General features: G+C 36.8%; 3 protein-coding genes across 7 annotated transcripts; all 3 read left to right on the top strand.

Moving 5' to 3' along the window:
- The first annotated feature begins 22,794 nt into the window (after positions 1-22,794).
- LOC107783249 (uncharacterized) lies at positions 22,795-35,486 on the top strand. Its single transcript, XM_075250270.1, has 22 exons — positions 22,795-23,643; positions 23,870-23,984; positions 24,153-24,253; positions 24,880-24,971; positions 25,417-25,552; positions 25,712-25,780; positions 25,877-25,978; positions 26,386-26,484; positions 26,960-27,070; positions 27,594-27,800; positions 28,247-28,354; positions 28,918-29,013; positions 30,408-30,464; positions 30,808-30,954; positions 31,044-31,103; positions 31,193-31,297; positions 32,087-32,248; positions 32,841-32,914; positions 33,225-33,348; positions 33,495-33,586; positions 34,774-34,894; positions 34,975-35,486. The coding sequence occupies exons 1-22, from the start codon at positions 22,969-22,971 to the stop codon at positions 35,125-35,127; spliced, it is 3,006 nt and encodes a 1,001-aa protein (XP_075106371.1). The 5' UTR covers positions 22,795-22,968; the 3' UTR covers positions 35,128-35,486.
- A 521-nt stretch (positions 35,487-36,007) lies between these two features.
- On the top strand, positions 36,008-40,946 carry LOC107783250 (uncharacterized). 5 transcript variants are annotated; one of them, XM_016604221.2, is made up of 10 exons: positions 36,008-36,157; positions 36,271-36,378; positions 37,313-37,440; positions 38,387-38,422; positions 38,505-38,618; positions 39,150-39,218; positions 39,308-39,364; positions 39,498-39,653; positions 40,204-40,299; positions 40,401-40,946. In XM_016604221.2, exons 1-10 carry the CDS (start codon positions 36,112-36,114, stop codon positions 40,464-40,466), a joined length of 876 nt encoding a protein of 291 aa, XP_016459707.1. In that variant the 5' UTR covers positions 36,008-36,111; the 3' UTR covers positions 40,467-40,946. The 5 variants fall into 5 exon arrangements, 4 of the variants coding, with proteins under 4 accessions (XP_016459707.1, XP_016459704.1, XP_016459706.1 ...); XR_012708057.1 differs by lacking the exon at positions 36,008-36,157 and having other exon boundaries at positions 36,165-36,378; positions 40,155-40,299; XM_016604218.1 differs by lacking the exon at positions 36,008-36,157 and having other exon boundaries at positions 36,165-36,378.
- Positions 40,947-41,669: 723 nt separating this feature from the next.
- On the top strand, positions 41,670-42,143 carry LOC107783251 (uncharacterized). Its single transcript, XM_016604223.2, has one exon. The coding sequence runs from the start codon at positions 41,670-41,672 to the stop codon at positions 42,141-42,143; it is 474 nt and encodes a 157-aa protein (XP_016459709.1).
- Positions 42,144-52,149: the final 10,006 nt, after the last annotated feature.

Here is a 52,149-nt window from a genome sequence, read left to right on the forward strand (position 1 = left end):
TCAAAAGTATTTTCAAAAAAATGCTTTCGGAGAGAAGTTACTTTTTTCTACTTATCTAAAATTGCTTCTTCTGAAAAATACTTTTTTTCTTCTAAAAGTTTGGCCAAATATTTCAACTTTGAAAAAAAAAAAGTACTCTTTTAAAAAAAGAGTGTTTCTAAGATTGCAGAAGTTGGGCCAAACATGCTATTAGTTTTGATGAACATGTGATATTTCGTTTTGGCCAAATACATAGACAACACATTAAACTTGGCCCATTTTTTTATTTTTGCACTTTAACTTAGTCTTCTTCCATTTTGGCCCTCCAACCCCATTTTTTTTGTTCCACTTTGACACAAAAGCTGACTAGATTTCATGTGCGATTTGCCTCACCCTTGTAGGCACGTGTGAGCCATTTTTAAGCCAAATTTCATACTTCCAACGTAGAGGCAGATCCAGAATTTGAAATTACAAAAAAAAAAGTTAAAAAAAAATTGCGGGGGGTGGGGGCAGTGGGGTGGGAGTGGAGGTAGCAGCTGGGTATTTGCACGCGCTGCATTTTTACTTGGGAGAAATTTTTTAGTATCAAAGTGGAATAAAAGAAATGGGGTTGGAGGGCCAAAATGGAACAAGACTGAGTTAAAGTGCCAAAATGAAAAATTGGGCCGTATTTAATAGTCTGTATATTTATTTGGCCTTTCGTTTTTCCAAAAGATATTGGGATCCAACCAACTTCTACCATGTCCATGTAGTCTTTCGAGCTGATAAAATTATGTAAGGAATTTTTACATCCTATATCAAAGGTTAACACCTTATTTATATTAAATAAATACCATTTAAATAAATTATATTCCATAAATACCTTTTATGGTTTATAGCAAAATTTCTAATTTTGGTTATCTCTTACACTTAAGACACAATACACGTTCTTTCTATCTCTTATTTTGATACACTCTATTCTCTTTCCCATTCACTGTAAACTCGCCCAAAACCAGAGAAACTCTCACCCACACCGCTTCCTTCTTCCCCAATCTCGACATAAACCTAATTTTCGCTTGATAGTTGTCATTTGTTGCTATAATTTCTCTTAATCTTAATCTTCAAGGCCCAATTGTTGTGGACTTCGAGTGTAACCCCCCACCACTGGTGCTTCTATCACTTCCTCTGCAAATCATCTCTCTGTCCGAATTATCCATTTTTAAATGCATGATGCTCCTTTCAATCTCACTGCTTCCTAATTCATCAGCTTCATTCGCCACCGTAGCATTTGCCGCCCCAAAAATTCATAGTGTTTTCAGGCAGTCCATTCGATTTAACGTCCATGCCTTCCTGAATAAACAACTGGACTCGAGCTCTGCACCGGCCTCTAATCGACCATCAATACTTGTCTCTGTATTTCATGTGATTATTGTATTCTCTGCCTTTTATTCATTGTATTTCAATGTATCCCGTTGTATTCTATGTATTTTATCGTATTCACTGTCTCGCTATATGCCATGAATGTATTCATAAGTTTTTTTTAATTAATATAATTTATGCATTTAGATGTATTATATAATTTCTCTGAAGATTACTATGTTTTTGGGGTATTTTTTGGTTGAGAATCTTTTTTATAACTGAAAATACAAATTTTGTGTATTATAATTGAGTTGTTGAGTTATATTAGGAGTCTATTATGTTAATTGATTCACTTTCCGTTTTAAAAACTGTGTAATCCCCTATTTCACGCCGTGAATACAGTCGAATACAATAATCTGTCCAGCTGTAATCCCATGTTTCACCCCATGAATACAGTCGAATAGAACAACTGATTAGCTGGACTTCCCTGATTCACGCCTATTTTTGCTACTGTATTCATGAATACAATAGCTTAAATACATCAAATACATCTTATAACCGCATAAAAGATATCTATAATCAATAATGTAACAAATGGTATCTATAGATGGCTAATTACTACTAAAAGATAGTGCTTTATGAAAATTTCTCATTATGTAATCGTTTCTCACATACTTCCTCCCGATTACTTTTACTTATTTATTATGGACTTTGCACATTCTTTAAAAAATAATAAATAAAGTGCATAATTATCATAATACGCATATTAATACATATTTTTAATAAATTTAAAAAAATAATTTGAAATGAGTAATTAATACTAATAGAAAAAAAAATTATCTTATCTTGATATGTTAAACGTGACAAATAAAAATTTATTTTTAAAATAATAAAAACTGTAGTTACTGTTTCTCACTTTCATTCAAGATCTTAAGAACCCTTTGCTCATCTCCGCATAAAAGCATCACTTTTTGGCAGTACTAAATTGGTCAGAGTAGTATTTATAAATCGGCATAAAACCCTTATATTTGAATATTTGAATAGCTTTTAATTTTAATTATCTTCTGAATTACTTTAAGCACCGAGCTGCATTATATTTTTGAAATTATAAATTCATATTTATATTTAGTATTCATATAACTGTTATATATCAATATTATAGTTCGATTAAACCCTTGCCATTGTTTTATTGGTAACAAGTTGAATTACAATGCTTATAGTATTTAATTATCTCTTCGACTCCATCTTACTCTCTTCATTTTAATTAGTATCCGTACCCGCGCGTTGCGCGGAGAATATTAAATATAATTTCATAAAAAAAATATTATTAGAGATATACGGTATACGAAGGAGCATGCAAATACTAATATTTTTTGAACATATAAATGCACCGTATATTCATAAATTGAATTGATACATACTTATCCGTTATTAAAAACAAATATTAAGAAAGAAAATAAAATATTAAATTATTGGTCATACTCAAATTCTAAGACATATGTATTAGCACTATTTAAGAAAGGCGATAGATAGCGCCTACTTAAGATAGCTTGATGAGACTTAAGATTGCTCGATGAGACCTCTATTATCAAGGGATTTGAAATTATACAACCACTAATTAATTAGTGGAAGGAAATATTTTAATTAGCTGCAATATAAATTAGGCAACTACTTAATTAGCAATACCATCCAATAGGTGAAATACATTATAATTACACGAGGTACATAGGTGTAAAATCACGTATTACAAACCTTTTGGGTTGTCTCTAGCTTATATTCTACATAATGGATAAAACCAAATTCTCACAAAAACAAAATATTCTTTTATGGAAATTTCACATATTTATCAAACGATAATTCATAACTAAAAGTTAGGGATGCTCTCTTCTTGATGCAAACTTCAGTTGACTTCACGATAACTAATAGTTCTCTTTTGCATAACATTAATGACAATGATTCAATGGTATATGTTTCTCTCAATTAACTGCAGAAATGTTACGACCCGAATTTTCCACCCTAGGGAGTCGTGATGGCGCCTACTAATGAAATCTAAGCAAGTCAATCCTTAACTGCTTACTTTATTAACAAATTACTTCTTTTAACAATTATCAGTGATATTATGAAAACAGCGGAAATAAATAAATAAACGGAAAACCTAAATTAAATAAGCTGAACAATAATGCGAAAGTCAACATATGCCTCTACCCAAGAACTGGTGTCACATCACTCACGAACTACTAAGAGTACTAAATACAACCGTTTGAAAGAAATATAACATTGTTTGTCTCGAATACGTGAGATAACAGAATGAAATTTAAGATAGCTGCGGACGCCTACAAGTCTACCTCGGTGTCTCGATGGACTGAAGGTTGGCTCTCGTGCTACTACTGCTGTCCAATACCTGGATCTGTGCAAAAGAGCACATAGTGTACTAGTGTAGTATCAGCACAACCGACCCCATGTGCTGGCAAGTGCCTAGCCTAACCTCGACGAAGTAGTGATGAGGCTAGGACCAGACTACCAAATAACCTGTACAGTTCAAATATTTATATGTACGGCGGAAAAGAAATACAGGAAATAATCAGTCAATGTGGGAAGGGGAAACATGCTGTGGGGAGGTAACAGTTTCAATTAGAAAACCTCAATAAAAGATAGAGACAACAAAACCAAAATATCAACAAGAATCAAAATTCAACGATTTGCACGGCATCACCCTTCGTGTTTTTACTCTCGTCCTCACCCAAATAATATTTATAGTAAAAATGTGCACGACATCACCCTTCGTGCTTTTACTCTCTTTCCTCATCACATGGTCAGTGAATATCGGTACGGAATGGTACATCATACGACACGACATCACCCTTCGTGCTTGTGATGACCCGAAGGGTCATCACCGTAGTTCTTCCTTGTTCCGCTCTTTCGAGGCCTTGAAAACCTCGCTTTTAGTTGCCTCGATTAGCGTGTGCAGTTCAGGCGCGTAGCCGGAAAGTTTTTATGTTAGAATATGTGAATTATGTGAAAATTTTGATGAATTTCGATATTAATATGCATAACATTGACTTCGGTCAACATTTTGGGTAAACGGACCCAGACCTGTGATTCGACGGTCCCGGAGGGGTCGTAGAAAATATGGGACTTGGGCGTGTGCTCGGAATTAAATTCCGAGGTCCCAAGCCCGAGAAATGAATTTTTGAAAGAAATTATTTTTCTGAAATTTGATATGAAAATTTGAAATGAAAAGGGGTTAGAAAATATAGGTATCGGGCTCGTATTTTGGTTCCGACGCCCGGTACAAGTCGTAAATATGTGTTAAGCACTATCTGTAAAGTTTGGCTAAAAACGGACGTCATATGATGTGTTTCGGACTTAAAATGGGGAATTTGAGTTTTTATGAAAGTTGAAAGAAAATCATGTGTGTGAGGCTTGATCCTATGTATATGATGTTATTTTGGCGATTTGATCGCACGAGTAAGTCTGTAAGATGTTTTTAAGGTTGTGTGCATGTTTGGTTTGGAGCCCCGAGGGCTCGGGTGAGTTTTTAATAGGGCACGAGAGGTCTTGGACTTAAGAAAATGCAGGTTCAGGTGTTGCAGACACCAGCGCGGCCGCGGTCATTTTCGCGCGGTCCGCGCTGGAGCCGCATGGCCGCGATGCCTTTCTGTGCGGTCCGCGTGGCTGGGTCTGAGGGATAGGGTTTCAGGTTAACCAGCGCGGCGGCGCACCAAAACAGTGCGGTTCGCGCTGGAAGGGTTCAGAGAAGCCCCAATTTTTCTCCCACTCGGCGCGACCGCAACACATTTTTGTGCAGTCCGCGCCAGGTCCTCAGAAAGGTATACAAGTTCGGAAAATCTCAGTCATTTTTCACTTTTCAAAAAAAAAACCAAAACCTAAGAGGCGATTTTCCAAACAACGTTTCTTCTCCAAAACGATTGGTAAGTGATTTCTAACTTAATTTCTTTATTCCATAACATCTTTTAACATAATTTTAACTTTAAATCAAAGTTTTTAGGGGTGAAATTGGGTGTTTTGGGTAGAACCTAGGTTTTGTACAAATTGAGAAGTTGGACCTCAATTTGGGGTCTGATTTCAAAACAAATCATATATTTGGATTCATGGGGGAATGGGTAATCAGGTTTTGGTCCGAACCTCGAGTTTCGACCACGTGGGTCCGGGGGTATTTTTGACCATTTTGGGAAAAACCTTGTAAAATTTATTTTCATGCACGGGGAGTGATTCATTTAGTAATTATTAATGTGATTAAGTAACTTATGACTAGATTTGAGCGGATTGGTGGTGGAATCAAGAGGTAAAGCTATACTAGAAGCGTGAGTTGAGTTTGAAGCATTCGAGGTAAGTGTTTGTTCTAACTTTGGCTTGAGGGATTAAGGATGTTATTTGCTATGTGTTAACTGTGGAGTACGGTGTATAGGCATGGTGACAGTTATCTATGCACCGGAGTCTAGCATGACCGTGAGTCGTAGTTGCTTTTAAATTCGAAAGACGTGAAACAGTTGAGCTAATTACTTGCTAAAATAATTATGAGGTGATAGTTGAGAAACAGATGAGTTGAAGAAGGAAGTGTGGTATTTTTCCCTTGTCGGGACTTATTGTTGATTTGTTCTCCCTTGTCGGGATGTTTAATCTTGTTGTATATTCCCTTCCCCGATTAGTTGTGACTGATGATTGGGTGAGGAAGAGTGATTATGTACGAAGGGTCTTTCCGTGCCATGTTTTGATAATTATGCACGAAGGGTCTTTCCGTGCTATGTCTCTAATTATTTGAGCACGAAGGGTCATTCCGTGCCTGGATGTGAGAGTTATGTGAGGAAAAGCACGAAGGGTGATGCAGTGCACTATATTTGACAGTTTTGGTGAGAATTAAGAGTAAAAGCACGAAGGTTGGTGTCGTGCAGTTGTTGATTCACTTGCTCTCTTTCATAGATGTTAATTATTCAGTTTCCATCTCTCTGTTCGTTGGTCTTATATCTAAATTGTTACACCCCACAACATATCCTCTCACTATTGTCTGTTTAAATTCTGTATATCCTTCCGTTGTTGCACATATATCTGTACAGGTTAATTGTGGTAGGTCCAGTCTAGCCTCATCACTACCTCGTCGGGGTTAGGCCAGACACTTACCAGCACATGGGGTCGGTTGTGCTGATGCTACACTTCTGTGCCTTTTTTGTGCACAGATTCGGAAGTAGCTTACGGACCGCTGTAGCAGTAGATTGGGAGCGTGCCTTCAGTCCAGAGACTCCTAGGTAGCCTAGCTGGTGTTCGCACGCCGAAGTCCCTTTCCATGTTTTTCGTTTGTTTATCTTGTATCAGACAAACATGATGTATTTTCTTTCAAACTCTTATTTGTAGTATCTTATAATAGTCCGTGAGTATTGTGACACTAAATCTTGGGTAGAGGATGATGTTAATTTTTTTTCCGCATTTTCGTTCATTTAATATTAAATTAAGATTTCCGATTGAATTTATTGTTTTTATTATTATCTTGTTGAAAATTAGTTGAAAAGGTATGTTAAGGTTAGCTTGCCTAGATCCGACAGTAGGCGCCATCACGACTCCCGATGGTGGGAAATCCGGGTCGTGACAGTGCTTTACACTCTTTCCTCACAATAGCAAACAATGCACGACATTACCCTTCGTGCTTTAACACTCTTCCTCACCCAAACAACAAACACAAATAAAGGGGAAAGGGAGTAGACAAATAATGGTAGAAATCCCGGCAAGGGAATACAGTTAAACAGGTAAATCCCGACAAGGGAACAATATCAATAAATCTCAACATCCCGGCAAGGGAGATAATCAACAAAGCGACAAACATCCCGACAAAGGAACAATTCAATAACTTTTTCTCTTTCTTTCTCTTCTTAATTTATAACTCACTTTACCACTTGAGTCAATGCTTTAAAGGGTTCAATTATCTCATATACTTTCACAATTCGTATTATAACTCGAGCCAATGCTCCTCGAAGTTCAAAGATCACAATTTCTTTCACATGCTTTTTACAACATATAGAAATCATCATTAAGGCATAAAAGATACAACAAAAATCAGAATATTCGCAATATAAAGACTCACGGTCATGCTAGACACCAATGTATAGATACTCGTCACCATGCCTATACGTCGTACTCGACAATTAACACGTAGCAAATAAGACTCAACTCCTAATCCCTCAAGCTAAGGTTAGACCAAACACTTACCTCAAACTTCCACGGCCAAATCAATCCTCAATTACCGCTTTTCCTCTCGAATTCGGCTCCAAATCGATTGTATCTATACAATAATGACTTCAATTCATAAATAAATGCTAAACAATGCGAACCCAATGCCTAATTATAGCTTTCCAAGCATTCTTCCCAAAATCCCAAAAATCGACCCCGGGCCCGCTTGGCCAAAACACGAGGTTCGGACCAAAATCAAACCACCCATTCATCCATGAGCCCAAATATATAATTATTTTCCGAATTCGACCCCAAAACGAGGTCTAAATCACAATTAATTAAAAAGCCCTAACTCTACTCAAATCCCTAATTTTTACCCTTAATCACATGTTTTAGGCCTAGAATTTCAATAAATTATGATGAAAATGGAAGAAAATAAGTTAAAGATTACTTACTCAAGAGATTATGGTGAAGAATTGCTTCAAAGATCGCCTAAGAGCTTTGGAGAAGAAGAGGTTTTGTGAAATTTTGAGAAATCCCGTAAGTGTTCTGTTTTTGGCTTTTAAAAATCACTGGGCGATTTTACTCTACGCGTTCGTGACAGACCCTTCGCGTTTGCGATGGGTCAGGCTGGTTAGCCTTCGCGTTAACGGGCTCACAATCGCGAAGTTTTAGTTTCTCGAGCCCTCGCGTTCGTGTCCTACCGGTCATGTTCGCGTCCTACCGGTCGCGTTCGCGTAAGGTAACTACCCCTCCCCCTGCCCAGACCTATTTGGCCTTCGCGTTCGCGTGACCAGGAACGCGTTCGCGAAGGTATAGCCCCCCGCTGCCTCACGTTCGCGACCTGGGCTACGCATTCGCGTAGAAAGAAATTTCCTTCAGCAACTTTACTCATCGCATTCGCGAGGGTCCTCCCGCGAACGCGAAGAAGACCATACTAGAATTGGAAACCTGCAACTTTCATATGCCATAAACCATCCCGAAACACCTCTGAAACACTCCCGAGCCCTCGGGGCTCCTAACCAAACACACGTACTAACTCAACAATATCATACAAACTTATACGTGCGATCAAATCGCCAAACTAACCTAAAAACAATGAATCAAACGTCAAAATCAAGAGTTTTTCCAAAAACTTCATCAAGTTCAATTTAAGCTTTCAAGTCCGAAACACGTCAAACGACGTCCGATTTTAACCAAACTTTACAGAAACATCTTAAATCACATATAAGACCTGTACCGGGCGCCGGAACCAAAATACGGGCCCGATACCAACACGTTCTAATCAAATTTCATTTCAATTTTCCTTAAAAATTTTAGAAAAACAATTTTACTTAAAAATTCATTTCTCGGGCTTGGGACCTTGGAATTCGATTCCGGACATATGACCCCGTCCCATATTTTCCTACGGACCCTTCAGGATCGTCAAATCATGGGCCCGGGTCCATTTACCAAATGATGTTGACCGAAGTCAAACTTATTCATTTTAACATCAAAACGTAGCATTTTTCACAAAATTTTCATATTTATGCTTTCTGACTACATGCCCGGACTGTGCACGCAAATCGAGGCAACTCTAAATGAGGTTTTCAAGGCCTCGGAAGCACAAAATGGATAAGAAAATATGTGATGACCCTTTGGGTCATCACATTACCTCCAAAGCATGGACACATGAAAAACTGGATGCACGGTTGATAAGCTCGGCGGCAATGCAAGTCTATAAGCCACCTATCCCACTCGATCAAGAATCTCAAAAGGACCAATGAACCTAGGGCTAAGCTTGCCCTTCTTCCCAAATCTCATCACGCTCTTCATAGGCGACACTCGGAGCAATACCTGCACACCAACCATAAAAGCTACATCTCGAACCTTGCGATCTGCATAGCTCTTTTGCCTGGACTGAGCTGTACGCAGTCTATCCTGAATGATCCTGACCTTGTCCAAGGCCTCCTAAACCAGATCCATACCCAACAACTGAGTCTCTCCCGGCTCAAACCATACAACCGGAGATCGACATCACCTACTATACAAAGCCTTATAAGGAGCCATCTGGATGCTCGACTGGTAGCTGTTGTTGTAGGCAAACTCTGCTAAAGGCAAAAACTGATCCCACGAGCCTCCAAAATCAATGACACAAGCTCGGAGCATATCTTCCAGAATCTGAATAGTCCACTCGTACTAGCCGTCCGTCTGGGGATGAAATGCTGTACTTAACTCCACTTGAGTGCCCAACTCTCGTTGAACTGCTCTCTAAAAATGGGAGGTAAACTGCGTACCTCGGTCCGAAATGATAGACACATGCACACCATGAAGACAAAAAATTTCCCGGATATAGATCTCAGCTAACCTCTCGGATGAATAAGAGACTGCTACAGGAATGAAATGCGCTGACTTGGTCATCCTATCAACAATGACCCAAACTGCGTCGAAATTCTTTCGAGTCAGCGGAAGTCCAGCAACGAAATCTATAGTGACCCGCTCCCACTTCCACTCGGGAAGCTCAATCCTCTGAAATAAACCACCAGGCCTCTGATGCTCGTACTTAACCTACTGACAATTCAAACACCATGCCACATATGCCACAATATCCTTCTTCATTCTACGCCACCAATAATGTTGCCGCAAATCCTGATACATCTTCGCGACGCCCGGATGAATATAGTACCGGGAACTATGAGCCTCCTCTAAAATCAACTCTCGAAGCCCATCTATATTAGGCACACAAACTCGACCCTGCAATCTGAAAACTCCATCAACATCTAAGGTAACCTGCTCGGCACCTCCACGCTGCATCGTGTCTCTAAGGATCAAATTGCCGATCACAGATATGCTCCAATAATGAAGAACGAGCGACCGTGCAAGCTAATACTCGACTATGCTCAGAAATGTTCAACCTCACAAATCGATTGGCCAAAGCGTAAACATCCAAAGTAAGCGGCCTCTCACCAACTGGAATATAAGCAAGACTGCCCATACTGGCTGACTTTCTACTCAAAGCATCGGCCACCACATTGGCCTTTCCCGGGTGATATAAGATAGTGATATCATAATCCTTCAACAACTCCAACCACCTCCTCTGCCTCAAATTAAACTCCTTTTGCTTGAACAAATACTGAAGACTCTTGTGATCAGTGAATACCTCACACGCCACGCCATACAGATAGTGCCTACAAATCTTCAATGTGTGAATAATGGCTGCCAACCCTAAATCATAAACCAGATAGTTCTTCTCATGAATATTCAACTGCCTCGAAGCATAGGCAATGACCTTGCCATCCTGTATCAACACTGCACCAATCCCAATACGGGAAGCATCACAATAGACTGTGTAAGGCCGTGAACTTATGGACAATACTAACACCGGTGCCATAGTCAGAGCTGTCTTGAGCCTCTGAAAGCTTGCCTCACACTTGCCCGACCATCTGAACTGGGCACCCTTCTGGGTCAACCTAGTCATCGGGGTTGCGATAGATGAGAACCCCTCCACGAACCGATGACAGTAGCCTGCCAATCCCAAAAAACTCTGAATCTCTGTAGCTGATACTGGTCTGGGCCAGTTCTTGACTGCCTCAATCTTCTTCGGATCAACCTGAATACCCTCTGCTGACACAACATGAACCAGGAATGCAACTGAACTCAACTAGAACTCACACTTTGAGAACTTAGCATATAACTGACTATCCTTTAGAGTCTGAAGAACCACTCTGAGATACTGCGCGTGCTCCTCCCGACTGCGGGAATATATCAAAATATCATCAATAAAGATGATCATGAATGAATCCAAATAAGGCCTGAACACTCAGTTCATCAAATCCATAAAAGCTGATGGGGTATTTGTCAACCCGAATGACATAACCAAGAACTCATAATGCCCGTACCGAGTGCGAAATGCTGTCTTAGGGACATCGGATGCCCGAATCCTCAATTGATGGTAGCCAGATCTCAAGTCAATCTTTGAAAATACCTTGGCACCCTGAAGCTGATCGAACAAATCATCAATCATCGATAGTGGATACTTATTCTTGATTGTAACCTTGTTCAACTGCCGGTAATCAATGCACATTCTCATCGAACCATCCTTTTTCTTAACAAACAACACCGACACACCCCAAGGCGAAACGCTGGGTCTAATGAAACCCTTCTCAAGCAAGTCTTGCAACTGCTCCTTCAACTCCTTCAACTCTGGCGGGGCCATGCGGTATGGCAGAATAGAAATGGGCTGGGTGCCCGGAGCCAGATCAATGCAGAAATCAATATCCCGGTCGGGTGGTATCCTCGACAGGTCTGAATGGAATATCTCAGGAAACTCACAAACTACAGGAACCGAATCAATAGAGGGAATCTCAGCACTAGAATCGCGAACATACCCCAAATAGGCCAAACACCCCTTCTCGACCATACGCCGAGCCTTCACACACGAGATAACACTGCGGGTAGAATGACTAGGAGTCCCTCTCCACTCCAAACGGGGCAAATTCGGTAAGGCTAATGTCACAGTCATGGCATGACAGTCCAAGATAGCATAGTAAGGTGATAACCAATCCATCCCCAATATAACATCAAAATTGACCATGTCTAGAAGCAACAAATCCACGCGAGTCTCAAAACCCCCAATCACCACAATACAAGAACGATGGACTCGATTGACCACAATAGAATCACTCATCGGTGTAGACACATAAACATGAATACTCAATGAATCACTAGGCATGACCAGGTACGGTGCAAAATAAAATGACACATACGAATACGTAGACCCTAGATCAAATATCACTGAAGCATCTCTATCACAAACCATAATGGTACCTGTAATGACTGCATCTGAAGCCTCAGCCTCGGGCCTAGCTGGAAGGGCGTAACATCGGGGCTAGGCCACACCACCCTGAACTACCTCTCTGGGACGGCCTACTACTGGCTGGCCTCCATCTCTGGCAGCCTGAGCTCCACCTCCAGGACCTCTACCTCCACCTCTAGCACCTCTACCCCCACCTCTAACTGGATGGGCGGGCTGTGGAACACCTGGTGCCTATACCATAACACGAGAACCCTGATGCTGAGAGCTACCCGGTGCTAGAGGGCAAAACCTGGCAATGTAACCCGGATCACCACAAGTATAACAAACCCTCGGCTGCTGAGACTGCTGGCCTTGTCAACCTGAATGACTACCTCGGAAACTCTGAAGTGGCGGTGTACTGATGGGAGCTGGTGGTGCATTGTAAGGCTGCTGATCAAAATAATACGTCTGAGAACCACGACCACCTAAAGTGCCATGGGAGACCTGGAGAGCTGACTGAAAGGGCCTAGGAGGATGACCTCTACCATATGAATATCTACCTCCAGACGAGGTACCACTGAATCTGCTTGAATGACGGGGTCTCTTATCTGACCCATGACCACCTCCTTGTGACAGAACCATCTCAACTCTGTGGGCCACATTGGCCGCCTCCTGGAAAGTGATCTCACTCCTGGCCTCCTTGGCCATCTGAAGATGAATCGGCTGAATAAGACCATCAATAAACCTCTTCACCCTCTCTTTCTCGGTGGAAAGTATGACAAGAGCATGGCGAGTTAGATCGATGAAACCTGGTCTCATACTGGGTGACCATCATGGAACCCTGCTAGAGGCGCTCAAACTGCCTCCGAAAGGCCTCTATCTGAGTCATTGGGAGAAACTTCTCCAAAAACAACGCTGTGAACTACTCCCAAGTCAAAGATGGCGAATCGGCTGGTCTAGCTAAGCAATAATCCCTCCAACAAGTCTTGGCGGATCCCGACAGAAGAAAGGTAGCAAAATCAACTCCATTGGTCTCAACGATCCCCATGTTCCGAAGAACCTTGTGACAACTATCCAGATAATTCTAGGGATCCTCAGTAGATGCACCGCTGAATGTATAAGTGAAGAGTTTGGTGAACCTATCCAGCCTCCAAAAAGCATCGGTGGACATAGCCGTTCCATCGCCGGTCTGAGCTACTGCACCCGGCTGAACTGCTACAGCTGGTTGAACCGCTGGAACCTGAACCTGGGGAGCTACTTGCTCCGGAGTGCGCGTAGCAGGAGTTTGACCCCCTCCTCCAGCCCGAGAAGTGGCTGGTGCTACAAGAAGCAAACTTGCTCGGGTGACACTCTCCATGAGGCCCACCAATCGAACTAGAGCGTCCTGAAGAACTGGGGTGGCAATGAACCCCTCTGGGACCTGAGCTGGGCCCACCGGAACTGCCGGGGCTGGAACCTCCTCCTCAAAATCAAGCTGAGGCTCCGCCACTGGTGCTGCTGCTCGGGGCTGAGCTCTGCCCCTACCTCGACCTCTAGCACGGCCTCGACCTCGCTCTCTGCCCCTAGTGGGAGATGATGCTGGGGGCTCGGGCTACTGAGCGGTAGATAAGGAAGCGCGTGTTCTCGCCATCTGCAAAAAAACAAAATAGAAATCCAATTGGCATTTGAGGAACAAATCCGCACGATAAGAAAGAACAAATGTGAAATTTTCCTAACTCTGTAGCCTCTGAGGGATAAATACAGACATCTCCGTACCGATCCCTCAGACTCTACTGAGCTTGTCCGTGAGTTGTGAGACCTATGTAACCTATAACTCTGATACCAACTTGTCACGACCCAGATTTCCCACCCTCGGGAGTCGTGATGGCGCCTACTAATGAGAGCTAGGCAAGCCAATCCTTAACTGCTTACTTCATTAACAAATTACTTCTTTTAATAATTATCAGTGATAGTATAAAAACAGCGGAATTAAATAAATAAACGGAAGATCTAAATTAAATAAACTGAACAATAATGTGAAAGTCAACATATGCCTCTACCCAAGAACTGGTGTCACATCACTCACTCACTACTAAGAGTACTAAATACAATCGTTTGAAAGAAATATAACACTATTTGTCTCGAATACGTGAGATAACAGAATGAAATTTAAGATAGAGGATACGCCGAGCCTGTGGACGCCTGCAAGGCTACCTCGGTGGACTAAAGGTTGGCTCCCGCGCTACTGCTGCTGTCCAATACCTAGATCTGTGCAAAAAACCACAGAGTGTAGTATCAGCACAATCGACCCCATGTGCTGGCAAGTGCCTAGCCTAACCTCGGCGAAGTAGTGACGAGGCTAGGACCAGACTACCAAATAACCTGTACAGTTCAAATATCTATATGTACGGCGGAAAAGAAATACACGAAATAATCAGTTAATATGGGAAGGGAAAACATGTTGTGTGGAGGTAACAATTTCAATTAGAAAACCTCAATAAAAAATAGAAACAACAAAGCCAAAATATCAACAAGAATCAAAATTCAATGATTTGCACGACATCACCCTTCATGCTTTTACTCTCGTCCTCACCCAAACAATATTTGTAATAAAAATGTGCACGGCATCACCCTTCGTACTTTTAATCTTGTTCTCACCAAATCAATCGTATCATAATAATGTGCACGGCATCACTCTTCGTGCTTTTACTCTCTTTCCTCATCACATAGTCAATGAATATCGGTACGGAATGGTATATCGTACGACACGACATCACCCTTCGTGCTTTACACTCTTTCCTCATAATAGCAAACAATGCACGACATCACCCTTCGTGCTTTAACACTCTTCCTCACCCAAACAATAAACACAAACAAAGGGGCAAGGGAGTAGACAAATAATGGTAGAAATCCCAGCAAGGGAATACAGTTAAACAACTAAATCTCGGCAAGGGAACAATATCAATAAATCTCAACATCCCAGCAAGGGAGATAATCAACAAAGCAACAAACATCCCGGCAAGGGAATAATTCAATAACTCTTTCTCTTTCTTTCACTTCTTACTTTATAACACACTTTACCACTTGAGTCAATGCTCCAAAGGGTTCAATTATCTCATATACTTTCACAATTCGTATTATAACTCGAGCCAATGCTCCTCGAAGTTCAAAGATCATAATTTCTTTCACATGTTTTTTACAACATATAGAAATCATCATTAAGACATAAAAGATACAATAAAAATCAGAATATCCGCAATATAAAGACTCACGGTCATGTTAGACACCAACGTATAGATACTCGTCACCATGCCTATACGTCGTACTCGAAAATTAACACGTAGCAAATAAGACTCAACTCCTAATCCCTCAAGCTAAGGTTAGACCAAACACTTACCTCAAACTTTCACGGCCAAATCAATCCTCAATTACCGCTTTTCCTCTCAAATTTGGCTCCAAATCGATTGTATCTATACAATAATGACTTCAATACATCAATAAATGCTAAACAATGCCTAATTATAGCTTTCCAAGCATTCTTCCCAAAACCCCAAAATCGACCCTGGGCACGCTTGGCCAAAATACGAGGTTCGGACCAAAATCAAATCACTCATTCATCCACGAGCCCGAATATATAATTATTTTCAAAATTCGACCCCAAAGCGAGGTCTAAATAACAATTAATTAAAAAGCCCTAACTCTACCCAAATCTCTAATTTTCTACCCTTAATCACATGCTTTAGGCCTAGAATTTCAATAGATGTTGATGAAAATGGAAGAAAATAAGTTAAAGATTACTTACCCAAGAGATTATGGTGAAGAATTGCTTCAAAGATCGCCTAAGAGCTTTGAAGAAGAAAAAGTTTTGTGAAATTTTGAGAAATCCCGTAAGTGTTCTGTTTTTGGCTTGTAAAATCACTGGGCGATTTTACTCTACGCGTTCGCGACAGACCCTTCGCGTTCGCGATGGGTCAGGCTGGTTAGCCTTTACGTTCGCGTTAATGGGCTCGCAATCGCGAAGCTTTAGCTTCTCGATCCCTCGCGTTCGCGTCCTACCGGTTGCGTTCGCGTAAGGTAACTACCCCTCCCCCTGCCCAGGCCCATTTGGCCTTCGCGTTTGCGTGGCCAGGAACGCGTTCGCGAAAGTATAGTTCACCGCTGCCTCGCGTTCGCGACCTGGGCTACGTGTTCGCGTAGAAGGAAATTTCCTTCAGCAACTTTACTCATCGTGTTCGCCAGGGTCCTCCCGCGAACGCGAAGAAGACCATACCAAAACTGGAAACCTGCAACTTTCATAACCGAAAAACCATCCCGAAACACCTCTGAAACACTCCCGAGCTCTCGGGGCTCCTAACCAAACACACGTACTAACTCAACAATATCATACGAACTTATCCGTGCGATCAAATCGCCAAACTAACCTCAAAACAATGAATCAAACCTTAAAATCAAGAGTTTTTTCAAAAACTTCATCAAGTTGAAATTTAAGATTTCAAGTCCGAAACACGTCAAACGACGTTCGATTTTAACCAAACTTTACAGAAACATCGTAAATCACATATAAGACCTGTACCGGGCACCGGAACTAAAATACGAGCCCGATACCAACACGTTCTAATCAAATTTCATTTCAATTTTCCTTAACAATTTCAGAAAAATAATTTTACTTAAAAATTTATTCATCGGGTTTGGGACCTCGGAATTTGATTCCGGACATATGCTCACGTCCCATATTTTCCTACGGACCCTCCGGGACCCTCAAAGTACGGGTCTGGGTTCGCTTACCCAAAAATATTGACCGAAGTCAAATTTATTCATTTTAACATCAAAACTTAGCATTTTTCACAAAATTTCATATTTAAGCTTTCCGACTACGTGCCTGGACTACGCACGCAAATCAAGGCAACTCTAAATGAGGTTTTCAAGGCCTCAAAAGCACAGAATGGATAAGAAAACAGGTGATGATCCTTTGGGTCGTCACAAGAAACCTACATTATAGGGGACTTAAGTAGTGAAGTACTAATCTTTCAACGTTAACATCACAGATATTTGTAAGATTTTTCTGAATATCTTCTTTTGTTGAGCTACTCTTGTGATTTTCTTTGTGTTTTTTTTTTACAAATTTAAAGGCGCTGAAGGATCAAACTGTTGCACAACATTTTCAGGTAAGAGAATATTTACAAATGAATACTAAACTATATGAATTCGTGGATAGAAAAAAATAGACTCCTTCACATTCATGAAGTTCACATATCAATACATGAAAAAACCTTTTCAACGAAGAAAAATAAAGAAGATTAGTAGAACCTTCAAGCAATTAAAAAGTAACGGCGTGTAGACAAAATGGACTATATAAGCTTATGAGAGCAAGTCGTCACGAAAATAAACTTGCATTTACAATCAACATTTTATGGACCATAAGAGCATAGGTTTTATACAGAGATGTAAATGGCACAAACGTGAAGCACACGCTTAAACCAAAATAACTGTACCGCCATTATTCGCCAGAAAAAGAAATATCAAAGTCAAACTAAGACGTAAACGCCTGTAAAGTCCTTTGGATATATGAATATATATAAAAAACTCATTTGAATAGTTTTTTAGATCCTGCTGTTATGCAAAAGGATATGTCACAACCAACATAACTTAAAGTACCACCCACATGATCAAACAGTGGCCCATTGAAATGATAACAAATAGTTTTTAGGTTCCTAATAATAACAATTAATAAAAAGCTTATTCTTAGGCAAAGAAGGGGAGAGTATAATAAGAAGATGTAATTACTTATGTAACTGAGGAATTATCACCAGTAACTCAGGCTAAAACTACGTACTAATTCCTTGTTACAATATAATTATCATACAGGTCAACACATTTCATTCAAAAAATACAAGGTATTATTTTATTATTAAACTCCGGACGTCGACTATCTTGATTCTATTTATTCTCATGCATAATTCAATCATGATATCTTAAGATGTAAAATGTAGAATATTATGTATTAGCATTTCATTAATTTACCTTTAAGTATGAATTGGTTAAATTTTGAGCAGCAACCTCCTTTTCTTTACAAAGCCTAAGATCATGCAACAGTTTCTGCGCAAAATTCGACTTCTGATATTTTTTCTAAATGTAGAACTGAATTTTGGACTAAGTTTCTACAAGAAAGCTGCAAAATCAATAAAAGCAAATATATATTAAAGAAGAATATTCTTAGATTGTGTTGCAGGTCAATTGCTAGTAGATTAATGAAGTATAAGAATGTAATCTGTGAAGTTGTTATGTCACTTTGGTGAGAGGAGCTTTTTAGTGTTAGGTAAGGTGGAAAGTTCGAAAAAAAACTATAACATTTGAGGTTGATTTTTTTTCTTCGTATTCATATTTTACAGTCACAAAATAGAAGCAACTATAAGTCTATACAAATAATCATAACATCATCAACCTTTGAGTATTCAAAATAACATATCTTCAATTGTGGAGCTGCACTTTCATCAAAAAGTGTATCGTCCAATTTCAAAATTTTGCCGCGCAGGCACTTGAAGTTTGAAGAAGAATAAGATCCCTTAAATTAAAAAGATGGTATTTAGGATAAAATTTATAAAGATTAGTCCATGTCTATGATATATCTTAAAAAAAAACATGCATCCACAATCTTTTGTTTTTGTTTGTCGAATCTTGTAAGTTTCTCACCATGTTATGATAGTATTGGATTCCTAAAATAAAATTCTGGAAGAAGTTTCTAGTCTGAAATGAAAATAACTAAAAACCACAATGAGAGAAGTATTGCAGATATGGAACCAATGCTTTTAAAAACATGAAAGCTGGCATTTTAAAATAATAGAATTGTGACAAAGTGCCTCCATTACCATTTCATTATCGTCCATAATGGTAGTCAAGGTGAAAATTGACTACTAACAAAATAAAGATATTTAAATCTACCTCATTCTCACTAAACCTTTCCGCATAGCAGATGTGCACAAATAGTTTTCCCCCATCTGCATATTCCATAAAAGTAGCAAGATGAGTGGGAATTATTATCACCTGTATTCCACAAAGAAAATGAACATTAGTTAGGATAGCAATTCCTTAGCTTTTTGTTGCCATTGTCAAAATATACTAACATAAATACACAAGGGCCATAAAAATAAACAACATATAACCTCACAAAATTGCCTTGTTGAAGTGAATTATGTTTGATTGTCGAAGCGATTTATGATTAATGATATCCCTTGCTACATTCTTACTAATCTAAAACATCTCAACTTTATAGAATATTACATATACAACACAATAGTTAGACAATGAGCATAAGAAACTTAAATTAAATGTAATTTTTTTAAAAATAAATTCAATATTTGACGATAAACGATTGTAATAATACAAATGTTATGCCAGCTCTCAATGTATTTCATATCCACAAAGCTCTGTCTCTATATGCTTCATGAGTCTCGCCACACCAAATTAGCAAAGCATCTTCTTCAAATAGCAATGAACAGGAGCACCAACAATTTAGATATCAGTAACAATAATATTAATAAGTTTGACGACATAAACTTAGCCAATAATCACTGCATTGGGAATAAAAACTTACAAGATTCATCAAAAAATCCTCTTTAAAATGCTTGTATTGAGACCTCTTTTTAGCCAATTCCATCACATATAACGTGTTCTCAATTGGCAAATAGCCCAACAATAGCTGCAAAAAATACATGTAATTAGGAGGAAGAGTCATCCAAACTAAAATTTTCTCTAGCAACAAAGTATTTGGATGGAAAATTGCACCAATTACATAGTCAGACACATTCCACATAAATAATTGTCGGTAATATATGCATCTATCACTAACTATAGTTAAGGAGTAGTATGTATTCTGACATCCATCCTTGATAAACTAATATAATCTGGTATAAACATCAGGTGTGAGTAAGTTTTTTCTCTTTTTCGTTCTATTATCTGCTTTGGTTAGCTCAAAGGTGGTCTCTAGTATGCACTTAACATAGTTTAGGTATGTTACATTAGCTAGAAAAGTAATCTGGATCTTTTTGCTCTTCAACAAATGAAATGTTGGAGAATTTGCAGTTAAAGCTTGTTACACTTTAGGCGCATATACATACCAAAAGTAGTTTTATGGAACTCTCATGTTATTATTACTTTTTGTAGTAAGTCTAATGTGCATAACATAAGCTATGTCTGAGATAAGAGATGTTCTAAGAAGTATTTGTCTTTCTTAATTCATATGTTAAAGTTAGTTGAACCTGTTTTCTGAAAAAAGTCAATCTCCATAGTTGCTGCCAAATCAACCATGAAAATCTGACAAAAAACGCAGCGAAAAGCTCCAAGAAATAGTCCAAAAAGTCGCATAAACCCCATAAAAACCACCTCTAAAGCCACCATAACTGCTGCAATAAACCAGCCATGAATTACTTCTAAACCTCCATTAAAATGACCCTTAAACCCCATCAAACCACCACAAGAATGACCCCAGATTAGCCATGTAAAAGACCACCTGAAAACTCCATAAAACCAGTTCACAAAGCAGTAAAAACTCCTTTATTAACACCAAAAACTCCTCCTATAAATTTGCTTCTTAACAACTGCAACACTTTTGTAGCTTTTGAACACAATATGCATTAACTTTCTGAAGTTTCATGGATAGTTCCTCTGATGATTATTGTCAGAAAATAGCAAGCAGAACTAACAAGGGAAGGAATAGAATTAGATTTTGTATTCTAGGAGCAGACAATATCAGTTCTTCTATAGTGCAAATATATAGAACCTTATTAATTACACGCAACTACTTAAAAAGAATCTCCTAACTATGAGTTTACGACTATAGAAGTATCTCGTATAAATTTTAGCTTCACCAATACATTTATTCAACATTCGATTAATTCAAATAACTAACATGTTGCATAAAAAAATTAACTGAAAGAGTCAACTAAGTACTAATTTAAGAATTAGTTTTTAAAATATGAATGTAGATCAATATTTACGTTGGAATTAGTGCATAATTGTGAATCCAACTTTCAGAAACAGAAAGTTAGATACGTATACTATACATAATTGTTTATGTAAAATTGGAAATGGAGCAATTTCGTAGACCCTTGAAGTTATGGGGAATATACGAAATATCATATCAGTCTTAGCAAGTACTTCAACAATACTGGAAAAAATATTGATTTTTCTGTATTTTTTCTTCATCCTAATAACATACTCCTTAGAAAGGTAGATTCATATATATCATATTGCTGATAAATTTCATATACATACAAATTGGAACACAACGGTGAATCCTACTTTCAGAAACAGAAAGAGAAATATTGGTAGCATACATACTCGTTTCATTAGTACAATTTCATATATTTGAAGATTGTGAAAAATTTATCCATTAAAGTAGCATAGAAGAGGACTACATATAATCGTTTCATTAGTACAATTTTATGTACTTGAGGATTGTAAAAAAATTATCCATTAAAGCAGCAGAGAAAGGATTCACATAAAAACTATGTGAAAGTAGAATGTTACCTATGCATTGGGTAAAATCTAACTCTATGGAATATGACATTTCAGACTTGAAACGATTCGGATTTTTCACATTTGAAAACTCCAAATTAGATTCAATTGCATCGATGCTTGAAATTTGTGTGGTTGTAGCCATATTTGCAAAGTTATTGTAGTACTGAGCGAAGAAAATAGGGATTGAAAAAAGAAGTTAACATATGAAATCACATAAATCGTGGGTGATTCTCCGACTGTTTGAGTTAGTTTAGAATTATTGTTGAACCCCACGTTTGGGAAGATGATGAGTCATGGCTTATCCTCACGACTATTCTTTGTAAAAAAACGGCCAATTCCAGGAAGTATTTATATTTTCTTAATATAATTGCCGAGTTGAATAAGTAAATAAAATAACTGTCATATGTGAGAAGTATCCATTTTTGTCAATATATCTTTCTGTGCCTTTTCAAAAGGGAAATATTTTAAATTTTTCTTAATTTTCAAGTCTTGTAAATAAATAAAATAATTGCGCTAAATAAAATAACTGCCCAATATGGCAGGCATTATCAATCTTTTTTTGTGAATTCGTAAGGTTGAATCTTTTTTGCCTATTTTTAGTTTCAAATAATTTTAAACTCCAACTTTATTGGAGATGTGTCCAAAAAAATAACACTTGTTTAATTTAATTGTGATTATGCCACTTGGCATTATTACATGCTTTTGCTTCTCCTTTTATATATAAATAGAAGATATAAATAGAAGGTTTATATGGACTAGGCACAAAATTTAGAATTTATGAAAAAATAAAAACTTTTAAAATACCCGATATAAAAGAAGTCGTGGATATTTGTATGATTACCAATTATCTCATTAAGGGTAAACATTTAATATTAAAATTAAATTATTTTTAAATATAAAAAATAGGAGTAATATTTTTTGGGATATAAAAGAAAAAATATATCACATCCATTGAGAAATTGGGAAGAGAAATTAATTATTTAAGGAAAAAAGGAGGTTTAAAGGAAAGAAGGTTGTAATTCTCAGGTATTTTGCCCATTTTTATATTCAGATATCGAAGTTCAGACTTTCAGAGTCAAACCATATTCAGTAAACCAATTATAGAAAGTTGTCCACCTTTTCCCGTGATTCTTTTTCCGTGATGTATTACTAGTGCAGTTGAGTTCCATAAACCTCCAACCTTCTTCTATGACTGTACAGCAATGGCTGCCATTTCAGTTCCTCTCCTCACCCTTCGATCACCTCAAACCAACCGCCCATTCCCTTCATTCTTTAATCTCAACCGTCCCTTTTCAACTTCACTCTCCTCCAATTGCAGCTTCAACCATTTAACAGTCTCAAATAGTAGTACTTTTTCTAACCAAGCCATCACCGAAACAACAACCTCTGATTACTCTACCATCAATGTCCAAAACGACGACGCTTTGGACACCACTCTTTTCGTTATTCGGGCCAAGAACCGAATTGGCCTTCTCCAAATCATCACCCGCGTATTCAAAGTCCTCGGGCTCACAATTCAAAAGGCCATTGTTGAATTCGAAGGTGAGTTTTTCGTGAAGAAGTTTTTCGTCAGTGATTCTAACGGTAAGAAGATTGAGAAAACGGAACATTTGGAGAAGATTCAGAAGGCTTTAATGGAAGCCATTGATACTGGCAGAGTATCGCCGTCGGTGGCGGTGGTTAGTGGGAGAGGAGTGGTTGTGAGGAAAGCTGGGTTGAACTTAGGAGAGAGGAAAGCAAAAGCAGAGAAGATGTTTGGGTTAATGGATGGGTTCTTGAAGAATGATGCAGTTAGTTTGCAAAAAGATATTCTTGATCATGTTGAATTTACTGTTGCTCGATCAAGATTCAATTTTGATGATTTTGAAGCTTACCAGGTACTCCCATTTACCGATTTATTTGGCATTATTTGACTGTGCATGGAGTTTAAGAAAGAAGTTAGACTTCGAAACTTGTGTATTAGACAAGCCTTAGACATTGTTTCTCAATATAGAAAGGTGCCATTATGTTAGGGACAAACTGAAATGGGAAGTGTTCCACATAAAATGAGACAGATGGAGGAGTAACTTTTAGCATGTTACTAATGAAGTTTGCACAATGCAGGCATTGGCGCATAGTGTCAGGGATCGGCTTATTGAACGATGGCATGATACTCACCAGTATTTTAAGAAGAAAGACCCCAAGCGACTGTACTTCCTTTCGCTTGAGTTTCTTATGGGTACTTGACATTCACATGCTCATAGAGTCCTTTTCTTTGCTGCATCTAATTGGGGCACCTTCCTGAAACAAGTACTTACTTGTTAAGAGAAGTCTTTATGGTTTTCCTGAAAGTGAAGTGCTCTTAGTTTTGTCTAATTAAGTTTTTCTTTTTTACTTGATCTGTCAGGTCGTTCTCTAACTAACAGTGTCATAAACCTTGGCATCCAGGACCAATATGCCGATGCTTTAAGTCAGCTTGGGTTTGACTATGAAGTCTTGGCAGAGCAGGTTGGACAATTCTTGATGGCTGTTTCGGGTTCTCTATAGCTTCTTCCTTTTTGCCTGTATCATTTCTCAAACTAAAAAATAATGAGTGTTTTAGTGGTTACATTGGATCATTTGAACTTCCATACTAATTTAAGTTAATCTAGAATATTTACTACTCCATCCATTTCATTTTATGTTAAGGTGTTTCATTGGTACGGAGATTAAGAAGGACCTAAAAACTTGTATACATTGTGGTCTTAAGCATATCATGACATATCTGTAAAATGATGTCATCAAGGTAAAATGTGAAATTTAAATAATTGTGTCCCCTAAAATGGAATAGAGGGAGTAGCATTTAAAGGACTTGATAGGCTAATGCTTGCAAATGAAGATGCAATAATTCCGAATTCATAGGACAAGTTTATTGATAGACGCGGCATTGCACAATTAATGAAATATTGTTGATGCTCATTCATCCTTAAGCACTGGTAATTATTCTGGCAATCGATCTAATTTTGAAGAACGCTTGCATTTACAATTGAGTAACTTCTTCTCGATCTTCGTCTTTACTCACAGTTAGCTGTTCTGTTGCTCCCCTAAATAAGTTATCCTTGGTGATTTTGTTTCTAACGTTCATTCATTTCTAGGAAGGAGATGCTGCCCTTGGTAATGGTGGCCTAGCTCGCCTTGCAGCTTGCCAAATGGATTCCCTAGCGACATTGGACTACCCAGCTTGGGGGTATTGTTTAGGCTCCTTTTTTCATTGTCTAAACATCATTTGCTCCTGATATTGTTCGCTTCTTCACGGCCTTAGGTTTTGAATCCCCTCACTTTTTCCTGAACAGTAGAAACAGTCAAGAAGAATTGGGGTTTTCCCTATTTATGAATAACATCCTGCTTCATGGCTGCATTTTTGCATCGAGATGATAGTCACCCATGTAATACTAAGATCAGATTTTTCGTATTGTTCTTTCAATCCTTTTCTTTTCAATCAAAATGATGTTATGATTTCGAACCCAAAATGATCTTTGATTTGGATTTACTGAGTTCCCTATGTGAAATTGAAATTCTACGATCTGAAAAATGGTGTCTCGCTTTTCTTCAAAGATTTTGCCCTTTATCATCGTGAAGTTTATCTAAAGAAAGTCAACTGAGTTGGATCCTCTACATTTCTTTGTCTTCAGTTATGGACTACGCTATCAATATGGATTATTTCGTCAGATCATAGTGGATGGTTTTCAACATGAACAACCTGATTTTTGGTTGAACTTTGGGAACCCCTGGGAGATTGAACGTGTTCATGTGTCTTATCCAGTCAAGGTTTGAAAGTATTTAATTTTCCATCTTTGTCAGTAATTTATCCAAATGAGATGTTTTCTTTTGTTGTTTTAGTTTGGGGTGCATATGATGTTATCTTCTTCAATTTTCTTGAGTGAAACTTCTACACGTTGCTAACTGGCAATTTACTTTGTATGCAAGTTCTATGGGACTGTTGAAGAGGAAGTTTTAAATGGAAAGACATGTAGAGTTTGGATACCTGCAGAATCAGTAAGTGCTCCTGTATTTAATTAGTCATTTTTTCTAGAAATTTAGACTTATTGCATGTAATATTGCCGAATGACTAGCGTGTTCGTTTACTTGTAGGTTGAAGCAGTGGCTTATGATAATCCAATACCTGGTTATGGAACGCGAAATGCCATCAACCTACGACTTTGGGCTGCTAAACCAAGTGATCAATATGATATGGTAACCTTTGACAATGTTGGCTAGTAAATGTTTCTGACGAGGTCTTGTCGGGATGCAGCAGAGGTCTATCTGTATACTCTTAAATAATCTGGTCATTTTAAGAATCTATGGACTTCTTTTTCTGTACCAGTGGTCTCTCTTTCACCATGTGGCTTTTCCTTCTTATTATATGTTTTTCTGTGGGAGGGACTGACAAAGGGATAGACTTCATAATCAATTTATTCCAGTTTCTTTTCTCTGACTGGATTGTGGTAGTTAGTCACTTTCTTCTTTTGTCAAATGTGAATATCGCACCTAGTGTTGCACAGATCAGAACCCTTTTAGTTTCTTAAGAATATGTCTTAATGTGTACTTTGACATCTGACTATCTCTTAACTTCTACATAGTACCCATTTCATCACTTGCAGGAGTCTTACACCACTGGAGACTATATTAATGCTATTGTTAACAGACAGAAGGCTGAAACCATAAGTAATGTGCTGTATCCTGATGACCGTTCTTACCAGGTATTTCCATTCTATATAGTGTCTTGAAAAAGCGCGTAAATGTAGAGTTCCTTTAGTTTCTTGGAGGCTGGGAAGGGGCCTCAATTACTGGGAGAAGCCATTTCATTCCCAAGCATTAAGAGTGGCTAGTATTTCATATAATCTCAATTAATAATGGGTATACTGTACAGTATAACAGTACCATAACTTTATGCCTACAAATTATATTGAATGAAGTAAGATCAGTATGAGATGATGATGAGGAAGATGCCGTTAATAGATGCAAATAGAACAGATAATTATCAATAGAGATAGTGAATTGAAGTTCAATCGTAATTGGTTTTAGTCTTTTAGATGCTAATTGGTATCCTTCTTTATCTAATTATATGTTCTGCAGGATACTACTTTGGGTTTTCTTCCTTTTTTGTCTTCCTTATTGTACTCTGACCATTTTGATTTGCATATTCCATAACTTTCTTTGATGTTCTTTCTTCAGGGTAAGGAACTGCGGTTGAAGCAACAGTATTTCTTTGTTTCAGCATCACTGCAAGACATAATAAGGAGGTTTAAGGATTTACATAATAACTTTGATGAGTTTCCAGAGAAGGTATTATGGGCATTTTTGGGGTCTGTAACTCATGCATTTATCAGACAATGGGCTCAAGTCACGTGCTCCTTGCATTTGTTTTCTTATCATAGATAAACAAATATTTGTTTCCTCATTGCACTACTGATCATTTTGGCCTGAAATGCTATTAATCAAATAAGTTATTCAGCATAGACTTAGCAAAGTTTGTTAACAGACTTCGGTTACTTTGTGTCAATATGAAAGGAGTAGCATGAAACATAAGCCTCATTTATTAGGGCATGATCCCTAAAACAGTTGCATGTTTCACGTTCTAGAAATCCAAAACAAAGTCGATACAGTGCAAAAGAATGTCGACATTGGGTTGGCCACACTTAATCTGAGCTGGCCTACTCTCTGTGATTCATAAAAATGCCGTATTTTGATGATTTATGCAAGAGATTAGGATCTCCAAAGGAATAGGGAATATTAAGCTTGGTTTTATTTTACATCCAAATACTCATGGACTATCTGCTAATTTATTCTTTCGAGTTTTTCCCTTCAGGTTGCTCTTCAGATAAATGATACACATCCGTCAATTGCCATTGCTGAGGTAATGAGAGTGCTTGTTGATGAAGAACACTTGGATTGGAGCAAAGCATGGGGTATTGCTTGCAAGATTTTCTCAGTCACCATTCACGCGGTACAACCTGAAGCACTTGAGAAAGTTCCCATAGATCTCCTGGGTAGTGTTCTTCCTCGGCATTTAGAGGTTTGTTTTCTTTCAGATGATTTTGTATTTTTCCATAGGAATCTTTTGGTCTGTGCTTGAATATCTTAATGCTTCAGACCGTTTCATCAGAGTATGAACATTGTTTTTGGTTCATTTGTCAAAATTTCCACGTCTCTGTAACTTCAGTCTTTTAATTGAGTTTCTTCTCAAATTACTTGTTCTTTTGGTTTTACTATAAGGTAAGTAATTTTATTAATAGTGGGGAAACCTGTGCACAAGCCGTATCACAAAAGGTAGAGAACCTACACCATATTTTTTTGGTTAAATCACAGATCTGTTGCAGTTTTCTTGCAGCCGTAAAGTGTGTCGTCCTTTTTTGCACCAAAGCTATCTCATTTAATGTGTTTATTAATTGGGGAGTGATTTTCAATTTATTTTGTGAATAATCTCTTCATCCTGATTTAATGATTCACTTTTTTTTCCAGATTATATATGAGATAAACTATTGTCTCATGGAGGAGTTAAAAAAGATACTTGGTCAGGACTATGATAAACTTTCCCGAATGTCAATTATTGAGGAAGGTGCTGTGAAGGTATAGAAGACAACCCTTTTGTGTTCTATTTTTGATAACACTACTTCTTGATATCCCAAATTAACTATGATGTTTTCCAACATAGAACACAAAAAGTAATCTGTACTAGTGACGTGTAAATATCCCAATAATGTACTACAACAACAACTATTTCTCAATCCCAAGCTCGTTGAGGTCGGTGATAGAATCCTCAGTTACAATATCGCTTCATTTAAACCCGTAGCAATCCAATATTATGTCCCATAATACTAAGACCGCAAATTTCCACATTCATAACTAGGGTCAGCAATTATCTTTTTGAACTCTGTGATGCTTGTGTTACATCACTTATGTTTGTATCACTCAAACAAAGAGGACAGAGCGAGGGCAGAAGGGAGAGAGGGGAGAGAGGCCAAAACCAATGCATTCTTTTGATTTTATGCGATACGCATTCTTTTGACAACCCACAATGCATTACTTGAATTATGCCACTTTCACTTATTGAAAAATGGGTGCGAGCTCGAATATTGGTTTTTTTTTTTTTCTGCAATTGCCGATTTTGATTTTGCTCCTCATATGGACAGTGTATTAGGATGGCAAACCTGTCACTTGCATGTTGCCACACTGTGAATGGCGTTTCCAGACTGCATCTTGAGACGCTTAAAACAAGAGTGTTCAAGGTAATTTGGATTCTGCATTTTTCTGATTTTTTTCTTTTCCCCATTATTTCATGAGCACTTGATATCAAGCCTGCAGCAATGTATCCTTTTACCTTCACTAAATAAGTGTCACTCTATAAGGCCTGTTTCAGAGGGTGTTTTCCCAGGATTTCTATCCAATTCACTTTACTTTTTTTTAATTTTTTTTTTGTATTAAAGAATATATATATATATATATATATATATATATATATGTGTGTGTGTGTGTGTGTGTGTGTGTGTGTGTGTGTGTGTGTGTGTGTGTGTGTGTGTGTGCTTGAGATAGCTTTTCTGTTGTTATTTGTTCAGCTTCATTTCAGAGATTGATAGAGAAAGCATAATTGTCTAAATTAGAGAATTAACTGATCAGCCTGAACAATTGTATCCCATTAATTTCCTCCCTCCATGCTAAATGACCACAGTGAATTATGCTACAAGGTGTAGTTTGATTGATAGACAAGTTATACAGAGATATAATTCTATGAATAACATCCAATGGATTTTAAATGCATATTCATTTATTGTTGGATGTTTGGTTCATCGTATTAAAAGTTAGATATACAATGTGTAAATTAAAACATGTTTTGGTTTAAAGTGAATAAAAATTTGTTTCCAATGACACCTTTGGCCTATTCATCATTTCTTCTGAACTTTCAGAACTTTTATTTGGTAGAAGTCTGGCTCAACTAAGAATGTTCCAGTAAACATTTATGTAAGATTCATTTCCATTTTTATTTTTGGCAAATGAAAAGAGCGTCCAATAAGGTTTTGAAGATGGAAAATGAAGACTCGCCCTTCTTGAAATTTCTACTTAAAGCCTGAAGACTGATTTGGTGATCACCGCTTTAACCCAGGGTTCCCATTTTTGGTTTTCTATAAATTTAACGTTTACACATTCTTTTTTGAAACAAGTATTTAACAATTACACTTTTGTAACACCAACGCCAAAAATTGGTTTAGCATTTACAATAGATGTACAAGTTTTAGTAAGATGCTTCAAATTCAAAATTATTATGCATTTTTAAATAACACTATCATAATTTTCTTTTCATTTTCTAAAGTATGGAACTTATTTTGAGGGCATTTTGTTATTTTAGGTGTTATTATCCAGGTATTGCTAATGCAGGTAGTGTTGTTCCACATTATATTTGGCATAAAATAGTAATATATATATATCATCACATAAGTACGTGGGATCATAGATATGGGAAACGAAACTGGCAACCAGTCGTCCAATCAGTGCAAAGTTTCGTATGATATCTCATTTGAATGGAACCAAAAAACTGTCATCATAAATTTTTCTCATAACCTAAGAGTTAGCTAGCAAAAAGAATATTTCAAAAGGAGATCATTTTTTTAATTGCTGTGTCTTGCAGGACTTTTATGAGCTGTGGCCTCAGAAATTTCAGTTCAAGACTAATGGAGTAACTCAGGTGCATAATTGTGACTGCTAGTTGTGATTCGACTTTTTCAATTTCAAGATTTCTGCCTCAGGCTTTGACTTGACAGTTATTCTTCAAAACTTCCTGACATAGTTCAGAAACTTCTGATTTTCCTTTACTGCCTTTTGTAGGTATTGTACTTACATAATAGCAAGCTTCATATCCAATCTCAAAGTTTCTGTATCTTCTTTCTGACATCATAAATAAGTTTTATTTGGGAATTGGGGGCCTTTTGTTGGAGTTTAAAATGGGCATGCAAAAAGATGATATGAATTAAATTTGAAGCACTGTGCTGTGCTCTTCAGTCTTCACATTTTGAATTGCTATTTGTCAGCGCCGTTGGATAGTGGTGAGCAATCCTAGCTTGTGTTCAATTATTTCAAAATGGCTTGGGACAGAAGCATGGATCCGTAATGTGGACCTCATAGCAGGTTTACGAGAATATGCAGAAGATCCAGATCTACATGCCGAATGGAAGAATGTATGAGATCTTTCTTTGCAATCTCAATCTGAAAGGAGTACCTGCTTATTGCTTTTCAGTATAATACATTTTTTACTTTTGACTTGTAGATGAAGAAGGTTAACAAAATGAGGCTGGCTGAGTACATTGAAACACTTACAAGCGTGAAGGTTTCTGCACATACCCATTTCACTTCCTTCTCTGCTGGTTTCCTACATGTATGTTGTCACCTGACCAAGCTATATACATTATATTGCAGGTCAGCTTGGATGCAATGTTTGACGTGCAGATAAAACGAATACACGAATACAAAAGACAACTGCTCAACATATTAGGCATCATCCACAGATATGATTGCATTAAGGTATCCTCTACATTCCTCTTCTTCTTAGAATAATATTCCTGAGCAAAACCTGACTGTCGAGTGGAGATATAACCACTTACGAACGTACTCCCTGAACTAGTTGGTTATGCAATAATCACCTTGTTCATACTTCAGGCAGGCCAGCTTAGGTAATGGGAAGTGGCTTAGAAGGTGCCTGAAAAAACTTTCTACCTCATTATGGATCACCAGCATTTTGTTTTCTTTTGGAAGTTCAAACTCTGAATTTTTGAGCCTAAAGACATCTACTTTTGCTAATTCTGGTTCAGATGTTGTATCTGATCAAGCTTTGGGCATTTGTCGTGGACTTATGTGCCTATGCGCCAAATATGAAGCCACAGAAACTAAATTTGGTTGAATTCTTGTTATAGAATTCATTTTTGAAAATAGAACAGACCACATGATTTCACTACCAGCTGCAGAAATATCACGACCAACAGAAACGCATGTCTCAACTAAAAAATTTCTTCTTCTTGCCCATTGAATCTTTGTTTCTGTCCAGTGGCCTGATATTTGGGAGCTTATCTTTTTCTTTTTTTTTTGGTCATTTCTTCAATAGAATACTCATGGTTGCTCCAAAATTACTTTTACTGACACAAAAAGTATCTAACTTACCTTGTTTATTCAGAATATGGATATGCCTATAAGTATCAGTCTATTTTCTAGAAGTTCTGTTAGCTCCTTATTGTCTTTCACAACTATTATTATCGGTCGAACTGTACTTGATGAATCATCTCTCTGATACATTATACTGTCAATATTTTTTTGAAGAATATGGATGAAAGTGACAAGCGGAGAGTTGTACCTCGTGTATGTATAATTGGTGGGAAAGCTGCCCCTGGCTATGAAGTTGCAAAGAAGATCATCAAACTTTGTCATGTGGTGGCTGATAAAGTTAACATTGATCCTGATGTTGGGGATCTCCTGAAAGTGGTAGGACAAGAATTTGATTTATTTGTTTGTAACCTCAATTATGTTCAGTCTCATCATGTTTAAATGAAACCATAGTCCATCCTTTTCTCTATGAAAATGAGAATGTCCATTCAGAAACTTGATCTGCTTCTGAAAAATACAACATGGAATGAGCAAAGATAATTATGAAAGAACAAGGAAGAGAAGAGAATAGCAAGCAGGTTCGAAGCATTACTTTGTTAGTCCCTAACAATCTGTCCCATAATGTCTTCTCCTGAATGATGCGTTCATTCTAGAGTCAGCCGTAATTGGAAACTTTTGAGGAAAGTTAATGAAAACACTTCTACCATTTGGCTGCAGAATTATGAAATTGTTGTCTTACAAGACTTCACTGTGCCTACATATTGATCTGGCATGTCATTGATCTAAAACATTCTCAGGGTTTACTCTATATGTGATCCTTGCTTTCTTTTCCCCATCCCCTACTATTAATGTACTTTTCCTGGATTGTTGATATGAATGTTACTACTCAGAATTTTTATACTTCCATTTTCTAATGTCATTATAGATAGCTAAAACTTAGGAGAAATGAACTCGTCTTCTGATATTTCAGGTTTTCATCCCTGATTATAATGTCTCTGTTGCCGAACTAGTAATTCCGGGAACTGATCTTTCACAGCACCTAAGGTCAGTGTTTATCTTGTGCCCTCCCTTCTGTTTTTATCTTTTAACAGGTGCAATTTACAATTACAACACACTGTCTTACCTGATAATGTCTGCTGTTTCTCCCAAAGTAGAATTAAAATCACTTATTTCCTCTTTGGATGGTCAAAGTTCGCGTTGACTGCTTCTTTGTTTCACTGTGAAAGTCATTGTTTGCTTCAACTGGTACCAATACCTCCAGTATGAGCAGTTTCCTGCAAAACTTGATGTACCAGGAATCTTTCATGTACAGATGTGTGCTAACAACGTATAGAAATCATTTGTATTTTTGCAGTACTGCTGGACATGAAGCATCTGGAACTGGATGTATGAAATTTTTGATGAACGGTTCTTTATTGTTAGCTACTGCAGATGGCTCAGCTGTTGAAATTGCTGAAGAAATAGGGGCAGCAAACATGGTAAGTAGTGACAGTAGACACGTGTAAATGATGATAAAAGAACAGAAGAAAAGAAAAAACAAGTGTTGTAGGATATGGTCCCCTTAATTGACCCCATTTTCTTGTTTGATAACTTTCTTTTGTTCCTTCTTCTTTTTCTTCTTCAGTTTCTTTTTGGTGCAAAGGTAGACGAGGTCCCAGCGTTGCGAGAAAAAGGAACCAGCCTCAAAGGTTCACTTCAATTTGCACGAGTTGTAAGGTACGCAGTGTAGTTTGAGCAATCTTTCCCTTGAGTTTTACGTCCTACTCTCTGTATCTATCCAACTGTCCCCAATGAACAATCTGCCATGTCTAGGTGTTTCCTTTCTGTTGGCTGCCACTGGAAAATTGACAGTAGTCTAGAGAATTATTGGATATGGTCTTTTCCATCCCTCTCTCTGTCACAGTCACACACATTAGCTTTTGTTTTTTGACCTCCAAGATCGTCTATACCATGTCTCATTCACTAGCGTGATTGTCAAAGCTGATGGGTATATCGTTGTCACATAAATGATCTTTATGACATGGTATCACTCATCCACACTTATAATTTCTCTACCTTTCATTATCATAAATGAGTTGGGAGAACAAACCAGCATTAAAGTCATTTTTTTGCTTCCAAGGTTCTTGGAGGTTTGTCCTGACCATAGGATTCGTGTTGTATCTGAAGTATTTCCAATCCTGTCTGCAATTGCAATGTAGTTCAAGGTTATGTGGCTGCCCGCAGCTGTGAGTATGATTGTTCATTGTTGAGAGGCAGCCTTAGTTAAAACTACATCTACTGTGAATTAGTTAAAGCTTTCTATGTGAATAATGTTGCATACTAAGACCGTTTACTTTGTTCTCTGTTCCATTTTCTTTATCTCTGTGTGGCAGTTACATTTTTCCTCTCTCGAATGTTGCTGACATATGCATGATGTGGTGCAGCAAAGGTTTCATAAGTTTTTGGGTAATGCCTGGTCAGAGTAAACAGAATTCAAATGGACATAGTGCCATAACTTTCTCTTTGCAACCTTGTTTTATAGGAAATGTCATGGATAATTAATATAAGCCAACAACATAAAGAAGTCAGAAGGAAAGTACTATGATCATAGTAATATCAGCTCTGTGGTTGAAGCTTTCTGCTGACAGGCATAAAGAATTTATTGACGTTTATCTCACATTTTTCTTTACAAACCTGGAAAGTAACTTGTGAAAAGCGAAAAGAAATAGAGAGGAAATAAAAGCTGCTTCCAATTGCCAGCTAGAATGTGATTGTCTTGATCAACTAACTCTGCAAGATTTTTAGTCACAGGATGAAGCTTACTGCATGAATGATCTTTCTTAGTGAAATGCACTGCATAGGTTCATGAGAATAACTTTGGGAGTTTTCAGCTTTTAGCTCATCTTATTGTACTATACGTGTAGGATGGTCCGGGATGGTCACTTTGGCTTCAAAGACTACTTCAAGTCGCTATGTGACACTGTAGAGGAGGGTAAAGACTTTTATCTCCTGGGATCTGATTTTGCTAGTTATTTAGAGGCTCAGGTAATGCTTCAAACCAATCTGTTAGTGCAACTATTTATGTTAGAAATGCTCAGTTTGGAACTGACAGAATATGACAACAGGCGGCCGCTGATAGAGCATTTGTTGATCAAGAAAAGTGGACCCAAATGAGCATACTTTCTACTGCCGGTTCAGGGAAATTCAGCAGCGATAGAACAATAGAAGAATATGCAGAACAGAGTTGGGGCATCGAACCCTGCAAATGCCCCTTTTGATTTGCAAAACTGTGCCTTGCATGCCACACATTTCCTATAGGAAGAAACATGGTTTGTGCAGCAATAGTAACCGTGTATCCTAATTTGACGATACAGAAAGCAGTGACTGCAAGAAACACTTGTAAGGGAGCTCTTATAGTTGCAGATAAAATGTCTTTCCTGAATGCTGATTTGAATCATGTAACATGGTTATTTTGACTGGGGCTAGTCGACTTTATTTTATATCAACTATGGTATGCAAGTAGCTCCTTAAACGAACATGGGAAGATGTAAAACTTAGAAGTCTCCCTTTTATTTCCTAGAATATTGGGTTGTAAGAGATTCTCAATCTTTCCAATGCAAGTTACCAGTATTTGATATTTTGATTGTTCTTTTGGAAGTAATTTACTCCTTACAGTTTCTGTGTGTTCATTTTATGGTCAAATACTTCAACTGGCAGGATCTTGTGCACTGGACCAAACAAAGTGAGCAAAGCTCTAATTAGGTCCATCCTGTGAAAATTGATACCAACACTTATAGTTTCCCCATTTTTTCTTTAGTTTAATATTCAGAAGAACTCGGTCTCACTTACGATAATTCTCAAGTTCTTCAATGTCTCTCCATACTTTTAAGGGGACATTTGGTTTAGTCTATGCAATAATTAATAACAATAATAATAATAATGAAAAAATTGTTATGTAGTGAATATTATTGCATGAATTTAGTCGAAATAGCAGTTCAAAGTTATACTATAATTGAAGTACACAAAAAAAAAAAATTCTGTTCTCATTCTTTCTTTTTTTATTTGCGGATAAACTCGTGAATAGTGGGAGATAATTTACTCAGTTCATTTTTATAATAATCTATTTTTACTCGGTTTATTCTTCTTCATTTTTTTTTTTAAATTTAACAAAATGTAGCTCGGTTTATCTTTCCTAACTTTTCTTCCGCTATTTTTGTCCTTTTTGTGAAGATCATGCGGTGCGGGACTGCTCGCTTCCCCGAATGGGGCCTACGGTGTCAAACCAAAACAAAAGAGCAAGAGTAAACGGTATGCGTATTTTAGCAGCAGTATCTCAGCACTCAGTAGAATAACGAAGATGGAGATGGCGATCTCCTTAATTTTGGTTGCCGCCATATTTACTGCTCTCTTCTCTCTGGCAGCTCTCGTTCCGCCCGTCGAATCTCAGATTCCGCCATCGTCCGGCCAACAGAATCAGAATTCGGTGATGTTCGAATTGCAAGAAGCGAAGCTTAAAATCGCTCGATTAGGTTATTTCTCATGACTCATCACTTTCACCCTTGAAATTCGAACTCCACATGGCTCAATGCTTATGTTTCTCTTGTGGTTTAAGAACTACATATTTAAAGATATATTTATACTCACAAATACGAGTGCATTGACATGTAATTACAAATATAAACAAAAGAGATGCACACGCATAAAAGTTCATTTACAAGTAATTACTACTTTTTATGTTCCGGTTTATTGTTAGAACTTAGAAGTAAGAATAGTTCAAAACAATCATTCTACTCACTGATTATGAGGGTTTCAGGAAATGTTTCATTATAAGCTGGTTGATATGAGTACTTCATTTCATTGCCAGGCTCGTGTATCCCCTCTTTATTCTTAACTATCGATAGTCAGGAAAGATTTGGCTATCATTGGAATATGTGATTACTCATTACAATAGATAGGAAACCAGCTTGAGGGTAGTGGGTATACGCGTGAATAACTTGATGCTAGTAATCTCTCAATTGGACTAGGGCAAGATATTATGTACCTTTACCTTAAAATTTTGCTTCATGCTAAGAAGCCTTATTGATACATTATATTGAAAATGTGCATTGGAAAGTGTTATTCTTTTTCTTTCTGTTTATACTTTTTCTATATAAATGTGCATTGCATTGCAAAGTGGGATTTTTAACTTTCCTTAATTGAGTTTCCCGCACGAATGCAGGGACAGTGTTCTTTCTTGTGCTAGTGTCTTGATGGCCCTATCTATCCACTTCTTAATATGTGCTTTTCATAATTCTGCCATATAAATACAATGATTTCCCTTTAACCATGCAGTTTTTGGTCTTCGTATGCCTTAGATAAAGATATCTTGTCAGTAGCATTTTTTCACGAGAAGTATGCTATGTTTTCGCCTGCTACTATTCTGCTAGTTCTGTAAAATTTTAACATTGGTGCATTTGATTGCAGAATCCATCCTTGACGAAAGCATGCCGAGTTTAAATGCTAAAAGCCAATACATCAGAGAAGCTGAGAAGAAAATCGAGGACATTAGTGTAGAAATTGACAATCTTACAACCGCTTTGTCCAAATTGCAGGTTTGTTTTTTGCCAGTTTACGTTTTTCATGTGTGCTAATATCTGACTTATCCAAATGAATTGGTTTTTTCGGAAAAGGCCTTGTTCTTTGCAAGATTCTATGCCATGTCTGGTACTGCATGGAAAAGTAGAGTAGAAATTAGTATGAGAAAATATGCTAAAGTAGTCAAAACGAATGGTCCCGTTCTATTGATCTTCTGTTATTACGAGTAGGATCTGAATTCGATGAGGTTCAGTAGGTTGACAGTTAGTGACAATAATGGAAGGGATTGAACGGGGCACTTGTGATTTAAGGGTTTTTTTTCCAAATAAATTTAGTGTAGGAAACAGTTATTATGGCATATCCCAAGAGAATTTATTCCTCCAACCCCATCATCAATGTCTTCTTCCATTGGGAGTAGGGAGCAGAATCTTGTATTTGTATAAGGGAATATGTTCATTCAAATGTCAGATAGTTGTTTTGATAAAAACTAATGCCTTATATATCTTGATGATGCTCGTGCAAAAAGCTAAACAGTATGCCCTAAATTCCCTGTCTGATTATGATCCTTTGATTGTAAAAAATGGCTAGTTCTGTGAATATTAAGGCTGTGCAAGTGCAGCTTTGTTGCTGGTAATCAGTTTGTGAACTCCAAGTGCATTTCTGGTTCACATGTTCGTACATAAAATAGGTGGTCTTCAGTTCTCTGTCATTTTATTGAATATGATTTCAAAAATAGGTTCTCGGTTGTGATGATTTTGATTTCTTGATTGATCTTTCATTTTGTGACCTGATCTCGTCTGATGTCAAGTAGGTAAATGAGGCATGCCTTCATGGGAATTGTGCTAATATTACTAGAGAATCTATAATTCATGCAACCTGAGTGAAATTCGTGTCAATATGAGACAATGGAATAAATGATACACATCCATTCCTTATGAATGCTGTCTTTTTCTCTTTCTTCAGCATCACTCGTCAAGGATTAATACTCTAGAAGAAAAGGTATGGTTGCCACGTGATCACTGCTTTCTTTTCTCCATAAAGTTTCTCATCTTATAGTTAGATAAATGAGGCAGTTGCATAGGTACGACTGCTTTGGGATGTGGCGAGAAAGAACAACTTTGAAATTCATACATTGGAGTTCAAAGCACAAGATGGTCAGAAAAGATTAAAAGTTCTTGCGTCTCAAGTTGAAAAGGTAGGTTTGGTAAAGCCACGAGTAAACAACTTCAGTAAATAATGTTTCTCTAGTGCAGGTCAAGTGGAAGAAAATAGTGTCTTTTAAGATGTTGATTGATTCTTTCATCATCCTGAGAATGAGATTTCTGTAGAAGTGTGTTGAAACATCTTTACTGTATACTAGGGTAAACATGACAGTTATTGCAGACTTGGACGCTTAAGATTTCTCTTCAGTTGAAGAAATCATCTTATTTCATGCACAGGAGATAGGAATAAGACCTAAATGGTAACAAGATGTCCACACGATATCATATTTCTTCGTTTAGGAAAAATTTGTAGCATTCAAAGAAAAAGAAATGGTAGAAGAGAATAATAGAACTTTTTTCCACTTAAATGGTTTTCCTTCACCACTTTGTGTCCGAGGAAATGAAAAGTTAATAACCTGCTATGCATTTTCTTCTTAGGCAAGAGATGTGGCAAAAGTTCTCTGTATGAGTATTATGATACTCTGTAATCTTTCATTGATAAACTATTTAATTTGGGTTCGCAGATGGCTGAAATTGTGTCTGAACAATGGATTCAGATACAACAACTTGAGCAAGCTGTTCAAATGGCAGAGGTATCTTCTTGTTTATGCCTTGGGTTGTATTTACCATTAAAACTATAATAGAACTGCGGCCAAAGCTGAATCACAACTTTATATGTCAGATGAGAACACTGAAGGTCAAAAGGCAACTAAGGTCCAGTAAATGTCCATTTGTCAAGGTACTGAAAGATGCTCATTAAATTTTCCTAGCTTGCTCACTCCTTTGGAACATCGTATAGAGACATGATTGCTCTCGATGTATTCTTAGGCATTCAAGTCTTTGAAGAGAACTAACACTCTTGTGATCTCCAGTTCATCAAAAACGTTTTTGGCAACCACCTCGAAACGTTGAAGGGGATTCTGCATCCATATGGATCATACAGTAAGGCTGATCCTAATTCCTACTGGGATCAAGCTTTGCATCATATACAGAGGACCTTTGCATCTGCAAGACAATACCATTATGAGGTACTCAAATTTTCTTAATTAGGAGGGTTGGAATTAACAAGTGGTATTATTGCTGCTTAATCAGTTTATGGGTTGACATTCTACATTTGTTTTTTCATGTCGTCTTATGGTTAGCTTTTGCTCTTCCTCTTTAATGAGCAATCTCAAGATAAATAGTTATTTTTGATATTTAAGTTGGTAACCGCAGTACATGTGAAGGAGTTCAAATCCCGGTTTCTAGGGTCAAAAACAATCTTTTGTTTCCTCTGTACTTTTGGGGCAAGATGGATATGCATACTTGCATAGATGGTTACCTAGACTTTTTGGAGCTTAGTGTATATGGATAGACCTCTTCTGTTTCGTGGTGTATTATTAATAAAATATTCATTTAACGATGTGTGCGTGAATTGATGCATAACTTTTTTTTTTTTTTTTTTTTTTGTGTGTGTGTCTGTCTGTGTATTGATGCCATATTTAAGTTAGTAACTGAAAATGTGAAAATTTCTGTCCTTGATTGTTTAGTTGCTGTTGGATGGACACCCTTCAGTACGATTATATGATTTTCTGACAGCTTATAACTACACAGCTGCAGAAGTTTGTAAAGCATGAAATAGAAAGGAATGAATTTCCTGCGGCTTTAGCTAATGAAGAAGTGGTGTTCTTAGTGGTAAGAACTTTGATGCTACTGAGTTTTCTGAACTTTATTTATCTTCGCATGTCAATAATTTCCCCACTAATGTGCTTAATGGAATTCTCGACTTTTGGCAGGCCTCAGCTCTGATCGTCTTTCCCATTTTAAGTGTATTCATGCTTCTCTTCTCACACCTTAGCTAGGCGGATACAAACATAATTTTTTTAGAAAGGTAACAGCATAGGCGACACAGGCATACTTATTCATGGAAAGATTATGGTGTATTACGTCAAGAATGAAGTTGAGGTAGTGTTTTGTCAGGTTTTAGTTATAAGAAAGTTTTGAAGGTCGACAATCTGTACGAGATTGGGTAGGATTCGCCTCAAAGCGATGATTGGTTTACCAAACAATTCGCACATGACAACCAAGAATTATTACACGAAAAGAAGCAAATCATGACCACGTGAAATTTTTGATCTCTTGTACACTTTGTAGATATTCACCTCAACAAATGCCATTTCTCTATTTGAGGAAATTCACCTTATGGTTCTTCGTGGTAGTTGTTACACTACGGATGTGGAAAGTGATCATAGCTTAATTGTCAGCTATGACAGGTACTGTGAATGTCACTGCTGCTTTTGTTATCAATCAAATGCATTACTGCTCTTCTTGTTTTGCCCCAATTAAGTATTAACCCCTTTGTCATTTTCTTTATTAACATCACCTTAAACTAAATTGTTAGCTCATATAGTAAAACCATCACAAAATCTTAATGAACAAAAAATAATAATAAGTCTACGAGTACAGATCTTCCGATGCTCTTTTCGTTTGCTCTTCCGAGTAAAGATTTTGATTTTTTGCTTATGAATAACTATCCATAACGTGAGCTGAAAACTTTCATTGTTGTTCCCTAAACTGGAAAACACAATTAGAAAATTGTAGAGAACTTATAATGGCCGAAAATTATTGATTGGAGATGACACCACACGTTCTAAAATTGTTAGAGCTCAGAACCTATTTTTTTTTTTTTCAGAGCCTAGTTTTTTCTCTTACAAAAATGTAGTCACCTCTAAGGAAACGTTTTGATGGTATATCTTTTTTATTTTCCTTATATTTTAAATCTTGATTAATATGTTTATTTAGATCTAATCCTGATTTAAAATTCCGAAAGACCCTTATGTTATTTTAAATCTTAGGGAACAAATTTTACACATTGGATACTCAGGACTGGAGGGCCAATATTGCAATAATCATAACCTATCAGGGGTCAAATTGAAATTTGGCCAAAAGCAGCACTAGCTTCTCCCCACATTCCCAAATCACATCCAAGTTAGCCAGATAACTCAGCTAAGGATAACCAATTGCTCTGAACTTACCATCCACAGGAAAGCAATGATAACAAGAAGATGGAAGACACAAGATGGGATCAAAGAATCCAAGCATTAACACACATAATAACCAATCCCACAACTAAACCATCCTTGGATTCACAAATCTTCATTTCTAGCCAAGTCCCATGTTACCTTAACTGGGACTATCCACCAATTCTGTGCACCAAATATTCCACTAACACTTTCCCTTCTGTGAATCTGAGATGGGCTCTTTCAGTTTTTCTGAAAAGGGTTTCAAGACTTGGGGCACCTGAAACTTCTTGGAGGTCCAAATGCCCATACCAACAACCCCCTCCATTGATACTGGCCAAGGGATTAGAGGAAGCTCACTGGGGAGATGAACAGAGGAGACTGTATGTGAGGAAAAGGTTTAAAAGGAGACATTTAGGAAGTGATGTTCACCCTTTGATTCCATTTATTGTGCCTAATCTCTTGTTGTTCTCGCTTTTGCTTTGGAACCCATTTCCAATTGATGGGACAGATTCTTGAATTTTGGAGCTTTTTTGTGAGGGGTTGGTTGTTCCTAGTTTTATTTACTTTAGTCCTAATTGCAAGTTTTTCTTTCTTTTTCCTGATAAAGATTTGGTAAAGAAATTATATCAAGTTAGTAAATTTGGAAGTATTTGCATAGAAGAATTGCTTATGTATTGGATAAATGCTTCTCTTTTTTAACTTCAGCGAAGATGTTCAAAGTTTCATTAGTGCTGCTTTATGTAGAATGAAGCTTTGGGATTGAAGTCAATGTTGATACACAATAAAAGGATAGTCCGGTGCGCTAAGCTTTCGCTGCCTGCATGATCTGGTAAGGCCCAGGGCCGGACTAAGCTTCCGCTGTCTGCATGATCTGGGTAAGGGCCAGCGCCGGACTACAAGATTGATACATAATATACCCCTAATACTTATGACAAAACAAATTGTGACTATGTAAATTGCATTTTCAATACTGAAAATGCATTTTGGACCTCATGGGTGTACTCGCGTCGAACTTTGGCGAACTATAGCACGCCTTTAAGTGCCAAGAAAATATGCTGGAGAATGCCCAATGCACCGTTGAAGCTAAAACGGATGGATCATATTTGGGTAGCTTGAGTGAAAGTGGTGAAGGTAGTATACTTAGGAATGAAACAGGAGAGTTTTTATATGCATTTTGTGTGGTTTGGACAGCAAACTAACAATCAAGATTAAGCTTTGGGTTGTTGCATGGAATGTAGTGGTGTTTCGACTATGGCTTGATTATAAGAATAGAAGTCATTGGAGATAGTAATGTTGTAACAAAAGTTTGGAGAATATCTTGGCACATTGATTTCTTATTATGTTATACAAATATTATGTTTGTTATAACAGATGTCATATTTTATTGTTCACTGTTATAGGAAAGCAGTTGGCTAAGTAGATTGTTAAGATTGAATTTTGGTATATAATCTTTCTCAAGCAAGCATCATGTGTCTATTAAGGCCATGCTGAGACAAGATAAGATTGGATAAGTACAACAACTTTGAACATTCAATTCAAAACCTTTACATAATTAGTGAAATAACCCAAGACTTTTTATAAACTTTTTTTGCACACTGTATAGGGTAAAATTAGTTCGTATTAAATGGCCGTATAATAGAACACGTGGAACCGGAAAAAAAATTGAAAAACGAGAGATGTGGAAATCACGATTGGGAGCAGCAATTCCGGTTGGCACCGGAAAATTCCCGAAGGGAATGTTGCTCATGAAGACAAATGAATGCGTCACCCGATAGCATTCAATAAAAAATATTCTGCAGTATTAAATACATAGTCCGTTATAGAGAATATGACATTCATACTCTGTCGTTACACATTCTTCAATGACCCCCATAAGTGTCATTTAAGAGAGACTTGATCCTAGGACCTTGTTCCCTAGGTGCAACTATAAATATTGAATTCAACATTCATGAGGATAATTTTTTTGACAAGCTTATGCTATACATTATTCTAAGCTCAATAACACCTTATTTCTTGTTTATTGGTATTATTATTATTGTCTTCGGAAGCTCTGCTCCCAAGACCAAGCTGTCTGTTGTCTCATCTCAATTTCAATGCTAAGTCTTGCATTTTCATTTAATTTATTTATCATTTTTGGATCAAATCGATTCGCTTGTCTATAAACCACGTGAAAATTCAACTGTACTGTTTTACGGGTAAACACACACGCTAGACCAATATTAGAGATTTGGAGGCTAGTAGTACCAACAAAGAAAACACAGTATAACAGTTGCTGGAAAACAGATTAGAAGCATCCTTATATCCAATTACTTTTCTTCCTTGTTATGCTGTTGTAGCAGATAAGAGACAAGTATAAGTGCAACAACTGAACATTAGTTGAAGGCAACCAAACAATTGAACAAACATCCAACTTGTTGTAATTTGTATGGATATCATACTTTCCATTTCAGTTAAGGAAACGTGAAGCTCTAATAGTGACCGTAGCATGTGATTTTTGTTGAATTAAGACAGAAATGCACATGCTCTTAAATAATGAAATAGACATGCCGCAGAGCAACTAGCTAACCTCAACCAAATCCTCCATTTCATTGTCAATTTGTCATCTGGTCTTATCTTTATTTTATTAATTGACGGGAACTTCTACTAATTTTGATGCACCAATTTTTGAATTTGAGGCCTTCTCCATGTTTCGAATATGATGTTTTTTTTTAAACGTATATGATGCTCCTGTCCTGTTTCTTTCCCTAATCGTTGCGCAACCTACAGCTACTTTTAGTTTGAAAGGATGTATTTGATGGAGCAAATAGTTTTAGGAAAAATGACATTATATATCCCTTTTAAAAATAATAGTCGAATATATATATATATATATAGGTATGTTATATATATAAAAATATACAAATTTATACACTTTTTAGACTACTAGACATAAATAGTTTCGATCATAGGCTAAAAATAATCTTTGCTCACAGATTTATCCCAACTTGCTTCCCTTGTTAGTGGTAATTAGTGAGAAGAGAAAATAACGTTATTCGTCCCTCCTTGGTAGAGTACACAAAAAAAAAAAATGTGTTTTAAGCTTTTTTTGTACCGCTTGAAACAAAATTTTGGTTGGTACTTGGTACTTACCTAAAAGGTTGACATTACTCAAATGGTCATTCAACTATTCCAAATTATTTACTAAAGTCACTTTACTTTCGCTTGTAACAATAATGCACTCAGAAAGTCATTAAACTAGATTTTCCAAATGTTGGATTGCCAAATACCTATTTTACCATCTAAATTATAAACATTTATCTTCTTTTTATTTTTTTTAAACTTTAATATTATAATTTTCCTTTTTTAATTTATATTATGGACTTACCTATAAAATAAATAAATATTATTTATAAATTAAAAACTAAAAAGTATTTAAGCATATATAATGCTGAATAAAAAAAAAATGAGAATAGTAAAAATTAATTAGAATAATTTGTTAGTAATAATAATTTTAGTATTAACAACAAAAATTCAAAATTTTAATTTCACAATTCAGGATGAAAGAAAATAAAGGTTATAAAATATATATTCCATGCACGTAATAAAAAAATAATTATTTAAACAAAGGTAATTTTATAATATACATTATATATTTTTGAAAGTTATGCTCAGTTATATTATTATGTTTCTACCAACTTTCCGACGACACAAAGTTATGTTACCGAAAATCATGGGGACTATCTGTATAGAGTAAAATATGCTATGTTAAGTCGTGCATGGAATATATATAATATAATTGAGCATAATTTTCAAAAATATATAATGTATATTATAAAAATACTTTTATTTAAATAATTAGTTTCATATTACGTGCATGAAATATATATTTTACAACTTTTATTTTCTTTCATTCTGAATTGTGTAAATATATTTTTGATTTTCTTTTTGTTAATACTGAAATTATTATTATAAATAAATTATTTTAATTAATATTTTTTACTATGCTTATTATTTTGTTATTCCAGTATTATAAATGCTTAAATACTTTATTTTTTAATTTATAAATAATACTTATTTGTTCTACAGGTAAGTCCATAATATAAATTAAAAAGGGAGAATCATAATATTAAAAAGTTAAAAAAAAGATAAATATTTATAATTTAGAGAGTAAAATAGGAATTTGGAAAATCTAGTTGAGTGAACTTCTGAGTGCAATAAGTATAGTTCAATAAGTATAGTTCAGTGACTTTGTTGTTACAAACAAAAGAAAAGTGACTTTAGGAGATAATTTAAGATAGTTGAGTGACCATTTGAGTAATTGACTCTGTGGTTTCCCGAAATTGATTAATTATTTTCAGTTCCTCAATCCTTAAGAGATTGTAACGAAGCATCCGAAATCAAAAATAACCTCTCAGAAAATCCCTCTGTTCAACTCTTTGTAATAGCGCCGAAGCCCATTTAAATCTCTAGGAATTTGCTCAAACCTTAAGAGATTGTAACGAAGCATCCGAAATCGAAAACACCCATTTCAAGACGCTGCTTAGCCTTAAGACTGTTTTAAGCAAGTACGTCTTAATCCCAATTAGTTTGAAAATTCTGAAACTCTTAATGGGTATTTAGAGAAAGTGGGAAAAGCTTGAATTTTTATCAAGAACGGGAATTTTATAAATTGTTAATCAACAAAAATCGAGGAGGAAAAGGAGCAAAATAAAATGGGACATACAAGCATTTGGATAAATCAAACTCTCACCTCTGTCAACAGCTATGATGTAATCACAAGGGAAGAAATCCAAATAGTACAGTATGAATGACATTGGGAAAATAGAGAAAGATGAATTCTAATGACTAACCAATTCAGATGTGCAGGAGAACGAAGCATCTGCCAAAAATTAACCCTAGAAGCTCGAAAAGATAGATGTGGAGAAGAAGAAGCCAATCGCATAATAACACTTCTAAGTAGAAATATTGACAAGATTAGGGTTTCGAGTAGAGTTGAGATTATAAGATGCAACGCTGGTGCAAGAGTTTAGTTACGTGGAATTGTTTTATTTAGTTAAATGTTTAAATTTCTTAATTTAAAATTTGAATTTGGAAGCCGACTAAGTTCTTATTTAGAAAGAGGTTGTGTCTATTAAGATAGGTTCATTAAGATATAACTATGTTATCGATTTGCTTGAGTATTTTACCAAAATATTATTTCTTTTCCTTCTTTAATATGTATCTCCTCTCTATAATAATAATAATAATAATAATAATAATAATAATAATAATAATAATAATAATAATAATAATAATAATAAGAAGAAGAAGAAGAAGAAGAAGAAGAAGAAGAAGAAGAAGAAAGAAAGAAAGAAAACGCAGAGAAGAAGCAATTATCTAAAGTTAACCACTAGAATATAGAAAGATGTGAGAGACTCTCTCTCTAATTTTTTTTTCCATATCTCTTACACAACAAACGTTTACTAACTCACTAGCCATGAATAATCATATACCACCATGCCCTTCACTAACGATCTTATAGAACCACCGGATATAGGAAATATGCAAATTGACGATAAAACAAACATCAATCCTTCACCCTCTTTCCTTCAAGCCTTAATCTCTGATAAACATCAACCAGCAACCCCGTATATCCAACAGTGTATTACACACTCTTTTGACCTACAGGATGAGAGTATTGCAACCAATCAAGATGAATACGTATTTATTCCTATTACTGCTGAAGATAAATGTCGTTTATATATGCCTTGGCAATACTCCGTAATTGTTAAGCTTTTTGGTCGAAAAATAACCCATCAAATCCTGCATGCTAAATTGATTGGACTATGGAAGCCATCTAAGGATCTTCCTTTAATAGATTTGGGCTCAATTTCTTCTTGATCAAATTTCAAAAGGAGGAAAATATGATTAAAGCACTGCATGAGGGACCCTGGTTTGTCTTAAATCATTTCTTGTCTGTTCGAAAATGGGAGCCTAAGTTCCATGCATCGTCTGCGCAGCTTACGTACTCAGCTATATGGGTTCGTCTCCCAGAGCTTCCAACATAATTTTATGATGAGCAAATTCTAACAAAGATGGGTTCTAAACTAGGTAAATTATTAAAGGTTGATGCATCTACTTCCTCTATTACTAGGGGAAAGTATGCTCGGATATGCATAGAAGTGGCCCTTGAGAAGCCTCTTAAAACTCATCTACTCGTTGGACACCACTACCAGATGCTACTCTATGAGGGACTGAATTTGTTGTGTGAAAAGTGTGGGAGATTTGGACATCCCATAATAAATTGCTACTATATACTATCACTACCTCCACACTCCAATACAATTTCAAACACTAGTTCCACCCTTAACATATCAACACCAGAAACAGTCCAAGAATATGCATGGAAGATAGTTGAGTTTCCAAAGAAGCAACTACCACGATATAATCCTAACCACCATCAAACCAACACTAGGGCGGTGCCGGAGGCAGTCAAGCTAGGGCAACATCCAAGTCTCATTCTATTTTTGAGCAGGGCCAGGCTTCTACGACTATTGGGCCTATCATTAGGCCTACTGCTAGGCCTGCTGAGGCTCGTACAATCTCCAACACTAACCCACTTGGTAATAAATTTGACAAATTGGCATATCTGCATGATTCTACGGAATCCAATATGGATTTAGACACCTCCTCATTAATGGGCCCAAAAATTAATAATTCCACAATACACAAGCCCAAAAACAATTCACTAGAGGATAATTTTACAATATGCCGGTCCTTTCCACCAATCACATAAAACATATTCCTAATCATAACTCATTATTATATACTACTCCTCTAATAGACTTAACTTCTCAGGCCATGCCTCACTCCTCTTACACGCCACCTAAGGAACTCAATATAGAGCAATAACCCTTTAACACTTCTATCCATTTGCCAAGATGACAAATCTGCTTCTTCACATGACCAGTTTATTTCCCCTACACTACACGTTGATAGCAGCAAAGCAAATTTTCATGCTACAGTAACCTACGTCCAACATCAACCTAGCCAACCTCAATTCCCATACACACAAAATGATTATTTTCCATGTGAATCTACACAGAAGATCTCCTCTACTTCACAACATATTCCTCTAAATCCAGAAAAACTTGTACAACCTTCTAACATATCAACTTCACCCCATACTCCAACAGATAGTAACCATGCAATGACCAACCTTTCCACCAACTTCAAACAACACTTACCTGAGAGATCTGGACAACAATCGTTTCTTCTAGCTGCCAAGACTGATCATGCAAGGCCCTCAATTACCACACATAATAACTCCATTAGTGTACACATCCCAGCAAACCACGATGGACCTTCCACTCCAGTCGTGGTTAGAGATGGGTTTACAAGGCCATGCATTAGTCTTCACAATGGAGATCAACAACCAAGAAGTTGTTCTCCTACTTCAAAATCCAATGCACTTAGCAGAAATAGTAATAGAGGGGATGAGGTTAGGGATGGAAGCATATGCTCAAAACCAATGGTACAATACTCAAACTCCCTTCCTACTGGAGAACCAAACATCGATATCAAACCCACCACAGTGAACCTACCCAATACCTCATCCAATTCCAACACTCAACTCAACAACCATTCTACTGCCTTTCTATCCACCACATCACATGGGGAAAATCTATGCACCATGGTTCCAGAACCTAAACTCCTTCAACCCACTATCCTCATACTTCACTCCCAACAGTCCCATAGAGATATTGACACCTATGGAAAGCCCACAACATATTCCACCTCCATCTCCCAACGTACTAAATGTAGACACAAGGCAAGAGTTAGCTCAGATCTTAATGGAGCTAAGGGATACAAGGACGAAGTTCCTATGGTTAAAGGTTATCCATCTTTACAACCTAAAAGAAGAGTACGAAAAAAAGTTCATTCTAAAGTGTCCTCCGGACATGACCACATGCAGTCTAAACTTTTGAGTAACAAACAATCCAGTGGCAGGGAAATACTCAATGGTGGTCATTCCCACACTTCTTCCTCCTCCTCCAGTATTGGATACTCAGGGTCAGATGACAACCTATGTTGTCACCCCTCTAGTTCCGACTTCCATGATCACCACTCCTCAAATTAGTATCATGAATTTCATAGTTTAGAATTGTAGGGGTTCTCATAATCCGGAGTTTAGACGTCATTTTAGGTCCCTATTAGATAATCATAGGCCAACCTTAGTGATCCTTTTGGAAACTCACATGCATGATCATGAGAGACTTCATGAGGATTTTGGGTTCTCAAACATGTCCCAGGTTCCAGCTAATGGGTTAATTGGGGGACTACCTGCCTTTTGGCATGAAGCTCTCATCACTGTGGAAGAATTATCTATGTCTGAACAGGAGATCCACTGCCTCGTTCAGGTGCATTACAATACCCCTAAATGGATCTTATCAGCTATATATACGAGTAACTCTTATCATTTACGTACACAGCTTTGGGAAAACTTAATGAAATTACATGATTACTATAATATTCCTTGGCTTATAGGAGGTGATTTTAATGATATATTATATCAAAGAGAAAAATTTGGTGGTTTACCTATTAGTACCAATAGAGCGGACAAATTTATTAATTGCGTTAGCTATTGTCAATTAATAGATCTAGGATACAAAGGAAGTCGTTTTACATGGACTAATAAGCGAAAAAATGGACACACTATCCTTGAAAGACTTGATCGTTTCATGGCCAACTGTGATTGGATAAACATGTATCCTGAAGCTAGGGTACATCATTTACCTAGGACTTATTCTGACCATTGCCCCCTCTTAATAAAATTAGAACCTTTAATACATCTCAATAGGAAAGTCTTCAGATTTGAAACTATGTGGGTGTCACACCCACAATTTTCAGAATTAGTAACAACAACCTGGGCTAATAATGAACCTCTTTTAGAAACAACAAACCATTTTCAGGAAATAGTTAAAAATTGGAATCAATTAACATTTGGGAACATTTTTAGTCGTAAAAGGAAATTACTAGTTAGGTTAGCAGGGATACAACGCTCAATACATTATCCTACTAGTATGTTCCTTCAGAATCTGGAAACTCAACTTACTTCTGAATATAGTGGTATACTTAGAAGTGAGGAGGAATTCTGGAAATTAAAGTCTAGATTAATGTGGTTGAATAATGGTGATGCTAATACAAAGTTTTTCTACATGTCTACTTTAAATAGACGTCGGAGAAATGGAATAACTTTTTTACAGGACTCAGTTGGCAACTGGTGTGTTGACCAGAACGAGATTCATGATATAATCCTAAAGCACCTTTCTAATCTTTTTACTACAGGAATATTTTCGTACTATTCATGAATCCAATAACTATAACCTTAATCCAATAGATTTAATTTCCTTAGAAGAACCTTTACAAGAGGCTGAAATTACTCAAGCTATACAAAGCTTTGGTCCATATAAGGCACCGGGTCCAGATGGTTTTCATCCTTTTTTCTATCAAAGATTTTGGCCTCAGGTAGGACCTAAGGTGAAACAGTTTTGCAAAAATACTTTTCATACATGTCTTATACCTCCTTCATTAAATCAGACCTACATTTGTCTTATTCCTAAGGTAAAGCATGCTCAAACACTTCAGCAATATAGACCTATAAGTCTTTTCAATACCACTTACAAAATTATAACCAAAATTATTGTTAATAGACTTAAGCCTATTATATAAAAAATAATATGTCTCACACAAACTAGTTTTCAACAAGGTAAACAAGCTTCAGACAATGCTATAATAGTTCAGGAAGCCCTTCACCATTTTACAAAAATGAAAGGAAAGACTGCCTATATGCTTCTCAACCTAGACCTGGAAAAGGCTTTTGATCGCTTAGAATTGTCTTTTATTAACAAAACTCTTATCTTCTTTGGCATATTACAAAAATTATCAGGTTAATAATGTCATGTGTTACTACGACTTCAACTTCTATACTCATTAATGGCTCATCCACACCTTACTTCACTCCTTCAAGAGGAATTCATCAGGGAGGCCCTTTATTACCATACTTATTTATTATGTACATGGAAATATTTTCAAAATGCATAAATCTTTCAGTTGATTATTTACAATGGCAACCAATCAGTATTGCAAAGAAGGGACCAATGCTATCACACCTATTCTTTGCAGATGATATCATTCTATTCTCCCGAGTAACCACTAAAAGTTGTAATGCGATAATTGATGTCTTAAATCATTTTACAGACTGTTCAGGACAGAAAATTAATTTTGAAAAATCAAAGATATTTTTTTCTAAGAACTGCGCCACTGATAATAAGAATATGGCTATGGCTTGCTTTCAACTCAAACAAGGTATTAGCTTTGGCAAGTATTTAGGTTTCCCAATTTTTCAGGAAAGACAAAAAAAGAGCGACTTTCAATTCTTACTAGATAATTTTAAATATAGTCTATCAGGTTGGAAAACGAATTTCTTAACAATGGCTGGAAGAGTTACTATGATCAAATCTACCCTTAATAATCTTCCAAATCATGTCATGCAATACATACA

Source organism: Nicotiana tabacum, chromosome 3, assembly GCF_000715075.1.
Source record: "Nicotiana tabacum cultivar K326 chromosome 3, ASM71507v2, whole genome shotgun sequence".
Classification (NCBI taxonomy): domain Eukaryota; kingdom Viridiplantae; phylum Streptophyta; class Magnoliopsida; order Solanales; family Solanaceae; genus Nicotiana; species Nicotiana tabacum.

Excerpts from the sequence above, each read along its gene's own strand:
- LOC107783249 (XM_075250270.1), top strand. The coding sequence starts at position 22,969 with ATGGCTGCCATTTCAGTTCCTCTCCTCACCCTTCGATCACCTCAAACC. Across the intron at positions 32,249-32,840 it reads TTGGGGATCTCCTGAAAGTG|GTTTTCATCCCTGATTATAA; the intron begins GTAGGACAAGAA and ends CTGATATTTCAG. Across the intron at positions 34,895-34,974 it reads CTAGTTATTTAGAGGCTCAG|GCGGCCGCTGATAGAGCATT; the intron begins GTAATGCTTCAA and ends ATATGACAACAG.
- LOC107783250 (XM_016604218.1), top strand. The coding sequence starts at position 36,207 with ATGGAGATGGCGATCTCCTTAATTTTGGTTGCCGCCATATTTACTGCT. Across the intron at positions 37,441-38,386 it reads CCGCTTTGTCCAAATTGCAG|CATCACTCGTCAAGGATTAA; the intron begins GTTTGTTTTTTG and ends CTCTTTCTTCAG. Across the intron at positions 39,654-40,203 it reads CAAGACAATACCATTATGAG|CTTATAACTACACAGCTGCA; the intron begins GTACTCAAATTT and ends ATTTTCTGACAG.
- LOC107783251 (XM_016604223.2), top strand. The coding sequence starts at position 41,670 with ATGGAAGACACAAGATGGGATCAAAGAATCCAAGCATTAACACACATA.